The following is a 72,089-nucleotide window of genomic DNA, read 5'->3' on the forward strand; positions in this document are numbered from 1 at the left end:
GATCTCGAAGCATATACAAACAAGTTTGACGATTGGATCATTACAATTAGTTTAATAGAATTCGTATCCCATCAAAATGGTAGATTCACTAACACTTAGAGTTTATTTATACTTTCATTAAGTATAACATAAGATTTTGTGGTATCCACTTGTGCAAATATTTTAAATTGACGATCAAATTCATTCATTGTATTCGTATAGGGTCAAGGAGTGTAGTTGTACAAAATCATCAAAATCGAAGTTAAAACAACCACTAAATCGTGATTTTTTGTTTTATAACCGTCGAAACGTTTTGTATCATTTCTTGATCTATGAATGTTTTTTTTTGTGATTTTTGGCGTATGCGATGTCGAAGAAAATACAAACAGGTTTGACGGTTGGATCGTTATAATTAGTTTCATAGAATTCCTATCCCATCAAAACGATAGATTCACTAACACTTAGAGTTTATTTATACTTTCATTAAGTATAACATAAAATTTTGTGGTATCCACTTGTGTAAATATTTTAAATTGACGATCAAATTCATTCATTGTATTCGTATAGGGTCAAGGAGTGTAGTTGTACAAAATCATCAAAATCGGAGTGAAAACAACCACTAAATCGTGATTTTTTGTTTTATAACCGTCGAAACTTTTTGTCTCATTTCTTGATCTATTAATTTTTTTTTTTGTGATTTTTGGCGTATGCGATCTCGAAGCATATACAAACAAGTTTGACGGTTGGATCGTTAAAATTAGTTTCATAGAATTCGTATCCCATCAAAACGATAGATTCACTAACACTTACAGTTTATTTATCCTTTCATTAAGTATAACATAAGATTTGGTGATATCGACTTGTGTAAATATTTTAAATTGACGATCAAATTCATTCATTGTATTCATATAGGGTCAAGGAGGGTAGTTGTAAAAAATCATCAATATCGGAGTTAAAACAACCGTTAAATCGTGATTTTTTGTTTTATAACTGTCAAAACGTTTTGTCTCATTTCTTGATCTCTGAATGTTTATTTTTTGTGATTTTTGTCATATGCGATCTCGAAGCATATACAAACAAGTTTGACGATTGGATCGTTATAATTAGTTTCATAGAATTTGTATCCCATCAAAACGATAGATTCATTAACACTTAGAGTTTATTTATACTTTCATTAAGTATAACATAAGATTTTTTGGTTTCCACTTGTGTAAATATTTTAAATTGACGATCAAATTCCTTCATTGTATTCATATAGGGTCAAGGAGTGTGGTTGTAAAAAATCATCACAATCGGACAACTGCCTCGGTACCAAAGGCAAGTGAGAATGGGGTTTCTTCTGTTGATGTCTGATACGAAGTGTGGTATGACCAAAGAACTTGGGGTACAAATTCTGGCGAACAACCTATAGCCTTGTCGAAGCTGGTTCTCAAAGTTCGCTTGATTATTTTGTTGATGGCTTCAACTTGTCCATTAAACTGGGGAGGAGCTTGGGAGGCAAAACATAAGTTGATGTTGAACTTAGAGCAGAACATCCTGAACTTATTTTTGTCGAATTGTCGCCCGTTGTCAGTGACTATCGCATTGGGAATGTCGAATCTGCAAAGGATGTTCTTCCATATGAAGTCTTCTATTTTTGCCTCAGTAATGGTTGCCAAGGGTTCTACTTCGGCCCACTTTGTGAAGTAGTCAACTGCAACGATTGCATATCGAACCTTGCCCTTCCCTACAGGCATTGGGCCGATCTAATCAAGTCCCCATTGGGCTAAGGACCAAGGGCTGATAATAGGAGTGAGCGGCTCAGGAGGGGAATGAGGAATAGTTACGTAGCGTTGACACTTATCACATGAGCGGGATATTCTGATGGCATCTTGGTGGAGTGTTGGCCAGTAATATCCTTGGTGAAAAGCCTTGTGTGCTAGGGATCGAGATCCAACATGATCTCCGCAGACTCCTTCATGTTTCCCGAAGGACAGTTTCCGCCTCTGTGGGCGTAAGGCATCTTAGGTATGGTAGGTTAAAACCCGGCTTGTAGAGTTGGTCATTAATGATTAAGTAACGGGTAGCCTTGTATCGAATCTGCTTAGTTTGAACTTTGTCATTTGGAAGGGTGCCATGAGCAAGGAATCTATAAATCGAGGTAATCCAACTATCTCCCTGTTGTAAGTTGCACACTTCTGTAGCCATGGTGCTTGGTGCTGCTAACAATTCGACCTGGATTTTTCTCCCAATCTTGTCTTCCACCGCTGAGGCAAGGCGAGCTAAAGCATCTGCATGACTGTTTGCCGCTCGAGGAATTTGGATGATCTGGTAGTGGAAGTGCTTGAGCAACAATTGTGTTTGTGCCAGATATGCTGCCATAGAGCAATCCTTAGTGTCAAAGTTGTTGGTAACCTGGTTAACCACCAATTGGGAGTCACTGAAGATATCAATTCATTTAACCCCAAGGTGTTTGGCCAAACATAAGCCTGCTAAGAGGGCTTCATATTCAGCCTCATTGTTCGACGCCTTGAATTTGAAACGAAGAGCATACTCCATCGCCACTTTGTCAGAAGTCGTAAAGACTAGTCCTGCTCCACAACCTTGTTGGTTGGAGGAGCCATCAACATATAGACTCCATGCTGAGGCTGTTGGCTCTATTTTCTGAGTTTCCGAGGGTAATGAAACCACTTATTTAGGCGTAGAAACAATGTCAACAGGATATGTGAAGTCGGCGATGAAGTCTGCCACTGCTTGGCCCTTCTCAGCTGGCTTTGGTTGGTAGGAGATGTCAAACTCACCCAATGCTATCGCCCATTTGATCATTTGCCCGGAAGTGTTAGGACTTTGGAGTATCTGTCGAAGAGGATGATTGGTAAGCACGATGATGGAGTGTGCTTGGAAGTAAGGGCGAAGTTTTTAAGCAGACATGACCAATGCTAGAGCTAATTTCTCAATGTTGGAGTATCGTGTCTCCGCATCTTGTAAGGCCTTGCTAGCGTAGTAGACAGGCCGTTCGACATTACCATCATTTCGAATGAGAACGAAACTTACTGCTAAAGCCGATACCGACAAATAGATAATGAAAGTGTCACCAACCTCAGGTTTGAAGAGTAGATGGGCTTTACTCATGTAGTCTTTGAGGTTCTTGAATGCCTCAGCACATTTATCAGTCCATGTAATGTACTTCTTACTTCCCTTAAGTGCTTTGAAGAAAGGAGCACATATGTCTGTGGCCTTAGAGATGAACCTAGTTAAGGCTGCCACCTTGCCAGTAAGGCTTTGGATGTCTTTTGAAGTTACCAGTTCCTTCATGTCGAGGATTGCTTTGATCTTCTCAGGATTAGCCTAAATGCCTCGTTGGCTTATCATGAAGCCTAAGAATTTGCTAGAGCCTACGCCGAAGACACATTTGTTGGGGTTCAACCTCATTCGATACCTCTTCAGAATGGTGAAAGTTTCAGAGAGGTTGGTGATGTGTTGGTCAGCATGTTTGCTCTTGACTAGCATATCATCAACGTAAACTTCCATGCTCTTCCCAATCTGTTCAGCGAACATTGAATTGACTAGTCTTGGATAAGTCGCTCCTGCATTCTTTAGGCCGAATGGCATGACTTTATAGCAATATAGTCCCCTGTCAGTAGTGAAGGCTATGTGTTCTTTGTCCAAAGGGTTCAAGAGGATTTGGTTGTATCCTAAGTAAGCATCCATGAAGCTCAGGAGTTCACACCCTGCCGTAGAGTTTATAAGTCTATCTATGAGAGGAAGAGGAAAACTATCATTTGGGCATCCTTTGTTTAGGTCGGTGTAATCGACACACATTCTCCACAAGACCTTTTGGAGCATGAGACTTTCCTTGGTCGAATTCTTCTTAACAAGGACAACATTTGCTACCTATGTTGGATAATTGACTTTGCGGATGAAGCCTATGCCTTTGAGTTTTTCAACTTCTGCCTTCATTGCTTCGTACCGTTCAGCGTCATAAGATCTTCGCTTCTGTCTCACTGTCTTGGTCTTGGGGTCAATACTTAAGCGATGACAGATGATATCGGGAAAGATGTTTGGCATGTCCTCGTATGACCAGGCGAAGACCTCAGTTTTCTCTTGTAAAAAAGAAATCAATGCTAACCGAATGGGTGGTGATAAGGTGGTGCCAATCTTTACCATGCGATATGCATAATCTTTTGAGATAGAGACCTTTTCTAACTCTTCAGCGGGTTGTGATTGTTGGGTGAAAGAGTCATCTCGAGGATCATCGGGTTGACTGTTGCCACCATGAAGACCCATCCTGCTCCCGCAGCCCAGTCTGCTCCCGTGGTCCAGTCTGATCCCGTGGTCCTCCAAACAGCCCAAATCGATCCAAGATTAGTTCAACCGTCCCGGCTCCAAATTTTTGGACTGACGATCGAATAGGGAGCATTTTCACCACATTTTTCTGTGGATTTTGTTGATGCACAAAATCAGTGAGGACTTTGGTACAACAGAAAGTGTTAAGTTTGTGACCTTCGCTAGATTGCTCCGGTCACTAGTGTAGATAAGTATGTAAATGGATAAGGACAGAGAAGCAAACACAAGATGTACGTGGTTCACCCAGATTGGCTACATCCACGAAGTAGAGGAGTTCTCATTAATTGTGAAGGGTTTACACAAGTACATTGGTTCAAGCTCTCCTTTAGTGAGTACTAGTGAATGATTTAGTACAAATGACATTAGGAAATATTGTGAGAGAATGATCTCTATTTATAGAAGAGAGTTTCTAGTTTCATTCTGACATTAACACGTGTCGTGTTGTGACTGGCTTCTGATGTTGACACATGTCGCGCTATGATTGGCTTCTGATGTCGACACGTGTCGTGCTGTGATTGGCCTCCTGGTTGGAGGGAAACTCTTCTGGATCTTTGACGGTATAATGTTGATCGGTGCTTAGTAGTTTCGGGATTGGTCAAGTATGGTACAAACAGTGCTCCCCTAAGTTCCTGAGTAAGGGAAGCTCCTCGGTTGAGGACTTGCAAGATCCAAGCCATTGAGTAATCACAAAACTTCTAAGTACCGAAGTGTGGTATCATTTTCACTTGCCTTAACTGTCTCATACGTAGCTGTGACATCTTCTCTGGAAGTATTTTTCCTCCATCCAGGGGTGGTATATTTAACCGATGAAGATGCACAAGGTAATGTATTAATTTCACTTGAAGCTTACTTGTAGTTTCGGGCTTGGTCAAGTGCGATACAAAACCCTATAGTAGAAGTCCCCTAAGTCACCGAGCTAGGAGATTTGCCGAAAGAGGTAACAGACAAGGTAAGCAATCAGACTTCTAAGCAAGCTACCTGGATCGGAGGTTCAACTTCAGCCTCCGGTTGATTGTTCTCCTTCTCCTTATGTCATAAACAGCAACAAGGATAAGGAGAAGCAAATGGAGAAGAGATGATATGAGATACTTTCGGTTTTGAAAAAGTAACTTTCCACTTGCTTATTCTTGAATTGGGCAGGAGGGTTTTCTGGTTTCCTCTAGAGTATAAGGCTGACTCAAGAATTTGAGGGTTAAAACAAGTCCATCAAATCAAGAGTGCGTTCGACCTTGATGATATAGGATACTTTTGCTGTTGATGAAGTAATAGATGAATCGGCACGTGTTCCGTTGTGCTTGTCTCCACATGTTTTCTTGTATCCTTCTCACTTGCCCTATCTGTTCCTCAGGCAGATGTGGTATCTTTTCTGGAAGCATAAGATGTTGAAGATGAATACTCGAGGTCAATGCCAGGTAAGTAATCAGGCAAGGGGTTCTAAGCAGTCAGTTCCTGACTGGAAGCTTGATTCCAAGTGCTGACTAATTGCTCTCTTTCTCCTTGTCTTGCAGGTAAGAACAAGGGCAAAGGAAAAGACAGGGAAAAAGCATGATATGGGATGCTCTTGCTTTTGACCCTGATGATATGAGATACTCTTGCTCTGGTGTGGCTGGTTTACATAGGTATAATTGGGGGGGGGGCGGGAAGAAAACTGAGTATTTCGAGAGCCTTCGTTGGGAGTGCCCTCTCAGATATGAGGAAGGGTTGAGCATTTTTGCAAGTCTGCCTGTCCGTGAAGGATGAATGTTTACATATATAGGAGTATCCCTAACAACAAGTAGTAATGCTATTCCTTTACCCTTCTTAGTCGTAGCAATGTAGTGGGAGCTGCAAGCTTCACATGTTTTAACTTTGTGAGAGCACTTTGAAAAAGTGGTATGTGGTATCTGTAAAGCTGATGTTGCGTGTGAAGATTGCAGACAAGCTTTATCTAAGGAAATCTGGCTCTCGAAGTTCAGAGAGCGATGCGTCTTCGGTTTTCGAACAAGCAATCCTGTTGGGGATCTGGCTCTCGAGATTCGGAGAACGGTGCCTTTTCAATTTTTGAGAAAGCAATCTTGTTGGGAGTCTGGCTCTTGAGATTCGGAGAACAGTGCCTCTTCGATTTTTGAGAAAGTAATCCTATTGGGAGTCTGGCTCTCGAGATTTGGAGGGCGGTGCCTCTTCGATTTTTGAGTAAGTAATAATGCTATTCCCTTACCCTTCTTGGTCATAGCAATGTAGTGGGAGTTGCAAGCTTCACATGTTTTAACTTTGTCAGAGAGCTTTGAAAAAGTGGTCTGTGATATCTGGAAAGCTGATGTTGCGTGTGAAGACTGCAGACAAGCTTTATCCAAGGAAATCTGGCTTTTGAAGTTCGGAGAGCGGTGCCTCTTCAGTTTTCAAACAAGCAATCCTATCGGGGATCTGGCTCTCGAGATTCAGAGAATGGTGCCTCTTCGATTTTTAAGAAAGCAATCCTGTTGGGAGTCTGACTCTTAAGATTCGGAGAGCAGTGTCTCTTCGATTTTTGAGAAAGTAATCCTGTTGGGAGTCTGGCTCTCGAGATTCGGAAAGTGGTGCCTCTTCGATTTTTGAGCAAGCAATCTTGTTGGGAGTGTTTTCTCGAATGTGAGTAAAGGTTAGGCATTTTTGCCAGTCTGCCTTGCCACGGAGCACAGAGGTTGACACACATTGGGACTTTCTAGTTATCAAGCAGTGGTGCTGTTCCTTTACCCTTGAGGGTAATAGTAGGGTAGCTGGATCTTCAAAATTTATGTGTCTAAACTTTGTCAGATATCTTTGGCAAAGTTATCTATGGTACCCGAGGAGCTGATGTTGCGTGTGGAAAGTGGTGCTTCTTCGAAATCCGGAGAGCGGTGCCTTTTCGATTGTTGAACCAACGACCCTGTTGCTATTTCTTTTATAAGGGCACCAATTGTGTGCAAGAAGTACATTCAGAGAGTTATTGCTTGTAGGAATTTTCCCCTTACTTCAGAGATTTATTGCACCTCATTCTCTTTCATCATTTCTGAGAATGTCTGGCCCATCCGACTGTCGTTTTGACTTGAACTTTGGTGAAAAGGCAGCCATGCCTTCTCAAGACAACATATGGCGCCCATCCTTCTTATCTCCTACTGGTCCTCTTACCGTTGGGGACTCTGTGATGAAGAATGATATGACCGTTGCGGTGGTGGCCAGGAACCTTTTCACTCCTAAAGATAACAGACTACTTTCCAGACGGTCTGATGAGTTGGCTGTTAAGGATTCTCTGGCTCTCAGTGTTCAGTGTGCAGGTTCTGTGTCTAATATGGCCCAACGCCTACTTGCTCGAACCCTCCAAGTTGAATCATTGGCGGCTGAAGTGATAAGTCTCAAATAGGAGATCAGAGGGCTCAAGCATGAGAATAAACAGTTACACAGGCTCACACATGACTATGCTACAAACATGAAGAGGAAGCTTGACCAGTTGCAGGAATCTGATGGTCAAATTTTACTTGATCATCAGAGGTTTGTGGGTTTGTTCCAAAGGCATTTATTACCTTTGTCTTCTGGAGCTGTACCGCATAATGAAGCTCCAAATGATCAACCTTCGGTGCCTCATCTTTCTGGGGTTCTGCCTATTACTGAGGCTCCGAATAATCACCCTCTGGTGCCTCATCTTTCTAGGGCTCTGCCGACTGCTGAGACTTCTCCTGAGCAACCTTTGTGAAGGCTCCCTCTTGTTTGTTTATTTTGACTCATGTATATGTACATATTTGTAACTTATCGGAGATATCAATAAACAAGTTTTGCTTCATTTCAACGTATTGTGTTAAATACACCAAGGCCTTCTTCACTAAGTTCTTTGAATTTTTCGTTTTGTTGAAGCTTTATGAGTGAAGCATGTAGGTTAAGGTAGTGCTCCCTTAATTTCCCGAGTGAGGAAAGCTTCTTGTTTGGAGACTTGAAAAATCCAAGTCACTAAGTGGTTGTGAGACTTCCGAGTATCAAGATGCAGTAGCATATGGTAGGAGTCCCCCAAGTCTCCGGTCGAGGGAGTTGACGAATGAGGCATTTCCTCTCTAAGTGGTAGCCCAAAACTCCTTCATATATATATTTGTTATGAAAGTTGTTAGGCCCAAAAAAGAGGAGGCCTAGGCAAATTATTTTTCGAACTTTCGAATTTTTGAATTTTCAAATTTCAGAAAAAAAATATTAAATATATATATATATTAAAGCTTTGTAGGTGAAGCTTTGGTGTTGAAGCTTTGTAGGTGAAGCTTTGAGGTTGAAGCTTTGTTGGGCACCATGAATTGATTTTGCTTCACACTATCTTGATCAAGATTGTGTGAAGCTTTTGTAGGTGAAGCTTTTGTGTTGAAGTTTTGTAGGTGAAGCTTTTGTGGGTCAATCTTTTGTGGGTCAAGCTTTTGTAGGTGAAGCTTTTGTGGGTCAAGCTTTTGTAGGTGAAGCTTTTATGGGTCAAGCTTTTGTGGGTGAAGCTTTTGTAGGTCAAGCTTTGTTGGGCACCATGAATTGATTTTGCTTCACACTATCTTGATCAAGATAGTGTGAAGCAAAATCAATTCATGGTACCCAACAAAAGCTTCAACTCCAAAGCTTCACCTACAAAGCTTCAACTCCAAAGCTTCACCTACAAAAGCTTGACCCACAAAAGCTTGACCCATAAAAGCTTGACCTACAAAAGCTTGACCCACAAAAGCTTGATCCACAAAAGCTTGACCCACAAAAGCTTGACCTACAAAAGCTTGACCCACAAAAGCTTGACCCACAAAAGCTTGACCTACAAAAGCTTGACCCACAAAACTTCACCCACAAAAGCTTCACCTACAAAACTTCAACACAAAAGCTTCACCTACAAAAGCTTTACACTATCTTGAATTTGTAGTTGTCCTCCATTGATGAAGCTTTGTTGAATTTCTCTTTTTTTTTTTATTTATTTATTTTTATTTGGGAAACTAGAAATTTGAAAATGTAGGAGAGACAACATATACAAATTTTGCTTCCACACTGTTGAGCAAGAGATTGTGATGCAAGCCACACCTTGTAGTAGTCAAAGGTTTGGATGAACCATATAAATTGAATTTGCTTCGAACAGTCTTGAATTTGCTTCGAAGGTTTGAGAATTGTAGTTGCTCTCAATTGATGAAGCTTTTGTTGGCACCATAAATTGGTTTTGCTTCACACTGTCTTGATCAAGAATGTGAAGCTTTTGAGAATTGTGGTTGAACTCCTTTGATGAAGCTTTTGTTGGCACCATAAATTGGTTTTGCTTCACACTATCTTGATCAAGAGTGTGTGAAGCTTTTGAGAATTGTGGTTGCCCTCCATTGATGAAGCTCTTGTTGGCACCATAAATTGGTTTTGCTTCACACTGTCTTGATCAAGAGTGTGTGAAGTTTTTCAGAATTGTGGTTGAACTCCTTTGATGAAGCTCTTGTTAGCATCATAAATTGGTTTTGCTTCACACTGTCTTGATCAAGAGTGTGTGAAACTTTTGAGAATTGTGGTTGCCCTCCATTGATGAAGCTCTTGTTGGCACCATAAATTGGTTTTGCTTCACACTGTCTTGATCAAGAGTGTGTGAAGCTTTTGAGAATTGTGGTTGAACTCCTTTGATGAAGCTTTTGTTGGCACCATAAATTGCTTTTGCTTCACACTGTCTTGATTAAGAGTATGTGAAGCTTTCTACGAGTTGTAGTGTTTTGATAGGAGCATATTTATGCGACTTAGTTAACATGTTTTCTTGCATTTACTTAGTTAGTTATTGCTTATAAGAGTGTTTTAAGCTATTTTCGTGTAAACTAGCTGTTTTTGCATCATTTTGGTCTTTGTTTGTATTGTTTATTGAAGCCACTTGAGTGATTCTTTGCTTTGGAGTGAAGGGAAGAACACTAGAGATTACATTACATCAAAAACACATCAACCACCCCTCCATATTCAAAATTTTCGCCAGAAATCATTCCCTCTCTTTGCCGCAGCCTTCCTTCACCATTCTTCCATATTTTTCTGATTCTTTTTACCCTAGCCGTACCCCCCATCAATCCTAAACCCTTCCATACCATTCCCTACCCATTCTCCCATGCAAATACCACCCTAGAACCTGACTTTAGACCAAGTGCCGCAGCAAGGAGGAAAGAAGACTTGTGGATGCACCTGCTGTCCAAGTTGGATCATCTAGGTGTTTTCTTTCTTTGGATTTTAATGTCTAAATTTATGTATCTTTGCTTTGTGAGTATGAGGAACTAAACCCCCCTTGGCTAGGGGGAATTCGAAACCATGTTTATGCTTGCTATATGATTTGATTACTTTCAATTGCGTTTCATAAGTTGTGAATTCAATTTACTTATCTACATGAATTAAAACTGATTTGTGTGTGTTGGTTGAGAGTGCACGCTTAATTTTCATGCATAAGTTTGATGCTAGGATATAAGGGAATTTCACCTAATCGTTATGAACTTATATTCAAAAGTAGTAAAGGTTGTTGATCACAATCGTGTTTAGTAAATTCTTGGTAGAAGTTTCATGCAATTCATAGTAACGAGTGCCTCGCCAATGCTTATGATTTTCATAGAACTTAATGATCTTTGCTTGTATCTTTGTTATGCAATTCATGCAGGGAACTTGTGAGGAATGCTTTGGGTTGTCGTATGCAATTCATCCAATTCGATAACTTTAGGAAAATCTGAGGGTTAATTAGTGCAATTCACGGTTAATTTGGGGCGTTGGGAATTCATGGTTTATTGAGAAGCAATTGGAAATCGTTTTGTATGCTAGTGTGACATGTGTGGAGAAGAACCCCTTAGCTAGCTTTCCATCCATTCACTTTTATCAAATTCGTTTTAGAATCTGTTCAATTTACAAAGTTTGTTCTTGTTTTCAATTTTCGTCAAAACTCAATCCCCATTTATTTTGAAGTGTTAGATTAGTTAGAAATCAATTTAGTTTGTGTTTTTAAGTGTCTTGAGTCAAGTCATAACCCAATTTCGTCCAATTTAGTGTTAGGTGTTCAAAACTGCCCAGAAAGTGTTTTTAAGGCAGTTTTGAGTGTTTATTTGCTGTTTTGAGTCTTTTGGTTTGTTTTGGTGTTTTATAGTTTAGTTTTGCATTCTTTGAGTCTAGTTTAGTGTTTTAAACTTTGTTTTTACGTTTTGAGTCAGTTTCAAGTGATTTGGCAATCCCTCATAATCCCCGGCCTAGAACGATCCCTACTTACATACTTTGCTACAATTGATAAAAAGAGGGTTTAATTTGTGTGCTTATATATTTCGCATCATGTTTGCATTGTTACAGAGGGGAAATGTTTGAAGCAGATGCAAGAGGGCTGAATAGCTTGATCTTCGTATGCCATGCACTGAAGTTGTTGTTGGCTTGCGATAAGACTTTGTTGGTGACTATAACTCTTGTTGGGCAAAGTGCTCCCCTAGTTGACTTGTCAAGCTTGAGGGTTTTTGATTATTTATGAATGTTAGGAGTTCACATATACAAGTTGTACCACTCGTCTTCTGGTAGGTGTTATGAATGGTGAGTTGCTTTCATCACTTGGTTGGTGGTACGAAGGTGAGTTCCTTCAACACCTTTCATCACATTTCATCACCTGGTTGGTGGCATGAGGATGAGTTCCTTCTTCACCTGGTTGGTGGCATGAATAGAAAGTTGCCAAATGATATTAGAGTAAGGGTTGTACATTTCATCACCTAGTTGGTGGCATGAAGGAAAGTACAGATTGTACATTTCATCACCTGGTTGGTGGCATGAAGATGAGTTCCTTCTTCACCTGGTTGGTGGCATGAGTGGCAAGTTGCCAAATGATATTAAAGTACGGGTTGTACATTTCATCACCTGGTTAGTGGCATGAAGGAGAGTACGGGTTGTACATTTCATCACCTAGTTGGTGGCATAAATGGCAAATTGCCAAATGATATTAGAGTACGGGTTGTACATTTCATCACCTGGTTGGTGGCATGAATGAGAGTACGGGTTGTACATTTCATCACCTGGTTGGTGGCATGAATGAGAGTACGGGTTGTACATTTCATCACTTGGTTGGTGGCATGAAGATGAGTTCCTTCTTTACATTTCATCACCTGGTTGGTGAGAATAAGGGCAAGGTGTCTAGGCACATTGTAGCAAGTGTCGAATGACACAAAGTATGTTGAACCCTTTCAAAGCACAATTGGCTTATGTATGAATATGTTGGAATGTATGATTGAACGAATATACTGTAAAGCTGTTCGTTTATTTGTATAGTCTTGTTGACATATACTTAGACTTTGTTTCATGTTGGAAGCATTCATGTTGAAGCTTTGAACCCGAGTGTTTCATTGCTAGGAATGTAAGAGGATTAGGACCGAGTTGTCTAAATCACCTCTATTGATGCACAAAACTGGAGGTCTTGGAACAACGTAAATCCGACCGTGAATCTGCAAGTAATGTAAATAACACAAGATGTATCGTGGTTCACCCCAAGGTTTGGGCTACGTCCACACTGATTATGTATTTATCTGAGAGGTAAGGGAGAGAACCTCTGTAATGAGAGGAGATGTGAGAGGGGTGAGAAGGCTCTATAAATGGCCTCAGAAATGGCCTCCCCTAATTGTGAGGGTGAGGGGTCCTTTTATAGAATAAGGACTCCTCACTTATTACATACTTGCCCCTTCCTTTATTACATAATTACATTTAAGTCCCTCGAGTATTTATACGACGTCTAAATATGAGGCCCTAAATATGGTATAAACATTCTTCATTAACAATATGTGGAATTGTGCCTAGACTAGATCTAGAGCTAGTATTGGCCATTGAATTAGATCTAAATAATCTAATCATGAAGTTTACAATTCAGGCAAACAAAATACAGAAAACTGAATTGCGTCACCTTCCTTGCGTATTAGCTAAACTCCTTCCCCGCTCATGCCTCTCCTGGGACTTATTGTTTGGAACACGCCTTACTATTTGGTTGAGGAGTCGAACAAACAAGCTTAGAAGATTAACAAATAAGATAGACTACAGATTGAAAGATCGAAAATGATAAACCTGACTTGCAGATTAAGAAGATGCTAATGCAATTACCACTCACTTGGCTCTCATACCAAAAAGGGTGTGGAAGCCTATGTACTGATGATGATAGAAATTATGAGGGAAACAGTCAAGACTACTATCATTATGATCATTGGGAGTGCAAATATCAAACCATATATTATAAACAGATAGGAAGAAGATAATAAACGATTGGTCGGTATTTACCTTGAATTTGAGATATTCAATGAACTGAATAGGAGTAAGACATTTATGCCATTCAAAATTAGTTGTGATGAAAATATTCTTCATAATGAAAATAGTAAATTAGAATTAATGATGCAGATATGTATTGAAAATAAGTTTAATATATATATATATATATATATATTTACGTATATGCTTAAATGCTTGATATGTGGATGCATATTGTTGTGATAGTCTCAAATGAGACTCGCGATGATATTACTAATATCTTAGATCATTCATAATCTATTTTCATCACATGGTCATCATGTGATGAGTCGTATAGCTATATTCGGCCGTAGATTTGTTTGTAGGTTACATTTGTCCTAATGGATGCTAGGGTCGATGAGTATTACCGATATTGAGATTACCTAGTTGATGCTAGTATATTTCCTGCTTGCTATACTTTTGTTAGTGGATGCTGTTTGATTGATGGAAAGTATGATTTCTAGACTTACCTTGATGGTTTTTCGTTAATATTGATGAATGAGACTTTACTATTATGGTAGTATTATATTGTATAGTCTTCACTATATATGTTTTCAAAACAGGGGTTATTATATTTAAAGATGATTTTATAATTGTGTTTAAACTAGTCCACTCACATTTTGTTTTATTGACTCTTCAAGATAGAACGAGATTAAGGAGAGCACCAGTGGGGACGAGTGGGCTTGGCAGTGAGGCTTTCATCATTTGGACTTTGGGTGATGGCTCCTTTACTGTAGTTTCATCTTAGTTGTAATAACATTTGCATGATCGTACTTTTGATTATGCATAGCACTGTACTATGTTGTATTTACTATTGTGTGAAACTTCTAGCTGCTCTGATGTGGTGTGATTAATAGCGGGGTTAAACTTGAGATAATTTGTGTCCCTAAGTTGGGAGGATGATAAGTACTTATGTAGCAGTTTTGGTTTTAATTATTTAAATGAACATCTTTTGGTTCAAATTCTTACACATTATAATTATCTTACTATGGCTTCGTCATTGAGTTAGCTTGTGACGTCATCTCCGAATGGGGTCGTCTGGTCAATTTATTGTCAGCCATCACATTACGACCTCATAACTTATGTTATCGGGGTTGAGGTGTGTCAGTTTGGTATCATAGCATGGTTAGGGGAAACATACATTTGCATTGTATAATGCCATTATTCGTGCTAATTATTTAATGTGTACTTGACAGAACTATGTCGTCTAGGTGTGAACATACTCCTATTCCAGGGTTACAACAATTGACTGAGGCATTGGCCCAGCTCATTCCTAATGCGAATCGTGGTCGCACTTAGGCAAAAATTGTTGTGAGCGATGGTGCCTACTCTCTTGATGGTCTTAGTGCCACAGAAGAAGCTGAGTCTTAGTTTGAGCATATGGATGATGTTCTTGAAGTTATGAGATGTCTGGTGGACCAAAGAGTAAGCACAACGACTTTCTTCATGGTCGACAGTGCCAAGAATTAGTGGAAGACGAAGCATTTTAATCTTCAGGCTAATGAGGTTTGGACCTGGGATCTCTTCAAGGAGTGGTTCAAGAATAGTTTTCTTAGTCCTCAGTTTCAAGCAATCCGAAAATGGGAGTTTATGGCACTTGAACAAGGAGATATGTTTGCTATCGACTATGAGCGGGAATTCTGGCATTTGGTTGAGTATTGTCCTGGTATTCGGGATAACGCCGATGAGAAAAAGAAGCAATTTATTTCTAGCTTGAATCTTGAGTTGTGCACCTATGCTATGGTTAATGACGGTGTTACCTATGAGATAGCTTTCCGTACAACTCAGCGGGTTGAATAAGTGATTAACAGGAAAAAGGATAAGCATATAGCTAAGGGTAAGCAAACGAGCGCTAGTGGTGGTGGAAAATAATCTGGAAGATTCACGAGTAAGTTCAAGGCCAAGAATATCAATAAAGCGTTGTCTATGGGTGGAATGAAGAGTAAGATGGTTTTTAAGAAGAATGGACAACCTTCTTAGTTTACTAGCAGTGGATTTAAAATACTACACCTCCTGCCTGTAAGGATTCAAGTGGTAGTGGCCGATTCTCTGGTAACGGATCTCAAGGTGGCTCTTTCCATAAGGATCTTATACCTTTTTGCACTACTTGCTTTACATACCATGATGTGAGTGTGCTTTAACTATGGTCAACTTGGACATGGTCGGAGGAATTGCCCTAATCTAAAACAACAATAGGGGATATCTTATAGGATGACTCAGTAGCTTAAGCCTGGAGTTTCGAATAATTCTTATTAGCAGTTTGCACCTTATCATGCTTATGGGCAGCAATTCTTTCAGCCCATTCTGTATGGATATCCTTCTATTCACCAATTTCCTCAGCATGTTATGCCTCTACCACCACATTCTACTCTGTAATTCATTCAGCAGAATACTCCTTAAGGGCAGACCAGCAAGGGGAGCCTTTAGTAACTGAGTTTAGAATAACCGACAGGGTCGTAGGAATCAGACTCAGAGCACGTTTGAGACGTACTATTAGTGGTTCTAGTGGTGCAGCGTAGAATCAGATGTTCGCGATGACTTGACAGCAGGCGGATGAGGACCCTAATGTTATTATTGGTATGTTGAATGTTTTTGGTTATCTTGCTTTTTTTTAATTAATTTGGGTGCTACTCATTCTTTTTTGTCTCCTCAATTTGCTTGTATGGCGAATGTTCAACATACTCTTCTAGATTATGAGTTTGGATTATATATCCTTATGGTAGAAACTATTTGAATTAATTGGGAATTCAGAAATTGTCCAATCTTCGTGGGTGCAGTACTCATTGAAGTGGATCTTGTACCTTTGCATATGGTTGACTTCGACCTTATCTTAGGCATGAATTGGTTATCGAGGCATCATGCCCACATCGATTGTTTTCGGAAGGTGGTAGTTTTTTGTCCTCCTGGAAGACCACTTGTGAAATTTCAGGGTGAATGAAAGATTTTGCAAAATAGTCTAATTTCTTGTCTTCAAGCTAAGAAGCTCATATCCAAGGGATGTGGGAGATATATCACTCATGTCACGGTGAAAGAGAAAGAAGTCCCTAATGATGAAGATTTGCCCGTCGTGAATGAGTATCTTGATGTATTTCCGGAGGATTTACCTAGATTGCCCTCTAATCGAGAGATTGAATTCACCATCAATCTTTTGCCAGGTACTAATCCTATCTTTCTTACTCCGTATCGTATGGCACTTGACGAATTAAGAGAATTAAAGATCCAATTACAAGAACTTATTGATAAGGGTTTTACTCAATAGAATATCTCTCCTTAGAGTGCTCCGGTCTTGTTTGTTAAGAAGAAGGATGGTAGTATGCAGTTGTGCATTCACTATCGTCAATTAAACAAGGTGATGATCAAGAATCGCTACCCTCTACCGAGGATAGATGACTTATTTGATCAACTCAAATGGGTGAAAGTTTTTTCCAAGATTGATTTAAGATTGAGGTATCATCAGCTAGATATCTGAGTTGAGGATGTTCATAAAGCTGTATTTCAAACCCGATACGGCCATTATGAATTCCTTGTCATGCCTTTCAGTTTGACAAATGCTTCTACAGCTTTCATGGACTTAATGAATACGGTTTTTAACCTTATTTAGACAAGTTTGTGTTCGTCTTCATCGACGATATCTTGGTTTATTCCAAGAGCAAGCAAGAACACGTCTGACACTTAAAGTTGGTTTTGGAATGGTTACGAAAAAGGAAGTTGTATGCGAAGTTCAGCAAGTGTCAATTCTAGTTGAATAACATTAATTTCTTCGGTCATATTATTTCGCCGAGGGAATCTTTGTGGATCCCTAGAAAGTTTCCGTTATTCTCAATTAGGAACAACTGAAAAATGTCATCGAGATTCAAAGTTTCTTGGGTTTGGCCAGGTATTACCAAAGATTTGTGAAGGATTTCTCATCTATTGCAGCTCTGCTTACTAAGTTAACTCGAAAGGGTGTGACTTTTGAGTGGAATAAAGATTGTGACCGTATTTTTCAAGAATTGAAACATCGCCTCACTCACGCTCCAGTTCTTGCACTTCCTGACGAGAGCGGCGAATATGAAGTCTACAATGATGCATCACACCAAGGTTTGGGTTGTGTTTTGATGCAGCATGGGAAACCAATAGCTTATGCTTATCGACAACTAAAACGTCATGAGAAGAACTATCCTACCCTTGACTTGGAATTGGCAATTGTGGTGTTCACATTGAAGTTGTGGCAACACTACCTCTATGGTGAAATTTGCTGAATATTTTATGATCATAAAAGTTTGAAGCATCTTTTTGACCAGAAGGAATTGAATCTCCGGTAGCAACATGGAAGAAGCTCATTAGTGATTATAATTGTACGATTGATTATAATTGCATAATTGTACGATTGATGCTCTTAGTCGGAAGTCTTATGGTTATATATCCTCTTTGGTGGAAACCTATACTCCTAATTTCTTGGAATTGAGGAAATTGGAATTGGGTGTTGATGGAGCGTTGGTGGCTCATTTTCAAGTTTGACCTGTACTTGTTGATCAAGTTCGCTCAGCTCAACAAAATGACCTATTATGCCAAAAGTTGAAAGAAGATGTGGCGAATGGTACACGACAAGATCTGAAGGTATGAAAGGATGACATGCTTGTTTCAGGAACCTAACTCTTTGTTCCTTGGAATAAGGAGCTGATGAAGGAAATTTTAGACGAAGCTAATAGTTTACCTTATGTTTTGCATCCTGGTTCTACCAAGATGTATCATACTATCAAGCCTTTTTACTACTGGTCAGGAATGAAAAGAGATATCACTGAGTATGTAAATAAATGTTTTGTTTACTAGCAAGTCAAAGCAAAACGACAGAAGGTCGTCGGTTTATCTCAACCAAGAGCTAGAGCTAACCATGATGGTATTTGGGTAATTTTAGGTAGTCCAAGAAGACTACCCACACACTTAAGGACATGTTGAGAACAAATGTCATGCAGTTCAAAACGAAAGCTAGGATCGTTATATACTGTTGCTGGAATTTTCTTATAGTAATAGCTTTCATACAAGTCTCAGCATGTCACATTTCAAAGCTTTGTATGGTAAGGCTTGTCAGACCCCTCTTTTTTGGAATGAAGTTGGTGAGAGAACTATTTTTGGTTCAGAGTTGGTAGATGAGGCTACCTCAAAAATACAAGTAATCAAGAAAAATTTAAAGACGGCTCAAGACAGACAGAGGAGTATTGTTGATGGTCACGTGAGGCATTGTGAATATAATGTTGGGGATCGTGTATTCATGAGGTTGTCACCATGGAAAGGCATGGTGAGGTTCAAGTGAGGAAAGTTGAGTCCTTGATACATTAGTCCTTACTATATCACTAAAAAAGTGGGAAAAGTAGTTCTCGTTTAATTTGCCTCTAAAGTTGTCGCGTTGTGTTTCATGTTTCAATGCTTCGAGGGTATGTTCTAGACGAGTCGCATGTGTTGTAATCATCACAGGTGGAGCTACAAAAAGATTTGAGTTATGAAGAGAAACCAGTTGCGATACAGGATCAGAGAGAGAAAACACTTAGGAACAAAATGATATCGTTGGTGAAGGTCTTTTGGTGAAATCACAAAATGGAAGAGGCTACTTGGGAAACTAAAGAAAGTATGAGAACTTACTATCTCTATCTGTTCTACTAGAGTGGTAGATATTTCAGGGACAAAATTTCCTTAACGGGGGTAGACTGTTACAACCCGTACCTTAAAATATTGTATTTTATTTTCAAGACGTGAAATGACTATTTTGCCCCTAAGTGGGTTTCTTAATTAATTTATCGAGCATTGACTCAAGAATTATATCCTCATACTTTCTTAAGTTTCATAATTTTGGTACATAAGTTTTACGTCGAAATTGAGTCATGAATTGAAACCTTGGGGATCTAATTGTAATTTTTACGATTAGTGAGGGGCAATTTTGTAATTTCACTTAATGGTTTAGTGGGTTTAAGAGGGATTGCATAACTCTCAGTCCTCTCTTTTCTCCCTTAGCTAAAACAAATCTCTCTCTATCTCTAACTCTTGACATTCTTCTTCTCTCTCTAAGCTTCTAAAGCTCCCACCTCTCTTATCTTTGAAACAACAACAAATTGAACCCAAAAATTATATTTTTGGAATCCCAGAGACTGGAGGAACCCTGTAATGTACTTGCATGCATCATCGGGGCACACTTTGTATGAAAACGTGTTTATACGTTAGTACGAACGCATCGCAAGGACTCTCGATGCTACGAGGTGGGTTCGACTCGAAGACATGATTTGTGAGTACGTCTTTTCTTTGGTGTGTATATATATATATATATATATATATATATATATATATATATATATATATTTAGTTTCCATATATACATCTAATAACGAATTTTCTATATGAATGCCATAGCTAAATTAACATTTATAAGAAATGACGTAACGATGAGAATTAGGAGATCATTATAAATCATATGGGATGCCTCAATTAGAATCACGGCCATGAATAGTATTATGTTGACTAGAATTATCGAATCACTGTGGCATAACTATATTTATATTTTCTGCTCATCGTTTGTTGCACCGGTGTTAGTACTTGCCCGAGCCAGGGTCAAGCTTCCATGTGTATGTGCACATCACACCGTATGCTCACTTTGGATCCATTGTAGGTGCCAATCCTGTCGTACAGGTTGCAATAGGAAACTTCGACTCATATGTGCTGTACATAACACCAGTCTTCACGTGATTGTAGTACTAGAGCGTATATCTTTGTTACACCCAGTCCTATTCATGCCAGAATATTTCTGTGTGAACTTGTGTGTCAGCATGTATTGATGAGCATTCGATTGTGATATGGTTGCTTATGCGAGATTATATGTTTATGGTTGTCATGCACTTATTTACGAATTATTGTGCCGTATTGAAATATTGAGATTTTGTAGGCTACGGTAAGTACTTTCGTACTATATGTAGTATGTATATTTTGGAAACTATACTTGTTTTACGGTGAAGGGTTATTATATTTTCGAAAAGGTTTTATAAAACTTCATTTGCCCACTCACCCTTGTTTTTTGCCCTTCCAGGTTTTAGTTCTTAGCTTCCATATCAACGAGGATTCTTGGCAAATCTCAGTGTAGGTGCCACCTTTGATGGTATAATTCTTATCCTACCTTACTGTATTTTACTTATGCTCTAACATCACGTGTGAAATGGGTTCACCCGCTCACAAGCACACTCTTATATTTAGGCACTTTTAGGTTTAAATTTATTCACATATTCCACTACACTACACTTTATGGCTTTCTCACCTTCCAGGTGTCAGCTAGCATAGCTTGATTTGGAGTCTAAATGGATATTCTGGGTCAGGGTGTGTCAGTTTGGTATCAGAGCATAAGTTTGGGCAATATTACGTTCATCACACGCGTAATGTAAGCATTCTCGGTTCTTGAGACTAATTTTCGAATCTTGCCACCTCATCGACTACGAAAAATGGTTTAGGTTTTCCTAAGTTTGGGCGGTTTAGGCGACTTATTAACATTCTAGAAATCATTTTGGGTGATCGCCTCTAGACCATAAACGACGAACCTTTCTGCCAATAGAAAATTTTGTTTTAGAGATGAGTTGATAGCACCACAACAGGGCTAATGTATCGATGGTTGTGTATGGGCAGAGATTTACCAATCAATCTCACTACCATCTAGTGATCTTTAACAACCTTTTTAAGTTAGGAAACCAGCAATGGTTCTGATTCCTTGGAAGCATCCGTTAGCCTACCACCTATCAGGATTTCTACGAAGTTACGTTCGTTGAGATTCCAGAAAAGTCTTGAGCGATAAATTGGTGTTAAAGTGGTAGCACTCGATGGAAGAACATCTGGGGGATAACCACTTTTGGTCCTCAATAACACTAATCTTTTGAAACGCATTAGTAATAATTCCGGATCTTCAGGAGGAAGATCGACTTCCGTTTAAGTCTGTCCTAAAGTAGATTACTAGTAAATTCCTTTTTTGGCCTTACGACATCCCAACCAATACTAGTTTTCCAAAAATTTCTTTTGGTGATGTACTCGTCAACTCCGCCTATGTAAGTTTATCTTACATTTCCGGTCCCAAGCCCGGGTAAAGAAGGAGGGGGAGGGCGTCAGGTAGTCGACAGCCGGCACTCCACAGTTACGTCGAATCCTTATGAAAATGAATTCAGAACGAAATCACGCTAAAGCTAGGGCGTCACCCATAAGTGGCGCGCTGTGTGGCCCGAGCACAGTGATAAGTGAGCAAGGGTCGCTGTATCTCCATAGGCACCCAGATGCAGTGTTAAATGAGCAAGGGGGCCATAGAAACTTCTTTTCAAACGACTCCACTCAAAGTTGTTTGGGAGCATATGCACCTATCAACTTTACACGGGACACACAAAAGAAGTACTTTGATTCCATTGGACGGGGGAGGGTGAAGAAGCTAGGACAGAAGGGTAGAGTTCAGGAGAGTAGAATGCGTTTAGGAACGTGGAATATAGGAACCTTAACGGGAAAAACTATGGAAGTAGTGGAAGTTATGGTGAGGAGAAGGATAAATATTATGTGCCTACAAGAAACTAAGTGGGTTGGTCTTAAGGCAAAGGATCTAGAAAACTCAGGGTTTAAACTTTGGTACTCGGGCACAAATAGAACGAGAAACGGTGTTGGCATCATCGTGGACAAGACCTTGACAATAGATGTTGTAGATGTCAAGAGGGTAGGAGATAGAATCATGGTAATCAAGATTGTAATAGGACAAGAACTTATCAATGTGATTAGTGTGTACGCACCTCAAGTAGGGTTGGATATGAGTTTGAAGGAGAAATTTTGGGAAGACCTTGGAGACTTGGTGCAAGGAATTGCTCAGACGGAGAAGTTATTTATAGGAGGAGATTTAAATGGACACGTGGGCAGGGAGACAGGCAACTATGGAGGTTTTCATGGTGGCCATGGTTTTGTGGAGAGAAACGAGGATGGGGAAGCTATCTTGGATTTTGCAATGGCATATGATCTCTTCTTAGCCAACACCTTCTTTAAGAAGAGAGAAGAACATGTGATCACCTACAAGAGTGGGTCGTCAAAAACACAAATAGATTTTCTTCTAATGAGGAAAGGGGATCGTATAACTTGTAAGGATTGCAAAGTTATACCAGGAGAGAGCGTGGCTAATCAACATCGCTTATTAGTGATGAATGTACATATCAAAAGAGTGAGAAAAAAGAACAAGACTTGGAAGTGCCCAAGGACTAGATGGTGGAATCTAAAAGAAGAAAAACATGTCATTTTCAAAGAGAAAGTAATCACCCAGTGTGTGTGGGATAGAGAGGGGGAAGCTAGCCAAATGTGGGATTCCATGGCTAGTTGTATCCGAAAAGTAGCAAAAGAGGTATTAGGAGAGTCCAAGGGCTTTGCCACACACCGAAAGGAATCTTGGTGGTGGAATGAGGAGGTACAAACAAAGGTGAAGGCTAAGAAGGAATGTTGTAAAGCCTTATACAAGGATAGGACCGATGAAAATGGTGAAAGGTATAGAAAAGCGAAGCAAGAGGCGAAGAAAGCTGTGAGAGAAGCTAAGTTAGCGGTATGACGATATGTATAAGCGACTAGATACCAAAGAAAGAGAGTTGGATATCTATAAACTAGCTAGAGCAAGGGAAAAGAAGACAAGGGACCTAAACCAAGTGAGGTGCATCAAGGATGATGATGGAAAGGTTCTTGCTACAGAGAACGCGGTTAAAGATAGACGGAAAGGTTATTTTCATAATCTTTTCAATGAAGGACATGAAAGGAGTGCTTCTTTAGAGGAGTTGAGTAACTCAGAAGAGTGTAGAAACTACTCTTTTTATCGTCGAATTCGGAAGGAAGAAGTGGTTGTAGCTTTGAAGAAGATGAAGCATAGAAAAGCAGTAGGCCCAGACGATATACCAATCAAAGTGTGGAAACTTTTGGGAGAGACAGGTATAACATGGCTCACTGACCTTTTCAATAGGATTTTGAAAACGAAGAAGATGCCAAATGAGTGGCGAACGAGCACTTTGGTGCCTATCTACAAGAATAAGGGCGACGTACAAAATTGCATGAACTATAGGGGTATTAAGCTAATGAGTCATACGATGAAGATCTGGGAGAGAGTCATTGAGCATAGATTGAGGCAAGAGACACGGGTTTCGGACAACCAATTCGGGTTCATGCCAGGGCGCTCAACCATGGAGGTAATCTATCTCTTACGAAGATTGATGGAAAGATATAGAGATGGGAAAAAGGATTTACACATGGTCTTTATAGATTTGGAAAAAGCGTATGATAGGGTCCCAAGAGACATTATTTGGAGGATTTTAGAGAAGAAATGAGTACGAGTAGCATATATCCAAGCTATAAAGGATATGTATGAAGGAGCAAAGACTGCCGTAAGAACTCATGAAGGACAAACCGAAAGCTTTCCCATAACTGTAGGATTACATCAAGGCTCATCCTTAAGTCCTTACCTTTTTGCGTTGGTAATGGATGAGTTAACAGGACATATTCAAGATGATATTCCTTGGTGTATGCTTTTCGCAGACGATATAGTGTTGATAGATGAAACTCAGGAAGGGGTAAATGCAAAGCTTAACCTTTGGAGAGAAGTGTTGGAATCTAAAGGTCTTCGCCTAAGCCGATCAAAGACAGAATATATGGAGTGCAAGTTCAGTGCAAATGGAAGCCAAAACGAGTTAGGGGTGAGGATCGGAGATCAAGAAATACCAAAGAGCGATCGTTTTCGTTACCTAGGATCTATCTTGTAAAAGAACGGAGAATTAGATGGAGATCTCAACCATAGAATACAAGCTGGATGGATGAAGTGGAAGAGTGCATCCGGCATGTTGTGTGACCGCCGTATGCCACTGAAGCTCAAGGGAAAATTTTATAGGACGGCAATAAGGCCGGCGATGCTGTATGGCACAAAATGTTGGGTGGTGAAGCATCAACACGTACACAAAATGGGTGTAGCGGAGATGAGGATGCTTCGTTGGATGTGTGGGCACACAAGAAAGGATAAGATTAGGAATGAGGATATCCGGGGTAAAGTAGGAGTAGCCGAAATTGAAGGAAAGATGAGAGAAAATCGGTTACGGTGGTTTGGACATGTGCAAAGAAGGCCTACTGATGCTCCGATTAGAAGATGCGACTATGGGACAGAGGTTCAGGGCCGAAGGGGTAGAGGAAGACCTAGGAAAACTTTGGAAGAGACTCTAAGAAAAGACTTAGAGTACTTGGATCTAACAGAGGACATGACACAGGACTGAGCACAATGGCGTTCAAAGATTCATATAGCCGATCCCACTCAGTGACTTGGATTTTCCAAGTCTCCAACCGAGAAGTTTTCCTCACTCGGGAAATTAAGGGAATACTACCTCAACCTACATGCTCCACTCATCAAGCTTCAACATACAAGCTTCAACAAAAGAAAATTCAGAGAACTTAGCAAAGAAGGCTTTGGTGTATTTAACACAATACGTTGAAATGAAGGAAAGCTATTTATTGACATCCCCGATAAGTCACAAATATGTACATATACATGAGTCAAAATAAACAAACAAGAGGGAGCCTTCACAAAGGTTGCTTAGGAGAAGTCTCAGCAGTCGGTAGAGCCCCAGAAAGAGCAGGCACTGGAGGGGGATCATTTGGAGCCTCAGTACTGGACAGAACCCTAGAAGGAGGAGGTAGCAGAGGTTGATCATTTGGAGCTTCATTATGCGGTACAGCCCCAGAAAACGAAGGCAATAATTGCCTTTGGAACAAACCCACAAATCTCTGATGATCAAGTAAAACCTGACCATCAGATTCCTTCATCTGGTCAAGCTTCCTCTTCATGTTTGTAGCATAGTCATGTGCGAGCCGGTGCAACTGTTTATTCTCATGCTTGAGCCCTCTAATCTCCTGTTTAAGACTCATCACTTCAGCCACCAATAATTCAACTTGGCGGGTTCGAGCAAATAGGCGTTGGGCCATGTTAGACACAGAACCTGCACACTGAACACTGAGAGCCAGAGAATCCTTAACAGCCAACTCATCAGACCGTTTGGAAAGTAGTCTGTTATCTTTGGGAGTGAGAAGGTTCCTGGCCACTACCGCAGCGGTCATATCATTCTTCATCACGGAATCCCCAACGGTAAGAGGACCAGTAGGGGAGACGAAGGATGGGCGCCATATGTTGTCTGGAGAAGGCGTGGCTGCCTCTTCAACAAGGTTCAAGTCAAAACGACGGTCGGAGGGGCCAGACATTTTCAAAGGTGTTGAAGAGAGAAGAGGTCGGACAAATCAAGATCTTAGAAGTGCAAGAATGGAGCTTATACTGGTGGAGATTCAAGTGTGCTTTGGAACTTAATGCCAGCCTCTATAAAAATCTGCACTCGACGGAGCTTCAGAAATCGAAGAGGCGTTTGCTTTCTCAAAAGCTGGGCTGCTTAGAGACCACGAGACGTTTGCTTTCTCAAAAGTTGGGCTGCTCAAAGACCACGAAGGCCGATCTCAGAAATCGAAGAGGCACTTGCTTTCTCAAAAGCTAGGCTGCTCAGAGACCATGAGGGCCGATCTCAGAAATCGAAGAGGCACCTACTTTTCCAGCTTTGTCAGCACCTGTCAGCTTTGCGGAAATTATGGGCATTATGTTGAAGATTTCTGGTGAAGTAGAAAGCACATGAATCTTACTGTTCAATCACCCACTTCCCACATGCAACATTAGCTCATGAGCACCACAGATAACTTTGCCAAAGTTCTCTGACAAAGTTGAGACACGTGAAGCTTGCAGCTCCCACTACACCGCTCTGACCAAGAAGGGTAAAAGAATAGCAAAGAAACAGCACTAACAAAGTTTAGACACATAAATTTTGAAGGTCTAGCTACCATATTATTACCCACAAGGGTAAAGGAACAGTACCACTGCTGGATAATTGGAAAGGCCCTGTGTGTCAACCTCTGTGCTTCGTGGCAAGATAGACTAGCAAACATGCCCAACCTTTTCTCACATTCGAGAAAACACTCCCAACAAGATTGCTTGCTCCAAAATCGAAGAGGCACCGCCCTCCGAATCTCGAGAGCCAGACTCCCAACATGATTACTTTCTCAAAAATCGAAGAGACACCGCTCTCCGAATCTCGAAAGCCAGACCCCTAGCAGGATTGCTTTCTCAAAAATCGAAAAGACATCGTTCTCCGAATCTCGAGAGCCAGATCTCCGACATGATTGCTTATTCAAAAACCGAAGAGGCACCATTTTCCCAACTTCAAGAGCCGGATCTCCTTGGATAAAGCTTGTCTGTAATCTTTACACGCAACATCAGCTTTCCAGATACCACATACCACTTTTTCAAAGTGCTCTGACAGAGTTAAAACATGTGAAGCTGGCAGCTCCCACTACCGTGTTATGACCAAGCAGGGTAAAGGAATAGCATTACTACTTGTTGTTAGGGAGACTCCTATATATGTTGACTTCCATCCCTAACAGACAGGCAGACCTGCAAAAATGCTCAACCCTTCCTAATATCTGAGAGGGCACTCCCAAAGACGCCTTTCGAAATATTCAGCTTTCTTTCCCCCCGATAATACCTCTGCAAACAAGCTATACTAGAGCAAGAATATCTCATATCATCAAGGTTAAAAGCAAGAGTATCACATATCATGTTTTTTCCCTGTCTTTTCCTTTGGCCTTGTTCTTACCTGCAAGACAAGGAGAAAGAGAGCAATCAGTCAACACTTGGAACCAAGCTTCCAGTCAGGAACTGACTGCCTGGAACCTCTTACTTGATTACTTACCTAGCATTGCTCTCGAGTACTCATCTTCAACATCTTATGCTTCCAGGGAAGATACCGCATCTGCCTGAGGAACATATAGGGCAAGTGAGAAGGATACAAGGAAACATGTGGAGACAAGCGTAACAGCACACGTGCCGATACATCCACTACTTTGTCAAAAGCAAAAGTATCCCATATCAGCAGGGTCGAACGTACTATAGATTTGATGGACTTGTTTTGACCCTCAAATTCTTCAGTCGGCCTTATACTCTGTAGGAAACCAGAAAACCCTCCAGCCCAGTTCAAGAATAAGCCTGTGGAAAGTTACTTCTTCAAAACAAAAGTATCCCATATCATCTCTTCTCATTTTTCTTCTCTTTATCCTTCATGCTGCCTGCAAGATAGGGAGAATGTGAACAATCAGCCGGAACTCGAAATCAAAGTTCTGATCTGGGACTGATTGCTTGGAGCTCTGATTGCTTACCTTGTCTGTCACCTCTTTCAGCAGATCCCCTAGCTCGGCGACTTGGAGGACTCCTACTACATGGTTGGTATCGCGCTTGACCAAGCCTGAAACTACAAGTAAGCTTCAAGTGAAATTGATACATTACCTTATGCATCTCCACCAGTTAAAGATACCACCCCTGGATGGAGGAAGAGTACTTCCAGAGAAGATGCCACATCTACCTACGAGACAGATAAGGCAAGTCAAGACGATACCACACTCCGGAACTTAGAAGTTTCGTGATTATGAGATCATTTTCCCACAATATTTCCTAATATCATTTGTATTAAATCATTCACTTGTACTCACTAAAAGAGAGCTTGAACCTATGTACTTGTGTAAAACCTTCACAATTAATGAGAACTCCTCTATTTCGTGGACGTAGCCAATATGGGTGAACCACGTACATCTGGTGTTTGCTTTCCTATCTCTATCCATTTATATACTTATCCACACTAATGACCGGAGCAATCTAGCGAAGATCACAAAAAGCGACCGTTTTCGCTACCTAGGATCTATCTTGCAAGAGAACGGAGAATTAGATGGAGATCTCAACCATAGAATACAAGCTGGATGGATGAAGTGTAAGAGTGCATCCGGCGTGTTGTGTGGCCGTCGTAGGTCACTGAAGCTCAAGGGAAAATTTTATAGGACGGCAATAAGGCCAGCGAAGTTGTACGGCACAGAATGTTGGGCGGTGAAGCATCAACACGTACACAAAATGGGTGTAGCGGAGATAAGGATGCTTCGTGGGATGTGTGGGCACACGAGAAAGGATAAGATTGTGAATGAGGATATCCGAGGTAAAGTAGGAGTAGCCGAAGTTGAAGGAAAGATGAGAGAAAATCGGTTACGGTGGTTTGGACATGTGCAAAGAAGGCCTACTGACGCTCCGGTTCGAAGATGTGACTACGGAACAGAGGTTCGGGGCCGAAGGGGTAGAGGAAGACCTAGGAAAACTTTGGAAGAGACCCTAAGAAAAGACTTAGAGTACTTGGATCTAACGGAGGACATGACACAAAACCGAGCGCAATGGCGTTCTAGGATTCATATAGCCGACCCCACTTAGTGGGAAAAGGCTTTGTTGTTGTTGTTGTTGTTGATGTACTCGTCATATTGACAAGCATAGGCACAAGTGTACATGTTACTATACCTACGGTCAGTAGTAATCCTCGAAGTAGTGAGTATTTTCCCTAGTATTACTGAAACCACCTCACAGGACCAGTTCCTTACCAATCATCCGAAACCATTCACCCGAGCGAGCCCTAACATGTAATCAGCCTACAGTAGCACTACTAATTGACGATATTATCCGATATCTTAGAACTGTCAACTAGTATTTAGGCGGTATGATTTCTGATAACGGACATATGTACTACTATCTGGGAGTGATACCCTTATGCCAGAATGCCGGTTCATAGTTTCAGGGTAGCAAACAATATCAAAATATCATAAATGCGTTAATTAGTGACGCTACTGATGGATTGATTAACAGTGACTACTTGAGCCGAAGATACTAAATCATTGAAACTTAGGAGCAAGTCTTGTTGGGAACAGTATACTTGTAGTTGTTCTAACCATATTTTCCACTTAGGTAACCAAAACACATTTGACTAGTCACCTTTCCGATCACTTCCACTAGCAAATATTAGTTTGAAGCACCAATTAGTTTCCCCCTGTAAGAGCGAATTGAGTATCGAGAAAGCTGTGAAGCCCTATTAGCATGTGGTGTAGTGAAAGGAAGTAGTATTGTACTTTCCGAGGACGTATATCTCTGACGTTGTTTCCCAAAGTTTTACCTGAGATATCACCAAATGGTGAAGTGAAGTACACTATTAATCCACTTTCTCGTACTACACCAATTCTCCTTGCATCTTTTAGAACAAGTCCTACATTATTGAGAGAATCTAGTTACTAAAGCTTATCTACTAGGAATTTAAACAACCAAGCACTTTATCTAGGGAATCTCAAACCTATCTACGAAGACAAAAAGCTAAACCTTAGGATTGTACCTAGATTTTAACAACTCAATCGAGCAATGATTAAAACCGTTAATACCCATACTTTGAATTGTTGGTTTAGCCAACCAACCTTTGTAACCTGAGTTTTCTCCTGTAGCTTGACGAATTTGTAGTGGTCTTACCGATGGCCTTCTCACTTACCCTAGCAACGAGAGAAAATTTTCTAAACACCAATAGTCAACTTTATACCAAATTCTTCAAATGTTAAACTTGTTTAGAGCAGGTACATTTCTTGGGAGACGTGCTCTCAGTGGATAATATTCTTTTCTTTTGCCAAAAAGGTTGTAGCGAAAGAAAGTTGGAATTCTCACAAAGTGTTGTGAAATGCGAGATATTCTTGGTCTTTTCGATTTTATCAACAATTTGTTAGGTATCTTTCGGCTATAGTGTTTTCTTCACATATCAACCGAGGAAAGTTAGTTTAGTTGTGATGTTAATTATGAATAAAGTTTTTGACGACCGAACTGCTATCTCACCTTGCCTTTGTTTTACAACTTTCGATGACATTGGTCATTTTGGAAATCCATGATGACGTGTTCTTTGGATGTTTGGACTATACTGAGGCAGCATGATGAAGAATTGATTATATTTTCCAACGGTTAGAACCGTTCGAAATGAACTGTCTTATTCATGACCTAGAGTCAACAGTTGTTACCTTCATTTGAAAACTGGATGACACTTCTCTGTGGAGAAGCATGTCCAAAATCTTTATCAACCTTAGACCTCTCAAATACATCTTCATTTGAAGGGAACTAAATTTTTGACAGCGATGATGGAAGAACCAAATCAATGCCTACGATTGCATTATCGTGTATCATCTTGATTGTGCAAACGTAGTTACTGTTTACCACTGCAAAAAATATATTTACCCTTGAACATTTTCAGCCTTCCCTATCCCATTCCAGCTGGAGTTCACAAGCATCGATTTGACATTATTTCTGAATTATCAAGAAATCGTTTGAGTGGTTATAATCACTTATTGTATCCAAATAGAGATAGGAAAATATCACCGTAAACTCCCGGTACAAAATATCTTATACATGTGGAGATTATGATGATGTTTTGATGATTACTGATCGACTTGACAAGTCAACTCACCTTCCGTTGGTCCAGAGGAACTACGTTTAGACCATTTGGTAAAAATTCCTCATTCTTGAAATAATCTAATTTTTTGATGTTTCAATCAGTATCTACTCTGATTGCTATTCCATATTCACTTCTTATGCTGGAAGGCATTCCAGTCAACCTTGAGTACATGTCTACCCTACTGCACTTCGTATTAATTTCGAAGCAGGCAAACCGTTTAGGAGAATTGCTACAATATTTAAATTTTAATTGTGACCATTAATTCCTCAATCACCCAACAAATACTCTACTGAATGAATTGTTACCGTTAGTGATTGAATATTTCAGAAGCTACCGTTATAGCGAGATGTCATGCATTCTTTCCAATTACCTTGTATCCTAGATTTGATGGACTTGTTTTGACCCTCAAATTCTCGAATGTTATGTTAGCCTTCTCAACATAATTTTTCGCTAAATTCGAGAGAAATTCAATATGAATCTACTCATTATGTTATTGTGAACTGCATTGTTTGAATATATGGTATGTGTGTCACTACTGCATCTTGCCGTGACACGTGGTTCACTTCCAAGCCTTGGAAAGTCTCTTTAAAGGCTATGGGTACAAAATTGTGATCAAGTACCACAAACAAACTATGATGTAGCCCGAGAAGGTAGTGCGTTAGCACAATCGAGGTTTTGATCAGACGATGTATGTGTATTTCCCAATGGGGGGCATGATGGTAATATTGCACCCTCGGGAATTTGTTGCTTGCTTATTGAAAATAGTGAATTGTAGATATCGCGGGCTGCAGACCATAATATTGATAGCTTAGTCGTTGTGTCCATTAAGCAAGTGGACAAGTAGGTCCTTTTACCTTAGTATGTTTATTTATTGTTTGGGCTTGACCCAAGGATACAACACACTTACCTTCGGAGTACATGACGCAACGAGTGCGAAGGTGAAAAATATTTTATATTCAGTTTTAATTTTAGTACAACTTTTTTAACTTTACGTTATTATATATGTATGTATGTATGTATGTATTTTGACGGGAGGATTTTTATACACATAAATACTTTCAACTTATTGTTTTATAAGAAGTATTATATTATAGTATTGTACTGAAGGAGAAGGAAAGTATGAGTTTAGAGGCATGAAAAAGGAATCACTACACTCCGATCGCAACGGAATGACATTCTCTTTTATGCAACCGCTCTAACTTGATTTCTTCCTTATATAGATTTTCTTCCTATCTTTTGGAATATTTTATGTATAACAAGTGATTTCAAATTTCAGGGACGAAATTTTTTTAAGGTGGGTAGATTGTGACAACCTGTCCCTAATTTCACGATTTTATAAATTTTAAAATAGTGATTTGACGAAAATGCCCTTAGAGGTGAGGTTGTTGACTTTCGTTGACCATCCTTTCGTTACAAGCTACTATTGATGCGTAGGTGCAAGTGGGAATGAATTCGGAGTTGCGATGAAAATTTTAAGGAGTTACGAAGTCGAAGAGCATTTTAATAATTTCATCATCCTAAATATTTGGCTCTTTATTATTCTAATATTTTCCCTTGAATTTTTGTCCAGTAGGACCCACCCACGTGGGACTTCCCACTCTTTTTCCCCCCCAATCCTTTGCCTTCCAAGTCACTCGAAACTCTCTATCTCTTCCCTTTATCTTTTCCCTCTCATCTCTCACCTCTCTATTCTCTCTGTAAAAAAAAAAAAAAGGTGGAGTTGAGCAGCACAACCACCACCTCACCACCTCTTTGGCAAACTACACCTGAACCACTATACCATATACCTCTATCTCTCTCTTGTTATGCATCTCTTTCCCTCAATCTCCCTACCATCTTTCTCATCTCCACAAACACGGGACAACCGTGAGGCTAGGGTCATCACCATCACCGTCTTCCATGGCAAATGACCATCGAACCAACGTTCCCAAGATGTCATATCATCTAAAACCTAGCCCTAGGTTTAATTCCAGACATCCCAACGGGAATGGCTCTCGGATATTGGGGCTTTAACATTATGGAGATTGTCCGAGATGGATCTCACCACTTTCTGTGAAGGTGAGTGTCGAATATGCTTTGTGTGATCTCCTCTCATGGTTTAAAATGACTTTTAGGCTTAACGAGTGAGGTTTGGACTAGTTTCATGACAAAAATGGTGAGGGAGGAAGTTTTCCAAATTTCTAGAAAACTAGGAACCGTGGTCATCCGACCACTTTTAGGCCATTTTTCCAACCAACACCGACCTTAAGTCGGCCTCACCTTGGTATGGTTTTGCTTTGTACTTTTCTAACTTCAAAATGGCTCTTGAATTATTGATTTTGGTGGAGAATCGAGCTCGATGGGAGCTCGGGAAGGTGAACCAAAAACCTGCAAAACGCAGGCCTTTGCGAGGAAGGTGAGTACGATGGTATTCGCAGGAGCATGGGGGCACGTGGGCATGCGGCACATGGCTGCTAGTGGGTACGCATGCGGCGGCATGTGGAGAAACCCGAGGTCCCTCCTTAGGTTTCTTGACGTGTCAGACCCGAATCTGCCCTCCGTTTTTTGAAATTCGACCGTTTTAAATTAGTTTCTTTATTAGCCACACTTTGTATGAAAACGCGTTTATACGTTAGTACGTTACGTATTTACTTAAATAGTTTCGTTTCTAGGCAAAACGCATCGCATGGACTCTCGATGCTACTAGGCGGGTTCAACTCGACGACATGATTTGTGAGTGGGTCTTTTCCTTGATATATACATATACAGATATATATAAATATATATTTAGTTTCCATATATACATCTAATAACGAATTTTCTATATGAATGTCATAGCTAAATTACCATTTATAAGAAATGACTTAAGGATGAGAATTAGGAGATCATTTTAAATCCTACGGGATGCCTCAATTAGAATCACAGCCATGAATACTATTATGTTGACTAGAATTATCGAATCACTATGGCATAACTATATTTATATTTTCTACTCATCGTTTGCTGCACCGGTGTTAGTACTCGCCCGGGCCAGGGTCAGACTTTCATGCGTATGGGCACATCGCACTGTACACTCACTTTGGATCCATTGTAGGTGCCAATCCTGTCGTACAGGTTGCAATAGGCAACTCCAACTTGTATGTGCTGCGCATAGCGCCAGTCTTCACGTGATTGTAGTACTATAGCGTATATCTTTGTTACACCCAGTCATGTTCATGTCAGAATATTTCTGCATGAACTCGTGTGTCAGCATGTGTTGATGAGCATTCGATCGTGACCTTGTAGCTTGTGTTATCAGGGTTGGGGGTGTGTCAAATGATTCTGATCATAAGCATGAAATTTTATAAATTTGCCACAAAGTATCATGAAAAATAATTCCTTAGTCTTAAGGAGACAAGCATTCCTCTTAACATCATATATCAAACAGACCCATGAAAGTTCCAAGTCAAGACGTAAAGTCATGACTTTTGGTAAAAAAAATTAGAGTCAAAAGTCATATTTGACTCAATTCCTTCTCCAGTGCACTGAAAATTTAGATTTAAAAGTCATATTTGACTTTGCTTATGGCCAAAATTTGTGTCCAATCTAAAAGCCAAATGAATACATTAATGACACGTTTACTAATTTGTAATCAGAATAGAGAGAATTAAATTGAGGAGTAATCATAATCAAATTCTTATAAAAACTATTTACTAAACTATCTGGAATCGGAATATGAATGATGTTGACTCAATACAAGCTGTTTACCAAACACCCCTAAGTTGGTATTAAAACTAGTTTAATTACTAAATTGCCCATGTCCTAAATAACTTCATTTATGGGCTAGTTAATAAATTTTAATTTCCAAAACAATATACACGTAGACCTATTTTTATATATAAATATTTATGAATAAATAAATAAGCAAATAAGATAGGGAATTGTTATTAGCACTTCAAAAATCTTATTTGACACTCCAAACAAGAAAAATACACTTGTGAGGAGTGTAAAATAAGATTTTTGGAATGCTAATAACAATTCCCATAAGATAATAGATAAAGGGAAATTTTATTTGAACCCATTTAAACTCTTTCTACACCCAACTTAAATTTAAATTGTTAATTGTCTATTTTACCCTATTGCATAATTATTATTAAGTACAAAATGAAACTAATAATAAAACTCAAATTTATCAATAAACCCATTAAACCCTACCATCACTTCAAACTTGGTTGAGACCCATCTAATCCGGTGTTTCCAGGTGAGTTTTGCATGTTTGATGCGTTTGTTTTACATATTGTTTTTGTGCATGTTTGATCGTTTTGTTTTTCAGTTTCGGGAAACAGTGCTTTTTAGATTTTGGGATTTTTTATTCAGATTCTTGGAACCATCTGTGCTAAAGGTATATAAATGTATTATTTGTTTTTTCCTTTGTTTTCATTTCATGGATGTTTGCCAAAGAAACGATTAGCCTGAAAGAGAGGAAGGCATTTCTGGGATTATACTTGGGAAACAAGACGATATTGACAGAGTTGATAGTTCCGACTGTGATGACAATGATGTTGGGGATAAGGAGTTGGCAAAGCCCCTTGAACAATCACACGTGTACCTCTCTAATGCTGAGGTTCAGATCAATTCCGGAAGGATTCCAATCTGGCAAAAGTCTAAGGTACCTTTCATATTTTGATAGCGAGATCCCTTTGCTTATCACCATTGTCAAACATGTTTGTGATCCTTTCATTTATGTCTTAGATATATTTCTATACAATGAGTCCGTCTGCTGCTGGTGAGCTAAATTTTGGTAAAGATCTTACCGGTGGAGAGATGGAAATAGAGACGGTTCCTGTTCACAAGGTTGAAATGAGGCGGAATGATTTGCTACCTATTGTTCATCCTTTTCGTAGGTTTCTGTCTCATTGGAATGGCAGGTAATGTTACTGTTGTTTTCATGTTAAAATGGACATGAATTTGGTTATTGTTTGTAGCATTTTGTACGAATCCATCTTGCATTTTTTTCTTGCTCCTGGAGGTTGTTGATAGAGATTTTTACCACCTGCAAAAGTAGGAATAAAAACACTTAAAAATACTTGCAAGAGAACAAAGTAGTTGTAGTATAAATGGCTCAAGAAATGTCGTTTCCTCAGGGATTGAATGAATAATATGTATTTATACTAATTCTTAGCTAATTATTTGAAAACAAGGATTGGAAAAGGTTGGTTTTGAATTTAAATGTAATAAAAACGAATTTAATAAAAGTAATTTAGGAAAAACAACAAGTAACCAATTAAGAATAAATCAAATAAAAAAGAAAAGGTTTTGAGAAATAAATTTGGAAAAGCACTAGGGTTCCGTCGTTCCCTTAACAATCTTATGTAGTTTTACCAATTACTTATGAATTACACATGCAATTTTGAAGGTTAGGTTTTCCTAATGCATATTCTACTCGTGATATTCAAGCTATAACGTATATCAAACATGCAATCTGTCTGTGGTATTCAGATAAAATATAAATATGCATGACTCATTATGCTTTGTGAAAACCTTTTGAAAAACCATGCAACCCTTAAGACGTAGTATTCGCCCTAGGTGAAATAACAACTATCAACCACAAGAAGCAATACTCAACCCCCTAGTGGTATTTCGACCAAATTGCATTCGATTACTTATCTAAACATCCTAATGGTAGCTAAGCATTAAGATATATAAACAGTTTAAAGCATAGTGATTAATAATTCAAAGCATGCATGCATAATATCATAAGCAATTAAATAAAAACTACATATTCATGCTAAGGCTCAAGGCATTGCCCAAGTAAAAGAAAATTAGTTACGAACAACTATAAAACAAAAGGAATTCTATTGAAATAGAAAAAAGATAGAAAACACCTTGAAAGCAAACTTCAAAAACTCTCTAGAGTAGTGCGTGCGTTCCCCCCTAAGGCTAGCCCAAAAAGGTTTATTTATACTACTCTAAATAAAATTCTCCTAATAAAAGGTCTTAGAATAAAACTAGGAAACCTAATAAATTGAAATAAAATAGGAAACATAATCCTAAATTAACTTGTTAAATTCACCCAAAAATCTGCACAGCCACGTTTTGGACCCAAATCAGCTCCAAAACTGGCCCAAAATAGTTGGATCTAAAGCTTGGACTATTCTGAACAATTCTATAGAAGGCCACAAACCCATCTAAGGTCATCTTGGGCTACAAAGTAACCGCTTGGTAGAAAAATCCCAAATTTTGACACAAACAAGCCAAGAGACAGACAAACGTCCTCCAATTTGAATCACTTCAAAATTTGTCCATTTGATTACGTTTTGCTCCAAAGGAAGTCAAATGTCCTATATTACAAATATAAAACAAAGTATCAAAATTCTACCAAAATAATTACCAAATTACACTAAGAATAGAGTAAAATATATAATATAATATTGACTCTGTTAAGCTTCCTTGAAAATCTGCATCTTTGCATTTCTTATGTGCTTTGTGTTTGTGGTTCTATATGGTTTGATGACCTTTTCTGACAGGCTAGAGGTTTCTTGAGCATGCTTTTTTAAAATAACAAGTAAAAAGTATCACAAATATTGCTTTTGAATGTTTTAATTTTTAAACACTAATCGAATTTGTTGGGGAATTTATGCAGGCATCTAATTGGAGGAGGATGCTCGAGTTCATCTTCTGATTCTCACGAAGATAAAGAAAAGTTTCAGGAAAAATATTGGTAATTTCTGGTGAGAATTTTACACCTATAGGCTCAGCTAAAAACCCAATGCTGGTAAGAATTCTGGAATTTCTGATGTAATATTATTATTGTTTTATGAGTACAAGAGGATTTTCTAATGCAACCATTTTTCTTTAACGAATGTTTAGGTGATTATCCATTTATTCTCCAACCTGGAGATGGTCAGAAAGGCGAAAAAAGAGGGAAAAATGTGCTTTGTTGCTGGAAAAACCACTGAACCGGTAGAACTTTCCTCGGTTCTTCAACTCAATTCGAATAATTTGAATAATTTTTTTACTCAAAAAAGCTAATGTTTCCTGGTGAGTTTTATAGCCTTCTCAGTGTGGGTGTTTCAATTTCGATTTTGCGATTTTGGATTTGCAAATTTGTTTTCTGTTCAAATTTCCTTTTGTGATTTTAGGGGGTTTTTGTTTATCGGTTCTCTCACTCATCTCTCATCTCTCTCTCTCTCTCTCTCTCTCTCTCTCTCTCTCTCACTTTTCTACTAGATGTCAATGTTTTCAAAAGTGGCCAAAAGATTTTTCTGATAGGACAAGGATTGTCTGCCCTCCCACTTCCAATGCCCTCCTGTTTGTGTAGTCACGGTTAAGTCACGTCAACATTTTATATTACTATTCATTTTTGTCTTATTATCTCTATAAAAAAAATAATATAAAATGTTGACATGGCTTAATCGTGACCATACAAAACAGAAGAGTACGGAAGGGCATCAGAAGTGGGAGGGCAGACAATCCTTGTCCTTTCTGATAGATGTCAATGTTTTCAAAAGTGGCAGAAAGCAGTATGACAGAAAGCAGAGTGTGATAGCCTTCTTCCTAGCAGAAGGCTCTGTGTGTGGGAGGAGAATTCTCTCCCCTCCTAATCTTTCTTCCCTTTTCTCCTCATCTATTTAAACAGTCACAGTTAAACCATGTTAATATCTTATATTGATTTTTTTATAAATATAATAAGACAAAAAATAATATGTGAAAGGAGGGGAGGAAAGAGGCTGAGAATAGGAGAGGAGAGAATCCTACTCTCCTAATTTCTCTTCCCTTCCCTTCCCTTCCCTTCCCTTCTATTTAAACGATTAAGTCACGTTAATATCTTATATTAATTTTTTATATAAAAATAATAAAACAAAAAGCAATATATGAAAGGAGAGGAGGAAAAAGAACGGAAATAGGAGATGAGAGAATCGTACTTTTGAGCATACAAAAGTCTTAAAGTTGGTGTGATATTGTCAAAAGTTGAAGACTTTTGTTCACCTTTCTTTTTCTGCTTTTGCATGTATTAGTCTTTGTGGTTTACAGTGCATTCATCCTTTTTCAATTATTGTTGCCTATTCAATTAATTTGATTCATAAACATTAGTGTACATTTATATTGGCTTATTTGTTATCTGCATTTGTTATTAGAAATGCAAATATGTGGTGTGAAAGGCAAAATTACCACGTTGCAAGTTGATGCACTTTTTTAGTGATTGCTAATTTTAATAAAAAAAAATGTTTATTATGCCATGCATCATATATTCATATGTTGGCCATTAATCATATATTCATGTGTGGCAGTGCCATTATATGAAATTTTAGGAAAAAATAAAATTGTCCATTCTACATATATTTGACCTTCATTCTACCAATAGAGTTATCATTTCATCTCTACGTTTACATCCTATACAATATGAATTTGTTGATATCTAATTTCATTGCACCTTTTATTTTATTTTCCTTTTGACTAGGCTGCTTTCTTGGCAATCAAGAATACAAGGAAACTTTGGATATTCCAGTGAACAATCTTTTATCATATAAATCAAACAATACTCCCTAATACTTCTTTCCATGTAATTCACAATCTTTTATATGTAATTACTACTATTGATCAAAAGCCACAGAAACTAAGTAAATAAACTCACATCTAATCTTTCTAAAAAAAAAAAAAAAAAAAAAATCTATGATCTTTTGTATGTGGTCCATATCAATCAAAACTTTTCCATGTAAAAATCTTCTTAATGTTGTCAATATAAATAATATTAATCTTTTATATTTTTTAGACATAACCTTTCATATAATTTGTAATCTCATAGCAACGCGCGAGTACGAATTTCTAGTACTATACTGTGGAAGGATGAACATTTCATGCTCTCTTTTCTTTTTTGGGAACTTGGTTAATTAAAAAAAAAACATTTTTTTCTGAAACAAATAACATTTTCTGATACGGTGAATGAAGTTGAAAGTGCACCATAAAACTAATTGCAATATGGAGGAGGGTAACTCAACATTAGCATCATTGCCCCAATTATTTCTGCCCATTTAAACAAGTTGCAATAACTACAACGGTGATGCAAGTGAATTTGTCAAGTTATGGTTGTGCATATAAATATTTAGCGTACGCGATATATGTACTTTGCAGTACCGCATGCATTACATTAGCATATAGCGATGGTGGGAAGATGCCTCAAAGTTTTATATGCATTCACGCTCCTTGGACTTGTCCCCCATGTCATCGTTCCTTCCTTGTCCCTTGGATTCGATAATTTTGGAGTTGGCTATGTAGATGCTGAGGTGACGATGAGAAGGAAAGCGAAGCACTCCTAGCATACAAACAAGGCTTCACCATGGATGAGAACAACCGAGTAACGTTTTCTTCGTGGGGAACAGATGGTGCAAAACAAGATTGCTGCAGATGGAAAGGAGTCGCCTGTGACAACCGAACAGGCCATGTTCTGAAACTTGATTTTGGCGAGGAATTCCAATTGAAAGTAAATCAATTTCAACCATTGAGAGGTAAAATTAGCTCTCAATTGATTGAGTTGCAGCATTTGGAATACTTAGACCTCAGCTGGAATGACTTGAATCGGAGCCAAATTCCAGAGTTCATTGGTTCTCTCAGCAACTTAAGGTACCTCGATTTCTCTTAATTGTTTTTATTTTGATATCTCGATCTCAATTTTAATGACTTCAAAGTGAAAAACCTCCATTGGCTCACTCATCTTTCTTCTTTAATTTACTTGACCATCGATTCTGTCAATCTCAGTAATATTTTTGACTGACCAAGAACTGTGAATAACCTTTCAAAACTAGTGGACTTGACATTAGATTGGGATCTTGCAAAATGGGCTCGAATTTCCCAAAATGGCTTCAAACTCAGAAGAATTTTTCGGAGCTTGATATTTCAAATATCCTTCCAAGTTGGTTTTGGGGCTATGCCGTAAAGTAATGTTTCTAGATCTCTCCACAACCAAATTAGAGGGACATTTGCAAATTTGACATTGGAGTTTGCATATTAACCTGATCCAAATTTGAGTTTTAACAAATTGGGATCTCAACAACAACAACAACAACAAAGCCTTTTCCCACTAAGTGGGGTCGGCTATATGAATCCTAGAACGCCATTGCGCTCGGTTTTGTGTCATGTCCTCCGTTAGATCCAAGTACTCTAAGTCTTTTCTTAGAGTCTCTTCCAAAGTTGTCCTAGGTCTTCCTCTACCCCTTCGGCCCTGAACCTCTGTCCCGTAGTCACATCTTCGAACCGGAGCGTCAGTCGGCCTTCTTTGCACATGTTCAAAATCACCGGAGCCGATTTTCTCTCATATTTCCTACAATTTCGGCTACTCCTACTTTACCTCGGATATCCTCATTCCCAATCTTATCCTTTCTCGTGTGCCCACACATCCCACGAAGCATCCTCATCTCCGCTACACCCATTTTGTGTACGTGTTGATGCTTCACCACCCAACATTCTGTGCCATACAACATCGCTAGCCTTATTGCCGTCCTATAAAATTTTCCCTTGAGCTTCAGTGGCCTACGACGGTCACACAACACGCCGGATGCACTCTTTCCATCCAGCTCGTATTCTATGGTTGAGATCTCCATCTAATTCTCCGTTCTCTTGCAAGATAGATCCTAGGTAGCGAAAACGATCGCTTTTTGTGATCTTCGCTAGATTGCTCCGGTCATTAGTGTGGATAAGTATATAAATGGATAGAGATAGGAAAGCAAACACAAGATGTACGTGGTTCACCCAGATTGGCTACGTCCACGGAATAGAAGAGTTCTCATTAATTGTGAAGGGTTTACACAAGTACATAGGTTCAAGCTCTCATTTAGTGAGTACAAGTGAATGATTTAGTACAAATGACATTAGGAAATATTGTGGGAGAATGATCTCGTAGTCACGAAACTTCTAAGTATCGGAGTGTGGTGTCGTCTTGACTTGCCTTATCTGTCTCATAGGTAGATGTGGCATCTTCTCTGGAAGTACTCTTCCTCCATCCAGGGGTGGTATCTTTAACTGGTGGAGATGCACAAGGTAATGTATCAATTTCACTTGAAGCTTACTTGTAGTTTCAGGCTTGGTCAAGCGCGATACAAACCATGTAGTAGGAGTCCCCCAAGTCGCCGAGCTAGGGGGTCTGCTGAAAGAGGTGACAGACAAGGTAAGCAATCAGAGCTCCGACTGATTGTTCACCTTCTCCCCATCTTACAGCAGCATGAAGGATAAAGAGAAGAAAAATGAGAAGAGATGATATGAGATACTTTTGCTTTTGAAGAAGTAACTTTCCACAGGCTTATTCTTGAACTGAGCTGGAGGGTTTTCTGGTTTCCTCCAGAGTATAAGGCCGACTGAAGAATTTGAGGGTCAAAACAAGTCCATCAAATCTAGAGTACGTTCCACCCTGCTGATATGGGATACTTTTGCTTTTGACAGAGTAATGAATGTATCGGCACGTGTGCTGTTACGCTTGTCTCCACATGCTTCCTTGTATCCTTCGCACTTGCCCTATCTGTTCCTCAAGCAGATGCGGAATCTTCCCTGGAAACATAAGATGTTGAAGATGAGTACTCGAGAGCAATGCCAGGTAAGTAATCAGGTAAGGGGTTCCAGGCAGTCAGTTCCTGGCTGGGAGCTTGATTCCAAGTGCTGACTGATTGCTCTCTTTCTCCTTGTCTTGCAGGTAAAAACAAGGCCAAAAGAAAAGACAGGGAAAAAGCATGATATGGGATACTCTTGCTTTTAACCCTGATGATATGAGATATTCTTGCTCTAGTATAGCTTGTTTGCAGAGGTATTATCGGGGGGAAAGAAAGCTGAATATTTCGAAAGGCTTCGTTGGGAGTGCCCTCTCAGATATGATGAAGGGTTGAGCATTTTTGCAGGTCTGCCTGTCCGTTGGGGATGGAGGTCGACATATATAGGAGTCTCCCTAACAACAAGTAGTAATGCTATTCCTTTACCCTGCTTGGTCATAGCACGGTAGTGGGAGCTGCCAGTTTCACATGTTTTAACTCTGTCAGAGCACTTTGAAAAAGTGGTCTGTGGTATCTGGCTCTCGAGATTCGGAGAACGATGCCTCTTCGATTTTTGAGAAAGCAATCATGCTGGGGGTATGACTCTCGAGATTCGGAGAGCAGTGTCTCTTCGATTTTTGAGGAAGTAATCATGTTGGGAGTCTGGCTCTCGAGATTCGGAGGGCGGTGCCTCTTCGATTTTGGAGCAAGCAATCTTGTTGGGAGTGTTGTCTCGAATGTGAGTAAAGGTTGGGCATGTTTGCTAGTCTACCTTGCCACGAAGCACAAAGGTTGACACACAGGGACTTTCCAATTATCCAGCAATGGTACCGTTCCTTTACCCTCTCTTCGATTTTGAGAAAGTAGTCATGTTGGGAGTCTGGCTCTCGAGATTCGGAGGACGGTGCCTCTTCGATTTTGGAGCAAGCAATCTTATTGGGAGTGTTTTCTCGAATGTGAGTAAAGGTTGGGCATGTTTGCTAGTCTACCTTGCCACGAAGCACAGAGGTTGACACACAGGGACTTTCCAATTATCCAGCAGTGGTACTGTTCCTTTACAGTTGTGGGTAATAATATGGTAGCTAGACCTTCAAAATTTATGTGTCTAAACTTTTGTTAGTGCTGTTTCTTTGCTATTCTTTTACCTTTCTTGGTCAGAGCGATGTAGTGGGAGCTGCAAGCTTCACGTGCTCAACTTTGGCAGAGAACTTTGGCAAAGTTATTTGTGGTACCCATGAGCTATTGTTGCGTGTGGGAAGTGGGTGATTGAACAGTAAGATTCATGTGCTTTCTACTTCACCAGAAGTCTTCGACAGAATGCCCATAATTTCTGCAAAGCTGAGTGTGTGTGTGACAGGTGCTGACAAGGCTAGAAAAGTAGGTGCCTCTTCGATTTCTGAGATCGGCCCTCGTGGTCTCTGAGCAGCCCAGCTTTTGAGAAAGCGAGCGCCTCTTCGATTGATTCGGAGAACGATGCCTCATCGATTTTTGAGAAAGCAATCATGCTGGGGGTCTGGCTCTCGAGATTCGGGGAGCAGTGTCTCTTCGATTTTTGAGAAAGTAATCATGTTGGGAGTCTGGCTCTCGAGATTCGGAGGGCGGTGCCTCTTCGATTTTGGAGCAAGCAATCTTGTTGGGAGTGTTTTCTCGAATGTGAGTAAAGGTTGGGCATGTTTGCTAGTCTACCTTGCCACGAAGCACAGAGGTTGACACACAGGGACTTTCCAATTATCCAGCAATGGTACTGTTCCTTTACCCTCTCTTCGAATTTTAAGAAAGTAGTCATGTTGGGAGTCTGGCTCTCGAGATTCGGAGGACGGTGCCTCTTCGATTTTGGAGCAAGCAATCTTATTGGGAGTGTTTTCTCGAATGTGAGTAAAGGTTGGGCATGTTTGCTAGTCTACCTTGCCACGAAGCACAGAGGTTGACACACAGGGACTTTCCAATTATCCAGCAGTGGTACTGTTCCTTTACCCTTGTGGGTAATAATATGGTAGCTAGACCTTCAAAATTTATGGGTCTAAACTTTGTTAGTGCTGTTTCTTTGCTATTCTTTTACCCTTCTTGGTCAGAGCGATGTAGTGGGAGCTGCAAGCTTCACGTGCTCAACTTTGGCAGAGAACTTTGGCAAAGTTATCTGTGGTACCCATGAGCTATTGTTGCGTGTGGGAAGTGGGTGATTGAACAGTAAGATTCATGTGTTTTCTACTTCCCCAGAAGTCTTTGACAGAATGCCCATAATTTCCGCAAAACTGAGTGTGCGTGTGACAGGTGCTGACAAGGCTGGAAAAGGCTGGAAAAGTAGGTGCCTCTTCGATTTCTGAGATCGGCCCTCGTGGTCTCTGGGGAGCCCAGCTTTTGAGAAAGCGATCGCCTCTTCGATTTTTGAGATCGGCCTTCGTGGTCTTTGAGCAGCCCAACTTTTGAGAAAGCAAACGCCTCTTCGATTTCTGAGATCAACCCTCGTGATCTCTAAGCAGCCCAGCTTTTGAGAAAGCAAACGCCTCTTCGATTTCTGAGCAGGCGCCTCTTCGATTTCTGAAGCTTCGTCGAGTGCAGATTTTTATAGGGGCTGACATTAAGTTCCAAAGCACACTTGAATCTCCACCAGTAGAAGCTTCATTCTTGCACTTCTAAGATCTTGATTTGTCCGACCTCTTCTCTCTTCAACACCTTTGAAAATGTCTGGCCCCTCCGACCGTCGTTTTGACTTGAACCTTGTTGAAGAGGCAGCCCCGCCTTCTCCAGACAACATATGGCGCCCATCCTTCGTCTCCCCTACTGGTCCTCTTACCGTTGGGGATTCCGTGATGAAGAATGATATGACCGCTGCGGTGGTGGCCAGGAACCTTCTCACTCCCAAAGATAACAGACTACTTTCCAAACGGTCTGATGAGTTAGCTGTTAAGGATTCGCTGGCTCTCAGTGTTCAGTGTGCAGGTTCTGTGTCTAATATGGCCCAACGCCTATTTGCTCGAACCCGCCAAGTTGAATCATTGGCGGCTGAAGTGATGAGTCTCAAACAGGAGATTAGAGGGCTCAAGCATGAGAATAAACAGTTGCACCGGCTCGCACATGACTATGCTACAAACATGAAGAGGAAGCTTGACCAGATGAAGGAAACTGATGGTCAGGTTTTACTTGATCATCAGAGATTTGTGGGTTTGTTCCAAAGGCATTTATTGCCTTCGTCTTCTGGGGCTGTACCGCGTAATGAAGCTCCAAATGATCAACCTCTGATGCCTCCTCCTTCTAGGGTTCTGTCCAGTACTGAGGCTCCAAATGATCCCCCTCCGGTGCCTTCTCTTTCTGGGGCTCTACCGACTGCTGAGACTTCTCCTAAGCAACCTTTGTGAAGGCTCCCTCTTGTGTGCTTATTTTGACTCATGTATATGTACATATTTGTAGCTTATCGGGGATATCAATAAATAAGCTTTCCTTCATTTCAACGTATTGTGTTAAATACACCAAAGCCTTCTTCGCTAAGTTCTTTGAATTTTCTTTTGTTAAAGCTTGTATGTTGAAGCTTTCTGAGTGGAGCATGTAGGTTGGGGTAGTGTTCCCTTAATTTCCCGAGTGAGGAAAACTTCTCAGTTGGAGACTTGGAAAATCCAAGTCACTGAGTGGGATCGGCTATATGAATCTTAGAACGCCATTGTGCTCGATCCTGTGTCATGTCCTTCGTTAGATCTAAGTACTCTAAGTCTTTTCTTAGAGTCTCTTCCAAAGTTTTCCTAGGTCTTCCTCTACCCCTTCGGCCCTGAACCTCTATCCCATAGTCGCATCTTCTAATCGGAACGTCAGTAGGCCTTCTTTGCACATGTCCAAACCACCGTAACCGATTTTCTCTCATCTTTCCTTCAATTTCGGCTACTCCTACTTTACCCCGGATATCCTCATTCCTAATCTTATCCTTTCTCGTGTGCCCACACATCCAACGAAGCATCCTCATCTCCGCTACACCCATTTTGTGTACGTGTTGATGTTTCACCGCCCAACATTCTGTGCCATACAGCATCGCCGGCCTTATTGCCGTCCTATAAAATTTTCCCTTGAGCTTAAGTGGCATACGGCGGTCACACAACACGCCGGATGCACTCTTCCACTTCATCCATCCAGCTTGTATTCTATGGTTGAGATCTCCATCTAATTCTCCGTTCTTTTGCAAGATAGATCCTAGGTAACGAAAACGGTCGCTCTTTGGTATTTCTTGATCTCCGATCCTCACCCCTAACTCGTTTTGACCTCCATTTGCACTGAACTTGCACTCCATATATTCTGTCTTTGATCGGCTTAGGCGAAGACCTTTAGATTCCAACACTTCTCTCCAAAGGTTAAGCTTTGCATTTACCCCTTCCTGAGTTTCATCTATCAACACTATATCGTCTGCGAAAAGCATACACCAAGGAATATCATCTTGAATATGTCGTGTTAACTCATCCATTACCAACGCAAAAAGGTAAGGACTTAAGGATGAGCCTTGATGTAATCCTACAGTTATGGGAAAGCTTTCGGTTTGTCCTTCATGAGTTCTTACGGCAGTCTTTGCTCCTTCATACATATCCTTTATAGCTTGGATATATGCTACTCGTACTCCTTTCTTCTCTAAAATCCTCCAAAGAATGTCTCTTGGGACCCTATCATACGCTTTTTCCAAATCTATAAAGACCATGTGTAAATCCTTTTTCCCATCTCTATATCTTTCCATCAATCTTCGTAAGAGATAGATTGCCTCCATGGTTGAGCGCCCTGGCATGAACCCGAATTGGTTGTCCGAAACCCGTGTCTCTTGCCTCAATCTATGCTCAATGACTCTCTCCCAGAGCTTCATTGTATGACTCATTAGCTTAATACCCCTATAGTTCATGCAATTTTGTACGTCGCCCTTATTCTTGTAGATAGGCACCAAAGTGCTCATTCGCCACTCATTTGGCATCTTCTTCGTTTTCAAAATCCTATTGAAAAGGTCAGTGAGCCATGTTATACCTGTCTCTCCCAAAAGTTTCCACACTTCGATTGGTATATCGTCTGGGCCTATTGCTTTTTTATGCTTCATCTTCTTCAAAGCTACAACCACTTCTTCCTTCCGGATTTGACGATAAAAAGAGTAGTTTCTACACTCTTATGAGTTACTCAACTCCCCTAAAGAAGCACTCATTTCATGTCCTTCATTGAAAAGATTATGAAAATAACCTCTCCATCTGTCTTTAACCGCGTTCTCTGTAGCAAGAACCTTTCCATCCTCATCCTTGATGCACCTCACTTGGTTTAGGTCCCTTGTCTTCTTTTCCCTTGCTCTAGATAGTTTATAGATATCCAACTCTCCTTCTTTGGTATCTAGTTGTTTATACATATCGTCGTAAGTCGCTAACTTAGCTTCTCTGACAGCTTTCTTCGCCTCTTGCTTCGCTTTTCTATACCTTTCACCATTTTCATCAGTCCTCTCCTTGTATAAGGCTTTACAACATTCCTTCTTAGCCTTCACCTTTGTTTGTACCTCCTCATTCCACCACCAAGATTCCTTTTGGTGTGGGGCAAAGCCCTTGGACTCTCCTAATACCTCTTTTGCTACTTTTCGGATACAACTAGCCATGGAATCCCACATTTGGCTAGCTTCCCCCTCTCTATCCCACACGCATTGGGTGATTACCTTCTCTTTGAAAATGGCTTGTTTTTCTTCTTTTAGATTCCACCATCTAGTCCTTGGGCACTTCCAAGTCTTGTTCTTTTGTCTTACTCTTTTGATATGTACATCCATCACCAACAAGCGATGTTGATTAGCCACGCTCTCTCCTGGTATAACTTTGCAATCCTTACAAGTTATACGATCCCCTTTCCTCATTAGAAGAAAATCTATTTGTGTTTTTGACGACCCACTCTTGTAGGTGATCACATGTTCTTCTCTCTTCTTAAAGAAGGTGTTGGCTAAGAAGAGATCATATGCCATTGCAAAATCCAAGATAGCTTCCCCATCCTCGTTTCTCTCCCCAAAACCATGGCCACCATGAAAACCTCCATAGTTGCCTGTCTCCCTGCCCACGTGTCCATTTAAATCTCCTCCTATAAATAACTTCTCCGTCTGAGCAATTCCTTGCACCAAGTCTCCAAGATCTTCCCAAAATTTCTCCTTCGAACTCGTATCCAACCCTACTTGAGGTGCGTACGCACTAATCACATTGATAAGTTCTTGTCCTATTACAATCTTGATTGCCATGATTCTATCTCCTACCCTCTTGACATCTACAACATCTTGTACCAAGGTCTTGTCCACGATGATGCCAACACCGTTTCTCGTTCTATTTGTGCCCGAATACCAAAGTTTAAACCCTGAGTTTTCTAGATCCTTTGCCTTACTACCAACCCACTTAGTTTCTTGTAGGCACATAATATTTATCCTTCTCCTCACCATAACTTCCACTACTTCCATAGATTTTCCCGTTAAGGTTCCTATATTCCACGTTCCTAAACGCATTTTGCTCTCTTGAACTCTACCCTTCTGTCCTAGCTTCTTCACCCTCCCCCGTCTAATAGGATCAAAGTACTTCTTTTGTGTGTCCCGGGTAAAGTTGATAGGAGCATATGCTCCCAAACAACTTTGAGTGGAGTCGTTCGAAAAGAAGTTTCTATGGCCCCCTTGCTCATTTAACACTGCATCCGGGTGCCGATGGAGATACAGCGACCCTTGCTCACTTATCACTGTGCTCAGGCCACACAGCGCGCCACTTACGGGTGACGCCCTAGCTTTAGCGCGATTTTGTTCTGGATTCATTTTCATAAGGATTCGACGTGATCATGGAGTGCCGGCTGTCGACTACCTGACGCCCTCCCCCTCCTCCTTTATCCGGGCTTGGGACCGGCCATGTAAGACATAGGCGGAGTTAACAAATTGGGATCTCACTAAGAATAATTTATCAGGATCAATTTCTCCCTTATGTGCAGTCACTGCAAGGAATCTAAACTTTCTTGGTCTCTCAAGAAACCATTTATCTGGAGAACTTCCAGATTCCTGGGCTCATTTTGATGCTCTAGTCGTTCTTGATTTGAGTAATAATGTTTTTTCTGGAGAAATTCCAACCACAATGGGATCACTTTTTGGCATTGAAACAAAGAAACTCAACAACAATGTATTCGTGGGAGAATTGCCTTCCTCCTTGAAGAATTGCAGAGCTAAGAGTTCTTGATGTGGGAGAAATTCAAGCTCAACCATCTCTGGCTCATCTACAGGCATGACTGTAGAATATACTGCGAATGATGGATCCTCAATTTTGAAAGGAAAACTTTATGAGGATGAAGCATCCTTAATATGGAAAGGGAAACTCTCCGTATACAAAACTACTTTGGGACTTCTAATGAGTGATGATCTTTCAAGCAATCGACTAACCGGGGAGATTTCTTTAAATCTGTCGAGAAACCGATTAACAAGTCAAATAACTCCAGAGATTGGAAGGTTGCAATCGTTAGATTCTCTTGATCTATCAAGGAACCAAATATATGGTAAAATTCCAACAAGTGTATTTCAGATACATGGTCTTGGTGTGTTGGACTTGTCAAACAACAACTTGTCTGGCAAAATTCCTATGGGTTCTCTACTCCAAACCCTTGAGCCTTCTGCTTATGCAGGAAATCCTCAACTTCGTGGACTTCCACTTCAAAAGATGTGCCCTGAAGATGAAAAAAGTCAGAAGCAAACTGTCTTTGTGAATAAAGAAGATGAGGATGGACTTATAACGCAAGGATTTTACATCAGTATGGCGATCGGGTTTGTTGTTGGATTTTGGTGCATTTGTGGCACATTGATGTTCAACAGGTCATGGAGATATGCATACTTCAAGTTCTTAAATGTTGTAAACGATTGGGTTTACGTAAGGGTGGAGTTGATCAAATGACAGAGAATGCCTTGACATAGGCAGGGTAAGTACAATCACACATGCATTACACATACAGACCTACATCATCTTCTCATTTCTGTCATGATTAAACTTTTTCCAGTGAAATATTGTCTTTAATCCCTCCTAATGACTGATGTTGTTTTACCTGCATTTTTTTAGATCATGCATATATTTGTGACACTCTTGCATCTGCCATCCAGTTGGAGACGGAGATTGGTGACTGCACGTTTAAAGTCATTATGGACAACTACTAGTGTAAAATGCCTCCGTAATAAGAGAGCATTGCTCGAAAGTTCGAAACAAATAATTTGTTCTTGATTTTGTGGCCTTGTATGTGCTGTGTTGTTATCTAGCTTGTCTTCGAGGGCTGGGTAAGGACCTAGTTGAATATTAGGGTGCACAACGAATAAAATTACAAAATAATAAGAGTATTATTAAACAAACTGTGAATGCCGAAACGACTACAAAACTCTAAGACACTACATTGTAAATGACTTATTCTCAAACTAAATTACAAGCAATATTTATAGAGAACTAAACTTAAGAAGCCCTAACTCGAATGGGCTAAGCCCAAATCCTAAACTAACAAGCAAAACCCAAATACTAAAATAAACTTAAATATTAATATTTTCCAACACCTCCCGTCAAACTCATGGCGGTACACGACATGAGTTTGCCAAAGTAGATATGGATGCAAGCTTTGTTATGCTAACTTCCGATGCCAATTTCAATACGAAATTCCATCGGTGCAAGTGCAAGATTCCAAATTCCAATGCCAATGTCTATGCTGATGCTGATGTCGATGATGCCAATGCCGATGCCGATGATGCCAACACCAATGCCGATGATGCCAACACCAATGCCGATGCCACCTTCCGAACAAACAAACAAAAAAACCAACCAAATTTTTTTCCCTTTGCCCGCATGGGCCTCAAACAAGCAACCAAATTTTTCTTGTTTCTTCCTTTTTTTTACTCCCTTTTTTTTTCCTTCTTTTTTCATTCCATTCTACTTTTTCCTCTTTTTTCCTTTGCAACAATACAGACTTGTGGATACTCCTACAGGCTGCGGTGTTCAAAGGTGCAGAAGCAGAGTCACGGGACCAAAAACGAACGAACAATTTTTTTTCTTCTTGCAAACAATCAATACCAACTAACAATCTGAACATGAACGACAACGGAAACAAGCAACCAGATACCAACCCGAAGCAGATTAAATCCCGAATGATCAAATCTGCTCTGATACCATGTGGAATTTTTCAGGTCGACGGGTCAATGACCCACTTAACCACTTGCACAATCCTCAGATGTGGGGTTTTATCACAAAAGGCCTCGGTATTAGTTAGAGAGAGGTATTTCTATTTAAATTGCTCTTCTCTTCTCCCTCTGTCCAATGTGGGACAAATGAGGATTCCAACACTCCCCCGCACGTAAAACCCCATTTTATGGGTCACACGTGAAAATCAACATCGACAACCACATGGAGCTAATGGGGGCTCACCCATCGCGCGGGGCCAAATGGGGACCCACCAAATCACATGGCAGTACGGGCCCGTCCCCTGGCTCTTATACCAAGTTGAATATCAAAGTGCGAAACGAACAAAATTACAAAATAATAAGAGTATTATTAAACAAATTGAGAATGCCGAAATGGCTACAAAACCCTAAGAGACTACATTGTGAGTGACTTCTTCTCAAACTAAATTACAAGCAATATTTATAGAGAATTAAACCTAAGAAACCCTAACTAGGATGGGTTAAGCCAAATCCTAAACTAACAAGCAAAACTCAAATACTAAAATAAACCTAAATACTAATATTTTCCAACAGACCTTGTACTGTTATTTGTAAGAAATTTTTTAATTGTTATTTGTAAGACTTGGTACTTCTATGAAATGTTTTCTTTGACATTAATTCTTGTACCAATGTCGACACTTGAGCAACATATTTTGAAGAGAAAAAGAAAAAAAAAAACAATGTTCTACAGAAGGCCTATCTAGGATCGCATCTCCTGAGAATTTCCTCTGCCGTTTTGTTCCAGGATTGTGTTTTTATGCAAAAACCTGTCAAATTTATTGATTAATGTATGTAAGACATAATTAGTCAAATCACCCTTACAACCAAATCTTTCATACAAAAACCCACAGAAACTCAAATTGAAGGAAAAAAAATTCACACTACTAGCTTTAATTTTTAAGAGAGAGACTTAAAATAGAGTTTTACTATTTAATATTACGGTCTAGTTGAACATGACAACTGAAGACCAAGCTGCTAACGATCCTCAATTGTGTACAACTGTGACTAAGATTAATGTGAGACCGTTAGCAAGGGCCTTTTAAGTTGTTTTTCAGGACCATGTCGGTAGCTATGCTGGAGGTTTCGTCTGGAAAATCTCGCACGTGATTAATCCCAAAATAGTTGAGATTCTAGCTGCTCATGAGGGTCATTGGTTGGCATCTCAAAGAAACTGGCAGCAAGTTATCCTGGAGTGTGATGCACTTTAGGTTGTTCAAGCTATTGGCAGCCTTAACTGTGAAACCTCTGTTGATGGATTGTTAATTGAGGATATTAAGTCAAGTTTACGGGGTTTTGAATCCGTTAGAGTTCACCATGTTTGTTGAACCGCTAATTATGCGGCACATTGAATGGTCAAGTTGGCTTTCTTAAGCTTCTGAATCTTCTCCGGAATTCCCTCCTCCAAGATTGTATGCTTTCTTAAGCTTATGAATAAAATAAGCTATCGTTTCCTCTTAAAAAAAAAAACCAAATTTTGTGAAGAATAGCAAAACTGTAAATAAATCAAAATCAGCCTATTTTTACTGTAGCTTATGAATAGTGTCAATTCTTCCCCAACTTTAGACTATAGTAATGATACATGTAAGACCCATTTTAAAAAATAAATGAATTAAAATAAATTTTAAGATTTATAATTGGTGCATTAATGAAACTCACACAATAAAATAATTAAAAAGTTAATTGACATCACATTTTCTCAGAGCATCTCTAAATAAGATGCCAAAATCCTAAATGGAATGCAACTGTGCATATTTGCCATAAAAAAAATATTTCCAACCGAAGTGTTATTTATTGACTGGATTTGAAGGTTTTGAGATTAGAAGTCAAATTTGACATCAATGTCAAATTTTTATTTTTAATTAATTGTAATGGTGGTTTCATTTCAACCAATAAAAATGTTGTTTCTGGTGCAGTCCTATTAGATTAGGAATGTAATTGTGTAAATCCTAGTATATCTTGGAATATCTCTTATATTCCTATTAGGAGTAGATTACCCATTAAATGTTGTAATCCTAAAGGAAAAGGTTTATACCTATCCAACTACTTTAAATAAAGGCACAATAGGCTGGAATAACACACATCCACAATTACACATCTCTCTCTTCTTCTTCTCCATTGCTGCACCTTTCTCTCTCTCTAAGGCCTCCATAATTGACACACACCCACAATTACACATCTCTCTCTTCTTCTTCTCCATTGCCGCACATTTCTCTCTCTCTAAGGCCTCCATAATTGTTTAGTAAATTATGCCTTCAACACGTTATCAGCACGCTCTTGACGTTGCGCTAACAAGAGAGTTTTATCTTCCATCAGGGGAGTATTACGTTTTAATCATCATTTTTATGAATAATTTATTATTTTGAATTGATCTACATGCTATTGATTCAATTTAATTTTTATGTGTTGAACGTGATACAACGCATTGGAGATGCAATTCCGGCTTTATGAGAAGGATCTTCTACAAATTCAAAGGTTCTTGTTGTTTTTTGCCAATCAGGTGCGCTTAAATTAAAGTAAGATATTTGAAACAACCATGAAGCATGAAAACATTCCCCATGATGCATGAACCCGTATGTTTATATTTTCCTTCCGATATATATATTGTATATGTTCATATATTTGTCAATATATATTTTTGTTTCATGCATCGCACAATTAAATTGTTATGTGGAATTGTGAGTCAAAGAATTGAAAAAAAAAATTAGAAGCAATTAGGGTTTTTTCAAACCCTAGATTCGGAAAGAAAAAAAACAAAATATGGGTTAAAGTTCTCACAGGCCTGAAGCCCTGAGTCCACCAATAAGCCTGCCAACCTTGCTGGGCTCTGTCCTTGCTCTAGCCTGCATGTAGCAAGCTTTGCTTGTTGGGCTCGTTTTCTATCTCGGCCCACCTTCCATTAGCCAGAAGCTGACTGGACTAACCTCTGTTTGGGCTTGTTCTCGTGTACTGGACCACACTTGACTGAATGTGTTCCTTGGTGCTGAGCTTCACGGCCGCAGCCTCTGACCCAAAAGACAGCGTATGCTGGGCTTTTGCTCATGCCTTATGCCACACTTTCTGCAACCTTTTTACGGTTGGACTTTGTCTCCTGGCCTGCTGATCTACAACCAAATTAGGCTGCTATGCAGCCATGTAATATAACCTAAGGCCTGCAGCTTGTTGCAGGGCCGTGCCTCACACAACCAGCCCACACGTGTTGGGCTGTGTCCTTTTAAGTTTTTTTTTCGACCCAATGCTAATTTTTTAGCACTTTAAATAATTTTAATCCGAATGTTATTATTATTTTTGCTTCTACGATGGACCCCGTTTGGTCTCAATCTATTGAATTAATTAAAAATGACCTACAGTCCATTAATCTGATAATGAATCCAAAATTATTAACCTGAAGATCACTTTTGAACATTGACGATTCAATAATTTATTTTTATACTTCGAACCGTTGACTTACTTCGTAGTCCCGAAGCTCTCACACTTAAGTTCCCGAAGAACCTTAAATCCACTACACTTAGTTGTATATTGCATTCTGTGTTCTTGTAGGAACCTCTCTTTTATGAACTAATGTTCATAAACTAAATTGAACCATAGTTTCAAATTTAGTGCCTTTGAAACCCGAAGTTTTCATAAAACAATACACCCATGGCAACTCAACGTTTTTTCATGAAAACCATGTCATAGAACTTGAGTGTTCTAAATTTGATGCTTATGGATGATTCATTCCCATAGCACCAATCACAATCTTGTTCCCTTCAAATTCAGTGGATTGTCGAATTGTCACAAGTTTGATTTTCCTGATTTGGATGTTTCTAATAGAAACCACTTTATGTGGGGTACAAGACATGAATCTCCGCTTGACTATTAAGAAGCTGAGAAACCATTGAAGCCAACAATGGCATGGAAAAGCTGAATAAGTCTCCCCCATGATCTTCATTCGAAGACTTATGCTCAAAGCATTACAAATGGAAATACCTCCCGATTGAGGATTCCATGGCTCTTTGGCTCACTCCTACGGACTGTCTAATCATGAAAGACATTGCCTAAAGCACACCATGATTATGTCCATGAATGAGTACAATTCTGAAGTTTATAAATCCGATCGAATTTTTTATTAGAGAAAACTTTTCTAGTCCTTCCATGCTTCGAACTCGCCCCTGAAGTAGCAATGTAAAAAGCATAAGTTTACCAAATTCTCAGATCTGATTACTACCACAAACATATGGTAGAATCAGGGCCTACCAAGGTGTGGCATCATGCCCAAAGCGTGATACTTGGCACTTAAAACCTAAAACTTCAAGAATAAGGGATAGTATTCCTAAACCTCAACCCTGCATAATCTACTTCTGTCTTGATGGAATAGATTATTGGTTATGCACCTGTTCCTGCCCCTACCAATGTTGTTAAGGAGTACCATTCTAGTAGTCAATACATGAGACTCATTTTGCTTCACCAAACGCCGTTGGAAGAGCAGAATTTTGACATGGATGGCCTTGTTGGCCGAATCCCCTTAGTAAACCATTTACTTTGTGAACATTTTTCCATGTTCTTGGATTCACGTTTGGTGTATGTTTTACTTATGGATAATCTTATTGATATTGTCCTCGAATATGAGTTAATTGAATCATGTTTCTTAATACATGTGACCGATTCAATTAAACATGTGATTAGGTAGGAATGTGAGAAAGTTAGTTGTCTAGATGAATGCGTACTACGCACACTAACTTGACACCTAAATCACATCTCTAACAACAACTTCAGGTCTATCCAACCTGATTAAGAGCATTGGCATGCTCCTCGTTGTATGAATGGTACTGAATCACCATTTAAGGGACCTTAAATTCTCCTTGACGTTGAGTTTTTAAGAATATTCGAGATGACAATGATCATAAATGAACCACTGAAGAAAATAGTGTGAAATATCTTTGCACCACCTCTAAAAAATGAGCCCGAAGCTTTAATTAGGGGCCAATGGGTTGTCTCCCAATTAGGACCACGCCATATATGGCTGGGCTGGAGCCAGGTGATTCAAGCAGTTTACTTGTTTTGGCATGACCTTTTGGGACACTTAGGTTGAACAATGATGCTACGACATATCTCCTTACCCAAAGTAAGGATCTTGTGCCTACAAGCACACTTTGCCAAAACCAACTCATTTTGGGAAATTTGATTTCTAAATCATCCCTAGCAAAGATACAAAACAACTCCTTTTTCACAGTGGATTCAAGGGAATATATGTGGACGAATCAAACCAAAATGTGGACCATATAAATACTTATGGTTTTGGTTGATGAATTGACAAACTGGTCACATGTTTGTCTGTAAACATTGCTGCTAAACCTCCTGGCCGATTAAGGGTTCACCACCCTACTTATCCCTTAAGGTCCAGGAGACTGGATAATGCTAGAGAGTTTATATCGACGGTTTTTTATAAAGTATTGCATGTATTTTGGGTTTATAATTAAACATTGAATTCCCATGTTCACCCCAAAGAGCCTCGCCTAGTGATCATTGATAGGAGCATATTTATGCGCCTTAGTTAGTTAGTTCTTATGCATTTATGTTGTGTTTTCTTAGTTAAGTTAGTCTTTTAAGCTATTTTCATGTGCTTTCAGGTTTTAGAGACAAAGTGAGCAAAAGGATGCAATTTGGAGCATTTTGGAGCAAAATTGGGCTAAAATGGAGTTCATGCACATGAAGCACAAGGGATGGACGAATTTGAGGAATTGGTGAAGCTAGGAAGGCGTTTCAAAGTTGAAGAATTGAAGATACAAAGTTTCCTAGTTGAAGAAGGAAATGACTTGAATGAAGGATTCCTAAATGAATTGGGATTCCTAATCACTAAAGGAGTCCTAATTGAAGATGGATTCCTAGATATATGAAGTTTCCTACTCAAGCAAGGTTTCCTACATGAAGAAGAAGAATTAAAAGCCAAAGAATCAGCTCAAGATAAGGAGTATTATCCAAAACCTCATCCATAACCTTATCTTAGCTTATCTTATCCAATCAAACCTTATCCTATCCTATCTTATCCTTATCCTAAACTATCCACATTCCAGCCACTTAGGAGGGTTTCTAATTAGATTAGGATGCTTAAAATGGGATTTCTAGAAGACCTTATCTTATCCTACCAAGATGACACCTAAGAACCTTTCTAGAAGCCTAAAAATCTGCCTTGCATTATCCTTCTAGAAACCACACTTTGTGCCGAATTTTCTACCCTATTTCCTTTAGGATTTTGGTTTCTAGAAGCCTTATCATTTCACACTCTTTGTGCTGGACCTTATCTCCCAATCCCTTTGGGTTTTTGACTTGTTTTCCTTATAGGATTGGATGTTATTATCCTATGCAATTTAGGCCTTTAAAACCTTGTCCTTTGCTACCTAGGAGATGGGATTTTCAGCCTATATATACAACCCATTGCCGCACCCTTTCACTCACCACCCTCTACCAGATTTTCACTAATCCATTCACCAATCATCCCTCATTGTGCCGTGAGTTTGCAAGGAGAAGAAGGAAGACAACTTGGAGCCGTGCATGCCATTCAAGACGTTGGATTGTCGGAGCGTTTCTAGGTGTTTTCTATCTTTGTTTCAATGTTTAAATTCATTTATCTTTGTTTGTTTGCGAACATGAGGAACTAATTTCTTTATAGTTAGAGGGGAATTCAAAGCCATGATCATATGTTTTATATGACTTGATTTCTTCCAATTATGATTTCATGAATCGTGAATGTGGTTTACTTATCTATTTGATTGATAACATGTTTATGTATGTTGATTGAGGGTCGACACTTAGTTTGCATGCATGAATTTGATGCTAGAGTATAAGGGAATTTCACCTAATCGTTATTAACTTATATTCATAAGTAGTAAAAGTCGCTAGTCACGATTGTGTTAAGTAAATCCTAGGCAAGAGTAACATGCGTATCCCATAGTTATGAATGCCTCGTCAATGCTTATGATTTCCATTGAACTTAATGATCTTTGATATGTGTCTCTATCATGCGTATTCCATAGTTAGGGTCCTTGATAAGAATAATTTTGTTGTAATGCGTATCCCATTCAATTCAATGAATCTAGGGAAATCTGAGAATTAATTGGTCAATCTAGTTAATTTGGGGCATTGTCATTCAAGGTTTATTGCTAGAGTAATTGGAAATCGAGTCGTATGCATATGTTTCATGTGTGGAGAAGGAACCTTCTAACTAGCCTTTCACCATCTTAGTTTTCATCAAAACGTTTTTGTCAAAGTTTGTTTTCAAAGTTTCTGTTTTCAAAGTTAAATTCGTCCAAAATCAATCCCCCTTTACTTAGTTGAGTCATAGTAGTTAGAAATCACTTTAGTTTGTGTTTTTAAGTGTCTTAGGTCAAGTTAAAACCAATTTTCGTCCAAGTTTGTGTCTAGTGTTCAAAATTGCCCAGATTGTGGTTTTAAGGCAATTTTGAGTGTTTTTGGGCAGTTTTGAGTCTTTTGGTTTGTTTTGGTGTTTTAAAGTTTAGTTTTGCATTCTTTGAGTCTAGTTTAGTGTTTTAAACTTGTTTTTACGTATTTGAGTCAGTTTTCAAGTGATTTTGCAATCCCTCCTAATCCCCGGTTTAGAACGATCCCTACTTACATACTTTGCTACAATTGATAAAAAGAGGGTTAATTTGTGTGTCAATATAATTTTCACATCAAATTTTGGCGCCGTTGCCGGGGATTAGCAAAGTTGCTAATCCCTTGGTTTGTTTTATTTCAATTTGTTTTATTTGTGTCCAGATTCTTACTTTGTTTTTGTTTCTTATTTTTAGGTACTAGTTTATGACTCGGAGCTCTAATCCGGTTCGTGAACACATCTTGGACTTTGACGACGATTTTGAACGAGAGTTGAGACGAAAGAGGAAGAATCCAGAGTCTAGTGAATCAAGTTCAAATCCGGAAGCCGAAGTTGAGATTGAGCAAGAGGAACCCACGGCACAAGTGGGTGAAGTTGAGACAGTCATGGCACAAGACAATCGTACAATCAAGGAGCTCTCGGCCTCGGGATTGGACAATGCCGCACCTCTATGTATTCAATATTCGGCGGCAGCCCAAGGAAAGACCGAGGAATTCGAGTTAAAGTCAAGTTTGTTCCACCATATTCCGAAGTACCATGGGTTGTCCATGGAGGATCCTAACAAGAACTTAAAAGAATTCGAGGTGGTGTGTTCAAGCATGACTCCAATCAATGTCGACGGGAGTATATTGAAGATGAAGGCTTTTCCCTTTTCTCTCATGGAAAAGGCGAAAGATTGGTTGTATGAATTAGCTCCCGGAACGGTCACATCTTGGGAGAGCATGAAACGACCTTTCTTGGAGAAGTTTTTCCCAACTTCTCGAGTCATCCTCCTACGAAAAAGGATAAGTGGAATTCAACAAGAAGAAGGTGAGTCTTTTCCTACATACTATGAACGGTTTAAATCTCTTGTTGCTTCTTGTCCACAGCATCAAATGAAGGAGGAGCTTCTGCTACAATACTTCTACGAGGGACTTCTACCAATCGAACGACAAATGCTAGATGCTTCGGCGGGAGGAGCTTTGGTGGACAAGACCCCCACGGCAGCAAAGACTTTGATTGCCAATCGAGCGTTGAACGCTCAACAATACAAAGGTGTTGGACAAAGAGGCACCCCACGGCAACACCAAGTGAATGAGGTAAGTGCCATAACCGAACTTCAAAATCAAATGGCTAACCTTACTACTTTGCTTTCTCAGGTTGTGGAAGGGCCAAAAGTTCAAAATGTAAGTGCGTGTGGCGTGTGTTCCATGCAAGGACACCCTACGGACAAGTGCCCATAATTGATTGAGAATGGAGGGTGGGAAACCCTCAATGCCGTGGGCTTTGGGCAGCAATACCAACAAAGGAATGATCCCTTTTCTAACACCTACAATCCCGGTTGGCGTGATCATCCAAATTTCAAATGGCGAGAACCCCAACAAGGCCAACAACAAAGCACGTTTAGGCAACAACCCCCGGGTTTCTATCAAAAGCCGTTTGCACCAAATCAAACCCAAGCACAACCCGCCCAAAAATCAGGTTCTTCTATTGATAATGATCAAATTTTTAATTTACTAACTTCTATGGCACAGGGCATGCAGACTAGGGACAAGAAGGTGGACGAGTTGGAGAAGCAAGTGGGGCAAATTGCCGAGTTTATGGGACAGTTTCGAGACCAAGGAAGACTCCCCAGTTCAACCGTTGCAAATCCAAAAGGGGGATTCGAAACTGCCAAAGCAATTACATTGAGGACTGGCAAACAAGTTGGAACTGAACCCCAAGCATCCAAAACAAGTCATGAAGAGGATGAAAAGTTGCAGTTTGAAGAGAACACACAAGCAAAACCCACGGCAAGGAGGGAACCACCTTTGCCGCAGCCATCTTGCACTTCCAATCCATATAATTCGGCCAAGGTAAGTTCAATCCCGAATTCCCCTAGTTCTATTCCACTAAACGTGCCTTTTCCTGGCAGGTTGAAGCAATCCAAGAAGGAGGAGAACGAGAAAGACATTTTGGAGACGTTTCGGAAAGTGCAAGTCAATATACCTCTTCTTGACGCCATTAAGCAAGTACCAAGGTACGCCAAGTTTTTGAAGGAATTATGCACAACAAGAAGGAGAATTTCGAACAAAGAGGTGGTCCAGGTAAGTGAGAATGTTTCCGCTGTTTTGCAAAGAAAACTACCTCCTAAATGCAAAGATCCAGGTAGTTTTACAATTCCATGTGTTATAGGGAATACTAAATTTGAACATGCTATGTTAGATCTAGGAGCTTCAATTAACGTCATGCCATACTCAATATATGCATCCATGAACTTAGGAGAACTTAAAAACGATGGTGTTATAATTCAATTAGCCGATCGTTCTAATGCATATCCGAAAGGAGTTTTGGAAGATGTGTTGGTGCAGGTGGATAACTTGATATTTCCAGCGGATTTCTATGTCTTAGAGATGGAGGACTCACCAAATGTCACCCCATTGCCGATTCTACTTGGGAGGCCTTTCATGAAAACAACACGCACCAAGATCGATGTGTTCAAAGGGACGTTGACAATGGAATTTGATGGGGAGATTATTAACTTTAACATTTCTGAAGCTATGAAATTTCCTAAAGATGATCATTCTTGTTTTTCTATTGATATATTGGATGAATTGGCGCAGGATTATCTTGATATGTTGGAAGACGATCCCCTTGAAACGACGATTGCACAAGGACTTGGCATGAAGCCCAATCTGGCCGTACCTAAGGAGGAGCATGCCGAGCTTGTGGCTGCCTTGGAATCATTGCCCCAACATCGTGGTAAACCTTCTAACCCAATTCCAATTCCCGTTTCCACTAATACGTTGTTACCTTCTGTGATTCAGGCCCCCGTTCTTGAGCTTAAACCGTTGCCGGATCATTTAAAGTATGTATTCTTGGGAGATAGAGAGACGTTGCCCGTCATTGTCTCTTCATCACTCACGGCATTAGAGGAAGAAAAGTTGATTCGGGTGTTGAAAGAGCACAAAACAGCCATTGGATGGACATTGGCCGATATTAAGGGAATTAGCCCTACAACATACATGCATCGCATATTTCTAGAGGAGGGGGCTAAACCAACTCGAGAGGCTCAACGCCGGCTCAACCCTCCGATGATGGAAGGCGTGAAAAAGGAGATTATAAAGTTTCTCGATTGTGGAGTGATTTATCCAATTTCGGATAGCCATTGGGTCTCACCGGTTCAAGTTGTCCCGAAGAAGTCCGGAGTTACTGTGGTGAAGAATGCCGAGGATGAGCTTGTGCCAACCCGTATTCAAACAGGTTGGAGAGTGTGCATTGACTATAGGAAGCTCAACAACACCACAAGGAAGGATCATTTTCCACTACCATTCATCGATCAAATGTTAGAAAGGTTAGCCGGTCATTCTTTTTATTGCTTTCTTGACGGTTATTCGGGATACAATCAAATTGTCATAGCTCCGGACGACCAAGAAAAGACCACCTTCACGTGCCCATTTGGTACTTTTGCTTACCGGCGCATGCCATTCGGATTATGCAATGCACCGGCCACGTTCCAAAGATGCATGGTAAGTATCTTTTCCGATTTTATTGAGAAGATTATTGAGGTATTCATGGATGATTTTAGTGTCTTTGGCGATTCGTTTGATGGTTGCTTGGAAAATCTCACATTAATCTTAAAACGATGCGTGGAAACGAACCTTGTTTTAAATTGGGAAAAGTGTTACTTTATGGTAAAACAAGGCATCGTTTTAGGGCATATCATTTCTGAAAGGGGAATCGAAGTTGATAAATCGAAAATAGATCTTGTACGCTACTTACCCTCTCCAACTTCGGTTAGAGAGGTTCGTTCTTTTCTTGGCCACGCAGGATTTTATAGGCGATTCATCAAGGACTTTTCAAAGATTTCCACACCCCTATGCCGACTTCTCCAAAAGGATGTGACCTTCGACTTCAACGAGGAATGTGAAAAGGCGTTCAAACACCTCAAAGAGATGCTAACTTCGGCCCCCATCATTCGGCCACCAGATTGGAGCATTCCCTTCGAGCTTATGTGCGATGCATCCGACTATGCTCTAGGCGCTGTTTTGGGACAAAGGAAGGACAAACAGCCACACGTCATATATTATGCCTCTCGGACCTTAAACGATGCTCAATTGAACTATTCCACAACGGAAAAAGAACTTCTTGCCGTTGTTTTTGCTTTAGATAAGTTTCGTTCTTATTTACTTGGCACTAAAGTAATAATCTACACTGATCATGCAGCGTTGAAGTACTTGCTCACGAAGAAGGAGGCTAAACCAAGGCTTATTCGATGGATGCTTCTCCTCCAAGAGTTCGATATCGAAATCCGAGACAAGAAAGGAAGTGAGAACGTTGTGGCTAATCACCTGAGCCGTTTGGTGCATGAAGAGGAGGTTGTGCCGATCCCAGAGACATTCCCGGACGAGCAATTGATGTCCATTGAGGTTAGTATGCCATGGTATGCGGATTTAGTTAATTATTTAGCATCTAAAGTCATTCCAAGTGAGTTCAATAAAAGCCAACGTGATAAACTTAAGTATGATGCACGAAATTATGTGTGGGATGATCCTTATTTATGGAAATATTGCTCTGATCAAATCATTCGTAGGTGTGTGCATGATTCTGAAATTCAGTCTATTTTAAACTTTTGTCACACTTATGCATGTGGAGGTCACTTTGGCACTCAAAGGACTGCACGTAAAGTACTTGAATGTGGTTTTTATTGGCCTACTATTTTTAAGGATGCTAGAACTTTTTGCATTGCATGTGATCGTTGTCAACGAACTAGAAATATAGGACCAAAAGACCAAATGCCGCATAGTCCCATCTTTAATGTTGAAATTTTTTATGTGTTGGGCATAGATTTCATGGGTCCCTTTCCTTCATCTCATGGTTTTGTTTATATTCTACTTGCGGTTGATTATGTTTCGAAATGGGTGGAAGCAAGAGCCACCCGTACTAATGATTCTAAAGTGGTTGCAGATTTTGTTAAGACTAACAATTTTGCAAGGTTTGGAATGCCGCGGGTACTTATAAGTGATGGGGGCTCTCATTTCTGCAATCGCACCATTGAAGCGCTACTCAAGAAATATGGTGTCACGCATAAGGTGGCAACACCTTATCATCCTCAAACAAATGGGCAAGCGGAGGTGTCAAATAGAGAAATCAAGCAGATTTTGGAGAAGACCGTAGGGCCAAACCGGAAAGATTGGAGCTTGCACTTGAATGATGCATTATGGGCGTATCGTACAGCCTACAAAACACCAATTGGAATGTCCCCATTTCGGCTCATTTATGGGAAACCATGCCATCTTCCGGTTGAATTGGAGCATAAAGCACATTGGGCCATCAAAACCTTTAATATGGACATTGATGCCGCAGGTCTTCATAGGAAACTTCAATTGAACGAGCTTGAGGAAGTTAGGAATGAAGCTTACGAGAACTCTCGTATTTACAAGGAGAAAACGAAGGCATTCCATGACAGGATGATTCGGAGCAAGACGTTCTCTATCGGGCAGAAAGTGCTACTTTTCAATTCTCACCTTCGGTTATTTCCAGGTAAGTTGCGTTCTAAATGGATTGGACCTTTTATTGTTACTAATGTTTTTCCGCATGGTGCAGTTCAAATTCAAAGTTTGAAGACGCAACAAGAGTTCAAAGTCAATGGACATCGGTTGAAGCCATATTTCACACCTTTTGAGGAGGAGACCGTGGAGGAAGTCAATCTCCAACCCGTGGGCCCTATTCAAGCTTGATTGGAAGCATCGTCCGGCTGGAAGACGTTAAAGCAAGCGCTTCTTGGGAGGCAACCCATGCAAATAAAGAGGACCTAGGCAGCTCTGGCATCATAATCAGATTTGCGTTTCTAAACCCTACTCTTTATTGCTTTTACTTTGCCATATTTGTCATGTTTGCTAGTTGTGTTATTTGCTTGTTTTTGTGTGAGTCTATGTTTGAAACATTGAGGACAATGTTTGGTTTAAGTGTGGGGGGGGTAAACAAAGTGTTTTTGTGTTAAATTCGTAGGATTTTATCACCTAACATTTCAAAGGTTGTTTTTCATTGTTTTTAAGTGTTTTTAGAAAGTTTTGATGTGTTTTTATGTGGCTTTACCAGAAAATCCGAAAATTCAAGAAAAAAATAGAAAAAGTTTTGAAAAAACCCAAAAAGAGTCGTTTTAAAAGTTGTTTTTGTGTGTTTGTGTCTTAGAGTACCTTCCAACACAATGATGAGGATTTGGTTTTTAATTGCATGACCGTTAAAGAAAGTTACAAACATGGATGGAAGTTTGATATGCTCTTTTGTTTATGCTTGGTCATCGTTGTTGTTTACGAATTCACATGTAATCACAAATGAAAAAAATCAGTTTTTGTAACATGCTTGAAGGAAGGAACTCAAACTAATGCTACAACCCTGTGAGACTTGAGCCTAAACATTCTTTGGAGAGTTAATAATCTTTGAATTTGTTGTTTTCTAAAGTCGTTGCATGATCTCATCATTCTTTGCTTGGTTGCTACTTAGAAGACGTGTCATCATTATAGATCCAAATATTAGAACTCATACCCATTTCATTCAAAACTTAAAATTGAGTGCATAACATATAACAAGATGAAGTGTTTAGTAGTTATCACCAGAGCCAAAAAGCCTTCAACCCATGCATTTGTTTTTGTAGGATTAACCCCTTTGAGCCTTATTTAGCCTATTTTTGTTGTTAGCCACATTATCCGTACCTTGCCTAGAGTAGGACTATCCATACCCTTGTTCTTAAAGGATAATAAAGCATGACTTAGAGGGAATTCCTTTTGATCAATGTGTGCAGAAAACTAAGTGTGGGAGAAGGGAAAGTTTGTGTGCCAAAAGAAGTAAGGAGGGCACGGGTTAGACAAAGAAAAACAAAAGAAAAGAAAAAAAAGAAAGAAAATTCGTTGAAAAAGAAAGAAAAAAAGAAAAAAGTGTGAAAAGTATGAAAAGGAGTTGAAAGAGCATAAAATGAGCTCTAAGTTGTTGGTTGTTGAAGCAAGGGTCCAAAAAGTTGAATTAGACCCTAAGTGTTGCATGAATCTTCCCCTTGAGTTTAAACATTGATTTTCGCATGCAAAAGTGAATTCTAAGTATCAATTTCATTACTTTGCTTATTATTCTTTAAGAATGTTTGTTTATCCTTACCTTTCTTTGTTAGCCAATACCTTAGCCCCGTTACAACCCTTTGCTTCTATCTTGATTGTTATGTGTTTCAATATGTGGAGTTTGGAGTTGGTATGAGCATATGATATCCCTGGATCTCGCATCTAAGTAGTAGCATTCCATTCATGAGATCGTATACATACATTCATAATTCCAGAAAATGCTTTTATTGTCATAACATATGTGAGCATTAGTTTTCATATTTACATCAATCTTCTCACATATAACTAGTGTAGGGTGTGTAGTCAGAAAATCTAAGTGAAAAAAGAGTGTATATCTAGTGAGGAATTGAGGGATTCTCTAAGGCATGTTACTACATTCAAAACATTGTTGTAATTGATTAAATGTGAGCTAGTAAGTGACGACTATGATTAAGTATGTGCTTAAGTGTAAAGATGGCTAAAATCTATGTGAGTAGTAATCTTTGGCGTGTCGTGTACCATTGGAAATCCCTGAGGCGATTGTTGGAAGGTTTAGGTTATGTTTTGTTTCGTTGTTTTGCTCGAGGACTAGCAAAAGCTAAGTGTGGGGGAATTTGATAGGAGCATATTTATGCGCCTTAGTTAGTTAGTTCTTATGCATTTATGTTGTGTTTTCTTAGTTAAGTTAGTCTTTTAAGCTATTTTCATGTGCTTTCAGGTTTTAGAGACAAAGTGAGCAAAAGGATGCAATTTGGAGCATTTTGGAGCAAAATTGGGCTAAAATGGAGTTCATGCACATGAAGCACAAGGGATGGACGAATTTGAGGAATTGGTGAAGCTAGGAAGGCGTTTCAAAGTTGAAGAATTGAAGATACAAAGTTTCCTAGTTGAAGAAGGAAATGACTTGAATGAAGGATTCCTAAATGAATTGGGATTCCTAATCACTAAAGGAGTCCTAATTGAAGATGGATTCCTAGATATTTGAAGTTTCCTACTCAAGCAAGGTTTCCTACATGAAGAAGAAGAATTAAAAGCCAAAGAATCAGCTCAAGATAAGGAGTATTATCCAAAACCTCATCCATAACCTTATCTTAGCTTATCTTATCCAATCAAACCTTATCCTATCCTATCTTATCCTTATCCTAAACTATCCACATTCTAGCCACTTATGAGGGTTTCTAATTAGATTAGGATGCTTAAAATGGGATTTCTAGAAGACCTTATCTTATCCTACCAAGATGACACCTAAGAACCTTTCTAGAAGCCTAAAAATCTGCCTTGCATTATCCTTCTAGAAACCACACTTTGTGCCGAATTTTCTACCCTATTTCCTTTAGGATTTTGGTTTCTAGAAGCCTTATCATTTCACACTCTTTGTGCTGCACCTTATCTCCCAATCCCTTTGGGTTTTTGACTTGTTTTCCTTATAGGATTGGATGTTATTATCCTATGCAATTTAGGCCTTTAAAACCTTGTCCTTTGCTACCTAGGAGATGGGATTTTCAGCCTATATATACAACCCATTGCCGCACCCTTTCACTCACCACCCTCTACCAGATTTTCACTACACCATTCACCAATCATCCCTCATTGTGCCGTGAGTTTGCAAGGAGAAGAAGGAAGACAACTTGGAGCCGTGCATGCCATTCAAGACTTTGGATTGTCGGAGCGTTTCTAGGTGTTTTCTATCTTTGTTTCAATGTTTAAATTTATTTATCTTTGTTTGTTTGCGAACATGAGGAACTAATTTCTTTATAGTTAGAGGGGAATTCAAAGCCATGATCATATGTTTTATATGACTTGATTTCTTCCAATTATGATTTCATGAATCGTGAATGTGGTTTACTTATCTATTTGATTGATAACATGTTTATGTATGTTGATTGAGGGTCGACACTTAGTTTGCATGCATGAATTTGATGCTAGAGTATAAGGGAATTTCACCTAATCGTTATTAACTTATATTCATAAGTAGTAAAAGTCGCTAGTCACGATTGTGTTAAGTAAATCCTAGGCAAGAGTAACATGTGTATCCCATAGTTATGAATGCCTCGTCAATGCTTATGATTTCCATTGAACTTAATGATCTTTGATATGTGTCTCTATCATGCGTATTCCATAGTTAGGGTCCTTGATAAGAATAATTTGGTTGTAATGCGTATCCCATTCAATTCAATGAATCTAGGGAAATCTGAGAATTAATTGGTCAATCTAGTTAATTTGGGGCATTGTCATTCAAGGTTTATTGCTAGAGTAATTGGAAATCGAGTCGTATGCATATGTTTCATGTGTGGAGAAGGAACCTTCTAACTAGCCTTTCACCATCTTAGTTTTCATCAAAACGTTTTTGTCAAAGTTTGTTTTCAAAGTTTCTGTTTTCAAAGTTAAATTCGTCCAAAATCAATCCCCCTTTACTTAGTTGAGTCATAGTAGTTAGAAATCACTTTAGTTTGTGTTTTTAAGTGTCTTAGGTCAAGTTAAAACCAATTTTCGTCCAAGTTTGTGTCTAGTGTTCAAAACTGCCCAGATTGTGGTTTTAAGGCAGTTTTGAGTGTTTTTGGGCAGTTTTGAGTCTTTTGGTTTGTTTTGGTGTTTTAAAGTTTAGTTTTGCATTCTTTGAGTCTAGTTTAGTGTTTTAAACTTGTTTTTACGTATTTGAGTCAGTTTTCAAGTGATTTTGCAATCCCTCCTAATCCCCGGTTTAGAACGATCCCTACTTACATACTTTGCTACAATTGATAAAAAGAGGGTTAATTTGTGTGTCAATATAATTTTCACATCAATCATAAAGCGCAATTTAAATGATTGCCTGAATTTTGGTAAACGTACCAAGTTTTCTGTTTTTGCCTAGGGCTATGCAATCCTTGTACGCAGTTATACTGGTCCACCTTGAGGCCCATTACCACCCAATCTATATGACGTTACAGTTAGTTACTGGGCACGAACCTGACAATTTTCATATTTACGCATTTGGGTGTGCATTCCACATGCCAAGTTGCGCCACCACAACGTACCACCATGGGTCCTCAAAGAAGGATGTGTATCTTTTGTCGATCATTATTCTCCTTCACCTTCGCTCTCTTAGAGCCCTTGCACACGATCTCTTTACCGCTCATTTACGGGTTATCACTTTAATGAAACAGTCTTCCCACCGTTAGGGGGAGATAAGAATGTCAACGTTCTTGGAGAACGGCGCGAATTTGCGTGGACGTTTCCCACTATGTCACATCTCAATCCCCATACTGCACAAGTGTGATAAGCAAGTACGATGAATTCTAGCTTTCAGAATGTTGCTCCAGACACATTCCTCTGATCTAGCTAAAGTGATGAGATCATATACCAGCTACAAACATGCCTGCAAGGATAGACGTACTTAATGGACGTCGAGTTAACATCCCTGGAGGGTGTGCCGCCCCTATTGGACGGTCCGGTACACCGACGGATAGCCAATCAATTTGTCTTGGCCTAGAGCATGACAGATCACTCGGTTCATAGGATTCACTTCCCTAGAAGAAGAAGACACGGCACAACAATGAATCCATACTTGATCACTATCTCAAATCATTTACATCTCATGAGATTAATCCAAATTTCTCCCGAGACTTAAAAGTTCTTAGTCCAGTATACTAGTTTGGATGAGAAAATGGAATTGAAATGAGATTACCATCGATGATGTTTTCACTTATATGGTAGCTACCGACATAAATGAAAAGCGACAATATTGAACCGTGTTTCGTTGATTAAGTGACAATGTAAAACTAATTGGACAATATCTTAGAGGTTATCTTTACCGTTAAGAGATATCGCAATATCCGTTATGTCTTTACCGTTAAGAGATATCGCAATATCTTAGAGGTCCACGATATGACCTTAGTTGCGAAATCTTCGAATCGTTCCAAGACTCACCTCACTTCACTACGCCACAAGTGAGACATAGTTAAGAGTTCTTGTTGAGTATATTTGAAGTACTTGTTGTTTTCATCCATCATTGAATCCCAACGACGATCCATGAAGACTATGCCACATGTATCCATCCGACCAAGGCATGATACATCAACGAAGTCAACACCAAGACATATTGTGTCCACGTCTACATCAGCAAAGCATCAAGAGATTGAAATCATGCAAGTCGATCCCAAACAACCTTATCGACCTCTACAAGAAGTCACTGTCGAAGTCAACCTTCCAGAAGCTTGTCCAAGGAATTGGTATGCCTAACTATCATATGTAAAGCTTGTAGTTCTCATTTGGAAGTTATGTCAAACTCAAGGGGAGTATCCAGAAGTATACTCACTTGATCTTAATGTACTCTTTTTCGCTATGATTAGGAGCATTTTTCTCACTGAGTTTTTGCTACCTAACTAGGTTTTAACGAGGCACCCATCCTGGGCTGATCGTACCCTTGTGAGCTCTTCTACTTACGTCCAAAAGACGTATAGTTTTGACTTAATGCAACTTCTCACTTTTCTCCTTAGACTATGGGTCTTTCTCCCACCTTGGGTTTTACCATAGCGAAGTTTTGTGAGTTTTACCTTTTTACGCATTCTTCCGTTGATCTGAGACTCGCACTTGCTCATTGTGCCGACGACTTCATCAACTATACTTGCTTCATGACTGAAGACCTGATGTGCCATTTACTTGAGTATTTACACACTCAAGGGGGAGTGTTGCAGTCTTATTAGATTAGGAATGTGATTGTGTAAATCCTAGTATATCTTGGATTATCTCCTATATTCCTATTAGGAGTAGATTACCCATTAAATGTTGTAATCCTTAAGGGAAAGGTTTTTACCTATCCTACTACTATAAATAAAGGCACAGTGGGGTGGACTAACACACACCCACAATTACACATCTCTCTCTTCTTCTTCTCCATTGCCGCACCTTTCTCCCTCTCTCTAAGGCCTTCATAATTGTTCAGTAAATTATGCCTATAACGATTTCAACATTATTTTAATAATTACAGCCTCTATTTAATAAGAAAATAACATTCGACAATTCGATTGAAGAAGTATAAAATTTGACATAAGACTTCAGCTTAGCACATCAGCCATCAATTTTAATTTGACATTTCTTTTGGAGATGGTCTCATATCAAATTTGACATTAAAAGAATCATATGTCAATCCATGTAGAATTGACATATCATTTGAAGCTTCTTCATACCTTCAAAATTAATTTGATGCCATTCCACTTGGGATTTGATACCTTATTTGGGTCTAAGGCACAAAGTCAATCCAAAAATTGGGATAAACTGTCATTTGACCCTTGAACTAACACCTTAGTTGAAATTGACCCTTTGAACTATTTTTTTGATAAATTAAAGACTTGAACTTTTTTAAATTAGTCAATTGACCCCTTACTGCTAGATTCCGTCCAATTTGTTGTTAACATGTCAGCATGTCAGCAACATGGACCAATAAAATACGCCATGTGGTAATAAATAAAATAATTTTATAAAATGAAAAAACAAATATAGAAGTACAATTAATTTATGAAAATAAAAGCAAAACCACCGTCACCCTCCATCAGTCATTTCGAACGAGCCACACCGTCTGGCAACCCCACTCCCCCACACGACTACACCCCAATCCCACCTTCATCGACAATCCATACCCTCAAACCACCATGCCAATTGCCCATGCCCAATTCCGACCCAACACCCGCTCTCCCCTTCCCTCAACTGTAGCCACAAACAACCCACACAAGCCCCGATCCAAACCAATTTTACGTTCGGAACCTCCCTCACAAACTGTCACAAATCCCCATTCTTGCATTGTTGATTGGCATGAACTCCTCGATATTGGGTGCGTGAGAGAGAGAGGAAGAAAGAAAAGAGGGGTTGGTGGTTATGGAGATGGTGACTTTGACTCTGGTGGGCTTTCATTGTTTAGTTTTTCTA

The 72,089-nt window shown here is 39.6% G+C and overlaps 3 protein-coding genes across 3 annotated transcripts; all 3 read left to right on the top strand.

The window, feature by feature from the left end:
* The first annotated feature begins 28,107 nt into the window (after positions 1–28,107).
* On the top strand, positions 28,108–28,897 carry LOC126630647 (uncharacterized). The gene has a single exon (XM_050300829.1). The coding sequence runs from the start codon at positions 28,367–28,369 to the stop codon at positions 28,856–28,858; it is 492 nt and encodes a 163-aa protein (XP_050156786.1). The 5' UTR covers positions 28,108–28,366; the 3' UTR covers positions 28,859–28,897.
* A 6,303-nt stretch (positions 28,898–35,200) lies between these two features.
* LOC126630412 (uncharacterized) lies at positions 35,201–60,362 on the top strand. Its single transcript, XM_050300574.1, has 7 exons — positions 35,201–35,523; positions 35,607–35,782; positions 37,498–37,629; positions 37,725–40,475; positions 49,307–50,278; positions 50,416–54,048; positions 57,158–60,362. The coding sequence occupies exon 7, from the start codon at positions 59,346–59,348 to the stop codon at positions 60,360–60,362; it is 1,017 nt and encodes a 338-aa protein (XP_050156531.1). The 5' UTR covers positions 35,201–35,523; positions 35,607–35,782; positions 37,498–37,629; positions 37,725–40,475; positions 49,307–50,278; positions 50,416–54,048; positions 57,158–59,345.
* LOC126629824 (receptor-like protein EIX2) lies at positions 49,594–50,253 on the top strand. The gene has a single exon (XM_050299967.1). It carries the CDS (start codon positions 49,594–49,596, stop codon positions 50,251–50,253), a length of 660 nt encoding a protein of 219 aa, XP_050155924.1.
* Positions 60,363–72,089: the final 11,727 nt, after the last annotated feature.

This window comes from Malus sylvestris, chromosome 1 (assembly GCF_916048215.2).
Source record: "Malus sylvestris chromosome 1, drMalSylv7.2, whole genome shotgun sequence".
Taxonomy (NCBI): domain Eukaryota; kingdom Viridiplantae; phylum Streptophyta; class Magnoliopsida; order Rosales; family Rosaceae; genus Malus; species Malus sylvestris.

Bases quoted from the DNA above. Each gene is read 5' to 3' on its own strand.
- LOC126630647 (XM_050300829.1), top strand. From the start codon at position 28,367: ATGAAGTGTAAGAGTGCATCCGGCGTGTTGTGTGGCCGTCGTAGGTCA.
- LOC126630412 (XM_050300574.1), top strand. From the start codon at position 59,346: ATGACTCGGAGCTCTAATCCGGTTCGTGAACACATCTTGGACTTTGAC.
- LOC126629824 (XM_050299967.1), top strand. From the start codon at position 49,594: ATGACTGTAGAATATACTGCGAATGATGGATCCTCAATTTTGAAAGGA.